General features: G+C 39.3%; 2 protein-coding genes and 1 long non-coding RNA gene across 6 annotated transcripts; 2 read left to right on the top strand and 1 right to left on the bottom strand.

Annotated features, from left to right (window-relative positions):
• The first annotated feature begins 2,931 nt into the window (after positions 1-2,931).
• eftud2 (elongation factor Tu GTP binding domain containing 2) lies at positions 2,932-21,828 on the top strand. Of its 2 annotated transcripts, none has more exons than XM_017686652.2 (28): positions 2,932-3,054; positions 4,234-4,382; positions 4,575-4,740; positions 5,348-5,426; positions 5,525-5,600; positions 5,756-5,821; positions 6,233-6,268; positions 6,370-6,460; positions 6,582-6,664; positions 7,421-7,587; positions 7,744-7,868; positions 8,738-8,801; positions 8,898-8,988; positions 9,125-9,260; positions 9,683-9,810; positions 9,909-10,102; positions 10,199-10,310; positions 10,393-10,533; positions 11,818-11,919; positions 12,029-12,111; positions 12,295-12,381; positions 13,059-13,185; positions 16,403-16,490; positions 17,810-17,928; positions 18,702-18,796; positions 19,127-19,280; positions 20,552-20,659; positions 21,267-21,828. In XM_017686652.2, the coding sequence occupies exons 2-28, from the start codon at positions 4,281-4,283 to the stop codon at positions 21,360-21,362; spliced, it is 2,916 nt and encodes a 971-aa protein (XP_017542141.1). In that variant the 5' UTR covers positions 2,932-3,054; positions 4,234-4,280; the 3' UTR covers positions 21,363-21,828. The 2 variants fall into 2 exon arrangements, with proteins under 2 accessions (XP_017542141.1, XP_017542134.1); XM_017686645.2 differs by having other exon boundaries at positions 2,934-3,060.
• Positions 21,829-34,040: 12,212 nt separating this feature from the next.
• gjc1 (gap junction protein gamma 1) lies at positions 34,041-71,818 on the top strand. Of its 3 annotated transcripts, XM_037545023.1 has the most exons (3): positions 57,475-57,644; positions 68,994-69,076; positions 70,021-71,818. In XM_037545023.1, exon 3 carries the CDS (start codon positions 70,075-70,077, stop codon positions 71,503-71,505), a length of 1,431 nt encoding a protein of 476 aa, XP_037400920.1. In that variant the 5' UTR covers positions 57,475-57,644; positions 68,994-69,076; positions 70,021-70,074; the 3' UTR covers positions 71,506-71,818. The 3 variants fall into 3 exon arrangements, with proteins under 3 accessions (XP_037400921.1, XP_017540089.1, XP_037400920.1); XM_037545024.1 differs by lacking the exons at positions 57,475-57,644; positions 68,994-69,076 and adding an exon at positions 34,041-34,126; XM_017684600.2 differs by lacking the exons at positions 57,475-57,644; positions 68,994-69,076 and adding an exon at positions 35,705-36,159.
• LOC119265163 lies at positions 63,662-68,568 on the bottom strand. Its single transcript, XR_005131446.1, has 2 exons — positions 68,307-68,568; positions 63,662-64,664 (listed from the first exon to the last, which is right to left on the bottom strand). It is a non-coding gene; the product is annotated as an uncharacterized LOC119265163 (long non-coding RNA).
• Positions 71,819-72,089: the final 271 nt, after the last annotated feature.

Below are 72,089 nucleotides of genomic sequence, written 5' to 3'. Positions count from 1 at the left end.
AAGACGTGACAGAAAATATGGATTCAAACCATCCATCCATCCATCCATCCATTTTCTAAGCCGCTTCTCCCTCAGGGTCGCCAGGGAGTGCTGGTGCCTATCCCAGCGGTCATCAGACAGAAGGCAGGATATACCCTGGACAGGTCGCCAGTCCATCGCAGGGCGGATTCAAACCGAATATCCTTTTTGTTTAAAATAAAAAAAAATAATAAAAAATAAGTGATACTTTTTTGATCCCACAACCGGGGAAATTCCACCTCCGCATTTAACCCATCCGTGAAGTGAAACACCACATACACACTAGTGAACACACACACACTAGGGGGCAGTGGGCACACACTTGCCCGGAGCGGTGGGCAGCCCTATCCACGGCACCCGGGGAGCAGTTGGGGGTTAGGTGTCTTGCTCAAGGACACCTCAGTCATGGACTGTCGGCCCTGGGGATCGAACCAGCAACCTTCTGGTCACAGGGCCAGATCCCTAACCTCCAGCCCACGACTGCACCTAACCTGTTCTTTGAAAGATATGATTTTACCCGCCACCCTATTAAATCTACACCTGTGTAAATATGTTTTTAGGCACAGTAACACTTACAGCTTGTTTAATTCTAAAGCTTAAAATGACATTGTAATTACAATTACAATTGGTTTTTTTTTTTTTTTTTTTTTTTGTATATAAAACCACACAAACGTTGTAAATTGACCACGGGAAGAAAAAAACTAAAAAAGTGTAGGTTAGGCCCTTTCATTTTATAAATAGTGTTGTACAGTAAGGTAAAAATGTGTTTCAAGATATGATAAATGCTCAGCTGGCATTGACTCATAAACTGAAATAACCAGCAAGTGCAGTTTCAGCCTTGCCTTAAAATAGGAACGATAAAACCATACAGTATTTTAGGCCTGTGTGTGTGTGTGTGCGCGCACACACGTGTAGGAGACACAGTTCAACGGCAGAATTGTGGTTATGGCGCCACTATGAGGCAGCTCAAGCTACTACAACTTATTTTAGCTGAGCAACTGTTCATCTGCACGCCTGATGGTAATACCTGTAATACACCTTAAAGTGATCAGAGTAGTACCTGTAACACGCCTTTAAGTGATCAGAGTAGTGCCTGTAACACGCCTTTAAGTGATCAGAGTAGTACCTGTAATACACCTTTAAGTGATCAGAGTAGTACCTGTAATACACCTTTAAGTGATCAGAGTAGTACCTGTAATACGCCTTTAAGTGATCAGAGTAGTACCTGTAATACACCTTTAAGTGATCAGAGTAGTACCTGTAACACGCCTTTAAGTGATCAGAGTAGTACCTGTAACACGCCTTTAAGTGGTCAGAGTAGTACCTGTAACACGCCTTTAAGTGGTCAGAGTAGTACCTGTAACACGCCTTTAAGTGGTCAGAGTAGTACCTGTAACACGCCTTTAAGTGGTCAGAGTAGTACCTGTAACACACCTTTAAGTGGTCAGAGTAGTACCTGTAACACACCTTTAAGTGATCAGAGTAGTACCTGTTATACGCCTTTAAGTGATCAGAGTAGTACCTGTTATACGCCTTTAAGTGATCAGAGTAGTACCTGTAACACGCCTTTAAGTGATCAGAGTAGCACCTGTTATACGCCTTTAAGTGATCAGAGTAGTACCTGTAACACGCCTTTAAGTGGTCAGAGTAGTACCTGTAACACGACTTTAAGTGATCAGAGTAGTACCTGTTATACGCCTTTAAGTGATCAGAGTAGTACCTGTAACACGCCTTTAAGTGATCAGAGTAGCACCTGTAACACACCTTTAAGTGATCAGAGTAGTACCTGTTATACGCCTTTAAGTGATCAGAGTAGTACCTGTAACACGCCTTTAAGTGATCAGAGTAGCACCTGTTATACGCCTTTAAGTGATCAGAGTAGTACCTGTAACACACCTTTAAGTGATCAGAGTAGTACCTGTAATACGCCTTTAAGTGATCAGAGTAGTACCTGTAACACGCCTTTAAGTGGTCAGAGTAGTACCTGTAACACGACTTTAAGTGATCAGAGTAGTACCTGTAACACGCCTTTAAGTGATCAGAGTAGTACCTGTAACATGCCTTTAAGTGATCAGAGTAGTACCTGTAACACACCTTTAAGTGATCAGAGTAGTACCTGTAATACGCCTTTAAGTGATCAGCTCAACATAGAAAAACACAGCTGTTTAAATTTTGTCTCTCCCCAGTACGTTTTAATAACAAAATGAAAGAATTGCTTTATAAAATATTGCCTAGATGCTACCCTGTTAATTTTGAGTGACTTGTGTATTTTTAAGGGGTACATAATCAACTGAACATTTATATTTCTAAGTATTTTTAACGATTGGTAAAATCTCCTTCTCCTTAAAAGACACTATGATTCATTACTTTTTGATGACCCTTTATTTAACACCAGTGAGAGCTTTATAATAAACTTGATCATAATAATGGCTAAATTTTATGTACATAAGAGGAAATTGGCCAGAAAAATGCCTTCACGTACGACCTTACACACAGATCTGCATAGCTACATATCTACATTAATAAATTCACCGCCTGCAACAAAACAAGAAATGTTGTAAATCCATCGTTGTGTTAAAGCTTTTTTTATTTCAAACTCAAACGGTACACTTTTTTCTTTGTTTGTCTCTTCTCTGCTGATATTATACAAAGAAATTCAGTTTGATGTGTGCATGAGTTTTACTGTATCCTACGCTTATTCTGTCACTGTATAAGTGGTTATTAGGAATAAAATACAGCATTGTAAATGTCAAAAACACATATTATGCACATAATTCAACAACATTTTGAGCAGTTCGAATTAATTGTGCAGGTCTGCACAATTAAAAAGGTAGGAAAAGTGGATAGTATACGAATAGAGGTTTTTAAATCAGGCATAGGGAGAGGCTACCTCGGCCGTAACGTCAACAACGTCCGACTTACGTTTTGGTTGTGTGAGGACCTGGCGGTGTGCAGCCTGGAAACAGTGCGAGGAAATAAAAGAAAAACTCCAGGAGTTCTTCATTGTTTCAGATATAAAGCCGGAGTTTCCGTCAGGTACAGGTGAAGTATGTTTATTGCTGTGCACTTCTAAGTAATAAAAACGCATGAAGGTCCAGGTTATCTGTGAAACTGAGCGGAGTTCCATTCATTCTTCTGCGCATGAACGTTAGCTTAGCTTAGCTTAGCTTAGCTGAGCTGTTCAGCTAAACCCATCAGTTCATTCCGCACGTAGCGCTGAGGTTAATAAGACACTCTTACTGGACGTGTTCGGGTTGTCTTTGTTCAGGTATTCGGGTTGTAGCTGTGCGGTTGGAGCCATTGGAGTGAGGGCGCACTTGTGTTGTGTGTGCTCGTGAGAGAACATGGACTGCCTAAACCTCCGCCTGTGCGCTGGGCGATGGCAGAGCAGGGCTGGGCAGTCTAACAGTGCTTATCGTCATATGTGCCACAATATGCTTTTATGAGCATGTCGAGGATATTGTTAGTTATATGTTAAAAAAATCCCAATTCCTTGACTAATTATCAGAGGAGTCTCATTGGCCCTTTCATTGGATTTAGTGTGTGAAATATTGAATATTAATTGATGCATTCATAGTTTTTGACAGTATTTTTGAAATGCGACCCTATTTAGTCTTTTTCAATTTATCAGATGTTAGAAAAAAATACGAATCGTGACCTTTTCCGATGTCATGAAAACGTTTTGAAGTGTCATGCGATCACACATTTACAGGTTCTCTACAATTGGTCAGCAAATCTTTTTTTATGATACCTATGTTCAGGGCTGTAGAAGCACTGATGGTATTCATGATGCTTTTAAAAAAAATATGATAACATATCATTCTGCCCCAAGTGTTTTTATATATATATATATATATATATATATATATATATATATATATATATATATATATATATATATATATGAACTATATAAAAAATTGCAGTGATGTAATCAACTCCCAAAACATTCATTCAAATGGAGTAACAAAATAGTAGCGTTTATTTCTAAAGAAAAAATGGTTGGTTTATTTCATAGTGAACTGTGGGCAGTCTTACAATGTCTTGCACTTGTAGTCCTCATTTTTTTTAACAAACATATCCAGTATTGACACATAAAAGGTACTTGCTTTCTCCATTTAGACAGTCGCATAATCATTTGGATTATTTTGGACAATTTTGGTTGCTTGCATTTTGAGAGGTCTTACAAATCAATGTCATTCCAACTGTTATCAGGCTGCCAGAGGTGTTTTTGACACCGCACCTTACAAGACCTTTACACCATGGAGGCAGATCTGTATGATGAGTTTGGTAACTACATCGGGCCGGAGTTGGACTCCGATGAAGATGAAGATGTGGATGCAGACGAGAGAGATGCAGATGAGGTAAACAACTTACAGAAACCTCTGTGCTTCATAATAAGTATGCAAGTTTATTTTGGGGTGTTTTTTAGGGTGTAGACAAGTCTTTTTATTACAGTTTTTTGTGCATGCATGCATAATTCTGTTTGCTATTTCAACGTGATATCAAACTTTTCTATGAATGTTTATTAAGTGGAATGTCTGTGGTCCTTACAGGCTGATGATGATGATGATGATGAAGACCAGGTTGAGGGGGATGAGGATGGTGGTGGAATGGAGGTGGTACTACATGAGGATAAAAAGTACTATCCTACTGCAGAGGAAGTCTATGGGCCTGAAGTGGAAACCATTGTACAAGAAGAAGACACACAGCCCCTGACTGGTAAAAGCCCACTTTAGTTCTTAAGGATTATTCAGACCTCCTGACCAACTAATGAATTTACTTAAAATGTTAAATGTCATCAAATATCAGAAATATACATCTGATGATTGTAGTGTGAAAGGCCATAGCACTATAGAGTTAAAGGGTAAATAAGGAATCCACCCATTTGTTTTTTAACTTCTACATAATTCAGTGATTGAGATGTATGCAAAGTAATTCAGCATGTTTTAATTTAAAATGATTCATTGTGTCTTTTTTGAAGGGGGGGTGCAAAAGGCAGTGTATTCATATGATATTATAATATTCATAAAATACTGTAATATACTAACTTGATAGGTTTAAGATGTCAGGTTCTTATACTACCAGTGAGCGCTTGGTTATTTTGTCTAGAATGGAGCATTTCACATCAAATCACTCTAAATGACTTTGTTTGTACAAATTTGATTGTACAATCATTTTGGGAAAATGGTGGAATTTCTCTTTACTGACCTCATACTTAATAAATTAAGTCAATTAAGCCTGTTGGGGACTGACATGTTGAAAAATAAAATGAATAATTCTCTCTCTCTCTCTCGCCCTCCCTCCCTATTGTCTGTGTGTCCTGCAGAGCCTATTATAAAACCTGTCAAAACAAAGCAGTTCACTCTAATGGAGCAGGAGTTGCCAGCAACAGTTTATGACATGGAGTGAGTCTGCTTATATGCTATACATCTGATTCTGTGTGTGTCTGTAGAAAGTGAGTGACTGATGTACAAGTTTGGACCATCTCTGCTTTTCTCCATAGGTTCCTTGCTGATTTGATGGACAGTTCAGAGCTGATTCGAAATGTTACTCTGTGTGGGCACTTGCATCATGGCAAGGTCAGATACATAGAAATCCTAAACAATATTAATAATATGTCATGCTTGTGTGTACTGATTGTTGTTTTGTATATAAAATATGTAATAAATTATGAAAAATATTTATTTCTATTTTCAAGCAGTTCAGTTTTGTGCATATCATTTGTTCTCCACAGACATGCTTTGTTGACTGCTTGATTGAACAAACTCATCCAGAAATCCGAAAGAGAGATGATGCTGATGTAAGTGTATAGAAACATGCAAGAGCAAATTACAGTATAATTACAGTGCTGTAGAACAAAAAGTTCACCCTTCTTTTATTTAATTTTCAGTCAAAATGGCCATTGAGTACTAGATTAAGTCTCCTGCAAAGAATAGAAGCTGTAATTAAGGTAATGGGTAGACACAAAGAAAAATATTTTGTTATTGTGTTTTAGTTGTATGCATATCTTTTTTTCCTAATGCTGAAAAATGAATAAATTGTTCTTATTAAATATACTGCCATTTTGACTGGGAATTAAAAAAATAAAGGATGGGCTGACTTTTACACTTATTCTTCTTAGTGGCTGGTTTGCTGTGTGACTACCTTCTTTTTTTTGGTATGGCTAGACAGCTTATCTGTGACTCACTTGGTAGTGTAATTTGTTTTTCAGCTGCGCTACACGGACATCCTTTTCACTGAACAAGAGGTAGGAAATGATTATTTAGAAGGTAATATTTTGGTGCACTGCATTTTGAACATGTCCAAAAATTGAAATGTTACAAATTGCATGTGTTTTCTTTCCTACAGAGAGGAGTTGGTATTAAGAGCACACCAGTGACAATGGTGCTGCCTGACTCAAAAGGGAAATCATACCTGTTCAACATTATGGACACTCCAGGTATAAAAACATAGTCACATGCAAGCCAGGATGGTAACCATTTGCCACTAAAGTAGCATAAAGGAACACATAATGTTCTGGAAGAGTGTCTCAGGTTTCTCTTCTGAACTGCTCTCCACAGGTCATGTGAATTTCTCTGATGAGGTCACTGCAGGGATGCGCATCTCAGACGGGATTGTGCTGTTCATAGACGCTGCAGAGGGGGTGTGTTTCTAACTAGTGCTGTGTCTCACTAACCTCACAGTTTCATTGTCGTGTTTTGGCTGTGTGATCTGTTATGTGTAGGGCAGCATCTGTCACTCAACCAGTTAATGCACAATATACAGTTTTAGTTAAAATTGAGTCAGTAAATTGACTCAAGGTCAGTAAATATTTATACATATTTATTCAAATTTGAGTGTTTATTGATAAGTGTATATTCAGTGTACTATTCAATGGTCATTGCTTAATTTTTTAACTCATTGTGACCTGTTTCACACATACTACCTCTGCAAGATGTGTGATATGACAGCGTCACCTTTTTCCAAATGGCTAAATAGTCAAATTGGCTGTATTGCTTGATAAAGATTATCTGTAATCTTGGCAGTTGGCAGTTTTCTGACATATGAAGGGAAAGTTATTTTCCAGCCAGAGCTACCAGAAAATATGTATATTATATGAAGTATTTAAAGGGCTCATATCCTACATTTTTTTTTCCCCTGAGGTCCCCTATAACAGCTTAACAAGTCCCTTTTTTACATTTGTTTGGGTTTTTGCAACCAAAACAGTAAATCATTTATACATGACCATTTCTTTCTTTGTCTGTTAGAATTAGATTTTTTTTTTGTTACTGTGCCTTTAAGACTGATGTATGCAAATGACTTTACTAAATGTGAGCCCTGGGTTGTGACTTGTTCATAAAGTAATATGGATTGAAATATTCCTTATATGAAGTGTTAATTGATGTGCATTTATGTGTAGGTTATGTTGAACACAGAACGGTTGATTAAGCATGCAGTGCAGGAGCGATTAGCGATAACCATCTGCATTAACAAAGTGGACCGACTGATCTTGGAGCTTAAGCTGCCCCCTACTGATGCTTACTACAAACTGCGTCACATAGTGGATGAAGTCAATGGCATGCTGAGGTACTCCATCCTATATTGCCATTCTTGCTTTACTTGAAGCCATTAAGAAAATTAGGCTTAAATATAATAAACAGTTTATTATAGTAAATAAATCTTTTGATCTCTCTCTCTCTCTCTCTCTCTCTCTCTCTCTCTCTCTCTCTCTCTCTCTCTCAGCACATATTCAACTGATGAGTCTCTGGTAGTGTCTCCTTTGTTGGGCAATGTGTGTTTTGCTTCACCACAGTACAGCATCTGCTTTACACTTGGGTCTTTTGCAAAAATCTACGCTGATACCTATGGTAAAACACACACGCACCCCCCACACATGCTTTCCTGTATTTGCTTGCCTGGCAGTGGTTTATATTAGGGGTCGACTAATATGCATTCTCTCTCTCGGGCTACTAGGGCTTAGTAATAGATAAGGACACTGATAATAAATATGTGGGGCTTTTAAATATATAGTGTGAAAAACTGCAGGTCCTGCACAAAACCTACATGTATGTAGCTTGCCAATAAAGCTTATATAATGTTTGCCATTATTATTATTCAAGTGTTTATATGTAAGTTGCAAAGCAAACACAAGCTTTTATTCTAAAAGTAAGAAATCCACCAAACAGATCATGGTAAAAGGTAAGCATATTCAAAATTACTATACAGGTGCAAAAATTAGGAATGTGCACGGGTACTTGAGTATACGTTTGACCGTTCAAGGTGGTGGTATTTGAATACTGAAATCATTACTTGGGTGTTCATTGCACTATTATATATTTATAATTAATTTTTGTAAATACATGCAATGATCTATATCCGCATCCCTCACAAACATAGTGGCAATGAGTGGTTTCACTCAACACATAGTCGAGGTTTCAACCAAACCATTATGTTGTGGGCAGGACATTGAGATGGGCTAGTGAAGTTTTGATTACTAGTTCTCAACACTTGATACTTATTTTGACCAAGCAGGTAAGACTATGGGCAGGGAATGGAACAAGAGCTGTTTTTCCCAGCCATCGTTGCATCAGAGATGTTCAAAACTCACACTTACAATTTTTGTCAGAAAGAAATCACGTTTAAATACTGATTTTAATAATTGACAATGTACTTAATACCATATGCAATCCTTAATTGTTTGACCTGTAGTTTATATTCTGATGTTTTGATGTTTCAGGTGACATAAACTACAATGAGTTCGCAAAGAGACTATGGGGAGACATCTACTTTAACCCCAAAACGTGAGCCATTTTGCCAGTGATTTAATGTGGGCAGCATATTAGCACATGCTTTGGCCTATTTGTCTAAATAGATTGGTTGTGTTCTCTCTCACTCAGGAGGAAGTTCACGAAGAAAGCCCCCAACAGCAACTCGCAGCGCAGTTTTGTGGAGTTCGTTCTGGAGCCGCTTTACAAAATTCTCTCGCAGGTGAGTCCCACTCACTCACAGTGTCGCTCTATTTGTACTAGTTTTTCACAGTGATGTTATGTAACTCAAAGCCATTTGTCCTGAATTCATTACAGAAACTTTATAAATGATCATTAAAAATGATCTCCCTCTGTAGGTGGTCGGTGATGTGGACACATCATTGCCGCGAGTGCTGGATGAGCTGGGAATCCACTTGACCAAGGAGGAGCTCAAACTCAACATTAGGCCTCTTCTGCGCCTTGTGTGCAACCGCTTCTTTGGAGAGTTCACAGGTCTGTATGTGTGTACAGATGCCCAAACTCATGATTTTAATTTAAGTGTTGGCATTGGCAGATATGTTCTTTAAAAATATTGGAAATTGGTATTGGCCCACAATTCCCATACCAGTACATACCTGCTACATACATTAGCATTACTTGCTTAATTAGGTAATCAAGGCATCTGTAGTATATAATTAGATAATGGGATAAAAATGTATTTTATTCCGAAATTTAATTTGTATTTTTAATTTTGCATTAAAATTAAAGCAGGCTTTTTCTTCTCCTGTAAAGTTATAATTTTGGAGATACAAGGATTTGTTCCTACAACATATATGTATGTATGTATATGAGTATGTTTGTGTTAGATTAACATGGTTATCGTAATAATAAAATTGTGTGTATATTTCTGAGCAATAACATATGAATCTCCAAAGGTTTTGTGGACATGTGCGTGCAGCAAATCCCCTCTCCTCACAGTGGCGCCAGAGCAAAGATTGAACACAGCTACACGGGAGGACTGGACTCAGACCTCGGGGAGGCCATGGCTGAATGTGATCCTGATGTAAGTATCTTACTGTATGTTTCATGTTGATACTTATATATATTATATATGTTATATATTAGTTCATGACAACCTTATGAAATCTGTCTCTCTGTCAGGGTCCCCTGATGTGTCACACCACTAAGATGTACAGCACAGATGATGGAGTTCAGTTCCACGCTTTTGGGCGGGTTCTGAGTGGAACTCTTCAGGCTGGCCAGCCAGTCAAGGTTTTGGGAGAGAACTATACTCTGGAGGACGAGGAGGACTCACAGGTGTGCACTGTTGGTCGCCTGTGGATATCTGTAGCCAGGTAAACATTTCTTTAACATTTATCTTTAACATTCTTGAAATTTACTCTTCCAGTTTATCTGATGGGCAGAATCAACCACTGTGTGTGTATGCATAGGTACCAGATTGAAGTGAATCGTGTTCCTGCTGGTAACTGGGTGCTAATTGAAGGGTGTGACCAGCCTATTGTCAAAACAGCCACCATCACAGAGCCCCGGGGCACGGAAGAGGTGTGTGAGACAAATTTATTATGCAATGTCATAAAATGGAAAGGACACTGAAAACACTTACACCTAACACCTGTCTGTCCAGGCTCAGATCTTCAGGCCGCTGAAGTTTAACACTGCCTCAGTGATCAAGATTGCTGTGGAGCCTGTCAACCCTTCTGAACTACCCAAGATGTTGGATGGCCTCAGGAAGGTCAACAAAAGTTACCCCTCCCTCACAACCAAGGTAAAACACCTGTTCATTTTAAAGTCAGCTGATAAATACAAACATTGATGGAGGACAGTCCAGTATGATTGTTTTGCATTTAGGATTTAAAAAACATTCAGCTCAATGACAAATTTTAGTTCTGCCATACCTGCATTGCTGGTGTTGAGGTTTACTAAAAGACTTTGTGTAATAGATGATGTGTTTCCCCACCACAGTGTCTCTAGACTTAGCTTGGCACTCAAACCTACTACTGATCACATATGGAACACTAATGTCAGTAGCTACACGTGCATGTCTGTCATACTGTATTTTTGAGACTGTTTGCACAAATGCTAGAAAGTGTACAGCCCTGGCACAAAATGTACTCAAACAAAACTGAGACAGGAAAAACTTGCAACATTAACATTAGAAAGGAATCTATTTTTATTGGAACTGGAATTTATTTTAATGAAGAAATGTGGTGTTACTTTGCTTCAAGGCACTTGCTAACATTGCTTGTGTTTACCAAAAACCAGCTTCTTTCTGCCTCTTAGTGTCACGTGCGATGTGATGTGAAGTAGTGCTTGGTGCTAGGATCATTTAATTGGATGTCGTCAATAATTGAAAAGTAAATCAATGCTTTAAAGGTGACAAACACTGTGTTAGTAAAGAGAACAGACAGAGCATTAGAGAGGAATGATTTATCTTTAAGCAGCCTGGTTAATGATGTTAACTAATATGCACACACCATTGTTTTATTAACTTCTGCTGTTTAACATTATTGTAGGGCCTTAAAAAGCTGTTACGCAATGGTAAATTCCCAGCCGTCTCAGCTCATATTGCATACCATCTCAGAAAGATTTGCTTTGTCTTCTCTTCTTCTATAGCTGAATTCCAAAGTAATTCTGTTATAACGCCAGAAAACACCTTGTTTTTTGTTATGTAAAGCACATGCGTATGGCTTTGGAAATCATTCATTTAGAGCTCATGTTGCAGTCTAAAGTTCCTCCTGCAAGGGGCACTGTTAGCATACAAGTTACCAGAAGGAGCTCACGAATGCATGTTTGCAGTAACAACTATTAAATTGAGAGGTGAAGCTTGCTTATCTTTCTGGGTCACGGCGGGGTGCTGTCCCGGTGGTCATTGGGTGGAAGGCAGAAAACAGGTTTCATGTTTCTTTTAAAAGCTCATTTCCACCTCAAACATGAAATGATCATGAAGATACCATAAATTTAGACAAATGCTTCCCTGCATGGTACAGTCATGCTCAGCCTCAGATATTTTCTCTATGAACTGAACCCACAAAATGTGTGCATTGTACAGGTGGAGGAATCTGGTGAACACGTTATTCTAGGCACAGGTGAGCTGTACCTGGACTGTGTGATGCATGATTTGAGGAAGATGTATTCAGAGATTGATATCAAGGTATTGCTTCCTACACTTTTTCTTTCTTTTTAGCTTTCCCTGATATGTCCTTTACTTTGCTCATCACTATTCTGTCCTTATTAAATTACTCTTTTACGTTTCATCCCAGGTGGCTGATCCAGTAGTGACCTTTTGTGAGACAGTTGTGGAAACATCTTCCCTCAAGTGTTTTGCTGAAACTCCGAATAAAAAGTAAATAACTTTTTTACATGCAGAAGCCAATCAGAATTAATTAAGCATTCCTTCTGGCATTTAAGTGTGATGGTGATTTATGTTGAAATACAACCTCATGAAATGTTATATTGGCATGTTTTTATTTTAGCTTGTATCTTTATCTTGTTATACACTTGCTAATATCCTTATGTTGATTGACAGAAACAAGATTACCATGATTGCTGAGCCTCTGGAGAAAGGGCTTGCTGAGGACATTGAGAACGAGGTGGTGCAGATTACATGGAATAGGTAACAGGGACAGCTTTTATCAAAATTAGTTCAATTCTTCTTAAAAATGCACACATGCAAGGTCACACATGCCCCCCACCAAAAAAAAATAGATCTCTTTTGTTGCCTTGTTAGTAAAACATCTTGGTCAAAACATTTTGGTCACATCACTGTGTGTGTGTGTGTGTGTGTGTGCGTGTGCGTGTGCGTGTGCGTGCCTTTTGGTCTTTAAATTGTGTGTAAATTTCATGATGACTGGACTAAAAGAAATGGCCCAAAATTACCTGGAAAAATGTCTGGTTCCATTGATTTATATTAAAACATTAAAAGTAAAGTATATTTTTATATAAAGTATATTCCCTTCTCCTTTAAAGTTACCATTTTGAAGATACACTGTTGTTGGGACAAAAGCTTATATGCCACAATGCAGAAGGAGCATGTTATGCTTCCAGTTCACATTAATTTTAAATATAAGCACTTTTCTGTGTAATCTCACATTCTGTTTGATATTCCTCTTGACCTTGACATTTCAAGTACTTAGAAATGCAGAATGCGTATGTGTCTATATGTGTCTCAGCTGTGAGGCCATCTGGAGTTGAAAAGGCCAGCATCTGTAGCTCAGTCTAGCCAGCAACAAAGTTCACACATCATTTAATGCACTTAGTATCTGTCAACTGTTGTTCTCTCTCTGTTTTTAGGAAGAAGCTGGGAGAGTTTTTCCAGACTAAGTACGACTGGGATTTGCTCGCTGCTCGTTCAATCTGGGCTTTTGGACCCGACACCACTGGGCCCAACATCTTAGTAGACGATACGCTGCCCTCAGAGGTATAAATGCATAATTTATAAAATGTAAATGTTTGGGTTGATTCTAATAATTTGAATGCTTGAGTACTTGCTTGTTATATTGGTACTGAATTTTCTAATTAGTACTCAGACATCTGTTCACCGAGCCACAAAAGTTGTAGCCTAACTGCAATATATTTCACCAGCAATTAACTTTAAAAAGAGTACTTATTGATCTTGTCTAGATCACTATGCAGGTAAGGACACATTTCCAATCAGAGATCAGTTTAGAGTCAGTCAGGTGGAAATAAACTGTGCCAGTAATTTATACAATTATTCTGACAGTTGTAGGAAAAAGTACATTGTTACCTTACAAATGAGGCCAAGATCATGACTGTAGCCCAAAGTATGTGGGAATAGTGCTTCTTTTGTCTTGGGTATACTGTTTTAGGCAAAAATAGAGTTAACGGGTTAATATACAGTACTGTGTGAAAGTCTTAGGCACCCAAGACACATTTTCAAAATCCATTTATTTGTGTAGTATGTGTTTATTTGCTGAGTTGTGTTAATATTTGAATAAACAAAAATTATAGAAAATTTATATATATATATATATATATATATATATATATATATATATATATATATATATATATATATATATATATATATATATATATATATAGCTCAAAAAAATAAAGGGAACACTTAAACAACACAATATAACTCCAAGTAAATCAAACTTCTGTGAAATCAAACTGTCCACTTAGGAAGCAACACTGACAATCAATTTCACATGCCGTTGTGCAAATGGAATAGACAACAGGTGGAAATTATTGGCAATTAGCAAGACACACTCAATAAAGGAGTGGTTCTGCAGGTGGGGACCACAGACCACTTCTCAGTACCTTTCTGCTTTCTGGCTGATATTTTGGTCACTTTTGAATGTTGGTGGTGCTTTCACACTCGTGGTAGCATGAGACGGACTCTACAACCCACACAAATGGCTCAGGTAGTGCAGCTCATCCAGGATGGCACATCCATGCGAGCTGTGGCAAGAAGATTTGCTGTGTCTGTCAGCGTAGTGTCCAGAGGCTGGAGGCGCTACCAGGAGACGTGGAGGAGGCCGTAGGAGGGCAACAATCCAGCAGCAGGACCGCTACCTCCACCTTAGTGCAAGGAGGCACAGGAGGAGCACTGCCAGAGCCCTGCAAAATGACCTCCAGCAGGCCACAAATGTGCATGTGTCTGCACAAACGGTTAGAAACCGACTCCATGAGGATGGTATGAGGGCCTGACATCCACAGATGGGGGTTCTGCTCACAGCCCAACACCGTGCAGGATGCTTGGCATTTGCCAGAGAACACCAGGATTGGCAAATTGTGCTCTTCACAGATGAAAGCAGGTTCACACTGAGCACATGTGACAGATGTGACAGAGTCTGGAGACGCCGTGGAGAGCGATCTGCTGCCTGCAACATCCTTCAGCCTGACCGGTTTGGCAGTGGGTCAGTAATGGTGTGGGGTGGCATTTCTTTGGAGGGCCGCACAGCCCTCCATGTGCTCGCCAGAGGTAGTCTGACTGCCATTAGGTACCGAGATGAGATCCTCAGACCCCTTGTGAGACCATATGCTGGTGCGGTTGGCCCTGGGTTCCTCCTAATGCAGGACAATGCTACACCTCATGTGGCTGGAGTGTGTCAGCAGTTCCTGCAAGATGAAGGCATTGAAGCTATGGACTGGCCCGCCCGTTCCCCAGACCTGAATCCGATTGAGCACATCTGGGACATTGTCTCGCTCCATCCACCAACGCCACGTTGCACCACAGACTGTCCAGGAGTTGGCGGATGCTTTAGTCCAGGTCTGGGAGGAGATCACTCAGGAGACCATCCGCCGCCTCATCAGGAGCATGACCAGGCATTGTAGGGAGGTCATACAGGCACATGGAGGCCACACACAATACTGAGCTTCATTTTTACTTGTTTTAAGGACATTACATCAAAGTTGGATTAGCCTGTAGTGTATTTTTCCACTTTAATTTTGTGTGTGACTCCAAATCCAGGCCTCCGTTGGTTAATAAATTTGATTTCCATTGATGATTTTTGTGTGATTTTGTTGTCAGCACATTCCACTTTGTACAGAACAAAGTATTCAATGAGAATATTTCATTCATTCAGATCTAGGATGTGTTATTTCAGTGTTCCCTTTATTTTTTTGAGCAGTGTAGTTAAAAAGCAACTCCTGGTTTGACCAATCAGTGCTTCAGTAAATTGTGCTCATGATGTAATTGATGATATTAACAAGTCTCTGTGGTGGTTGTGAAGGTGTCAAGGAAAAATATGGACCCAAGAAATTCTTGCTACTTTTTATTGTTTTTATGTTTATTTGAATTATGAATATAACTATTCTAATGTATATTGTGATAAACTCACTGCTGACGTAAATTGTTTAAAAATTTGCTTAGATGCCTAAAACATTCGCACAGTACTGTATAGAAATGGCATTGTGTATTCTGAGCTTGGTACCAAGTCCAGGAAGAGCACAGTAACTGCCAAGCCACTTCTAGGGTGGTCCTATACAGGCATATCTGAGCACCTTCCTCCAAAAGTCCTTAGTCCTCCTTAGTCCTCTGCTTCTTTCTCTGTAGCTTGGCTGTGACTGAACTTAACTCATGTTTTGCACAATGGTGGCACCTAGACAAGCAAAAGTAACTCAATAAAAAAATAAACAAAAGTATGTGCTCGCTTGAACTTTTGGTCTGTGATTGTGTTTTTATGTGGCATGGTTTCGATTTTAGTGTTGCTGTACATGTTTAACAGAGGAGGTGTGAAAAGGTATTGACTTGTGCATGCCAGATTTAGTTTTTGTTTCTGTGAGCAGATGCAGACCTCTCTTAACCCAGTGTAAAGCTAATAACTGGGAGTTGCTGAAATTGTGCCACTGTCTCCCCAGGGTTTGTGTCTGCGTTTACCAACAGCAGTTACTAAAACACAAACACGTCAGTGTTCATTCTCAGTCTGTGTACTATAGTGGCTGCAAATTGAAAGCCTGTGCACGCGCAGCCATCATGAAGCAAAAGCAGTCTTGCCCAGAGGAAAACTGATCAGATAAAAGCAGGCCATTTGCTGCACTGAACACTGTTGTATGGGTAAAATCAGGCTGATGAGAGGAGAGATTAGTAAGGACAAACAGACAGCTGAATTAATGCTCTACAGTTACTGCTTTGTTTAGTAATTGATAAGACTTCTGTTTGTGTGTAGGTGGACAAAGCTCTCCTTGGCTCGGTGAAGGACAGCATCGTACAGGGCTTCCAGTGGGGAACTAGGGAAGGCCCACTATGTGATGAACGTAAGATACAGTTACTTGAATCTGTTTATTAACCAAATGTATTGTCATACAGAGAACTGTTCTTGGAGCAGCGGCCAGATTAATGGTAACACTAATTCAGCCATGAGCAATACTCTTTATTTCCCCATGCTCTATGCATGTTAACAGTCAGGATTTTATGTAATGTCAGTATTATAACAAAGCTATGACAATGTGTTAGGAACTCTCTTTCCTGTCAAACATTTAAAAATGTTAAATCACCCAATGATTTGATTTAATTTTGTTCCTAAGATGAATTTTACATTTTTTTAATTTTTAGAAGATTCTTTTTCATGTTCTATTTGTTAATCCTTAACCAAAGACATGCCTGATCAGCCTGATTATGCATCATTCAAATATATAAAAGATTTAAAAAAGCTCACATGGTGGGTCAGGCTTTAAAAAGTAGAAAAGTATGACTCTTGTTTAAAGCTTTCTTTGGGTGAAAGTACTGAGAGAATGATATTGCTGTCTCACAGCAATGTTATTCATGATGGTCAAAATAAACCAATATGGGAATTGGTTGCCGCTGGTAACATCTGATATTTTTCATGTACTTCTCGGCCAACACACAAAGCTAGGAGTACATCTATGTGGATGAGACTTACAGATAAATTAACATTTATTTCTATAGGGTTACAAATACAAATATTTTATTTTATTTTATTTTATTTTAGCCCATTAATTCAGCATGACCTAAACCTTCTGCTCTTCTGGAGTGCATTAAATACATCCATTTAAATTCGTTTGAAATATCAGCCAAATCTAAACATTGAACCGATTACTTACAATATGATTCCAATGTTATAGTGTATTTATAATGGACTGTTTTAACAGGTTACTTGAAATGCACGTCTCAGTTGCTGCTAGACGCTTCAAATTGTTTTGGAAGAACCTCAAAATAAATGAAAATTAAATAAATAGCAAGTTTCCTTACTATACACTGCTTTCTGGCAGGTTTTGAGTTCTTCAGGAAGCACTTACTAACTTTCATTGATTTTATAAATGTATGCTTAAACATCATCTAATATGATATACAGCATTTATAAAATATCATGATCATGTTCAGTTTCATGAATTACCCCCGGCACTACATATAAGCAAAAACAATAGATGTTTTGTGTAAACTCCCATAATAAAAACCTGACCTTCTTCAAGATAATGGCCTTCGTATTGAAAAATAGGGATCTATAGCTGTCACATTTTGTATTCTTAAGTAATAAAATCTCTACTTGAAAGCTTAGACAACTTGCAGAAAGCAGTTCTTCTAAAGTTATTGGTATTCCTTCTGTTTGCTGTAGCCATCCGTAATGTGAAGTTTAAGATTCTGGATGCAGTAATAGCCCAGGAGCCGTTACACAGAGGAGGAGGACAGGTCATTCCCACTGCAAGAAGAGTTGTCTATTCAGCTTTCCTCATGGTGAGTGTTTTTTTCAGTAACACTTTACTGTAGGTCAATTTGCATAACAGCTACCCAACAACTACGTACGCTCATCACAACTGATATAAATCTTGTAGGGCTTAACAGGTGTTGTCTATCATTTAAGGCTGCATTTGTCAACTTTAATGTAAGGTTGACATAACCCATATGTCTTCATGCCATGTTTTTGGATGAAATGACGCCACATTATAACAGCTTACTTTGTAGCTCAGTGTATGCTACAGTGACAGGATTCTGTTGATGAGGTATATAGCTTAAAAGGGCCACAGGAAGTCTTCACTTTTGTTCACCCAGCCTGACTTGGAAAGTCATGCCATATTATCAGCAGTATTTCACTATAACATACACTGAGCTACAAAGTCTTGTCATTTCATAGAAAGTATCTGGAGACAAAGCAATATCAGAGAAAACTAAATGTCACCTGACATAACTGTTATGACAATTTGACATCAAAGTTTGCGAATGCAAACTTTTGAGATTACGGTATATAAATGTTTATGCAGGTCTGTATCAGTTGTTATGAAAGGATTAATTAGATATCTTGTAGCTTAATGAAACGTTCCCTACAGTAAAGTCTTTGTTTCTGTCTTTGTCTCTCTTTCATTCCTCCTGCATAGTCATCACTGTTTCCATTAGTCGTGTTGGAACGGTTCCCTTTCTGATCAATACCTTGATTGATGATCTCGAGGTCTTTTTTTTGTTCTCTCTTGCATGCCAATCCACTCCTCTTTGGTATGATTGGCTGCTTGTAGGCCACGCCCAGGTTGATGGAGCCCTATTACTTTGTGGAGGTTCAAGCTCCTGCTGACTGTGTATCTGCTGTCTATACTGTACTGGCACGCAGAAGGTAATACAATCCACTCCCTCCCTTTCCCCACACACACGCACACACACACTCACTCAACAGAATTAGAATGCTGCTGACTTTGTGTCTGCTACCACACACGCACACACACACACACACACACACACACACACACAAACAGTCACACTAACATCTGGGGGAATTAAGGTCCTGCTGACTCCGCCAGCTGTCACTCACACGACTGCAGACATAAAGTATTGCTTATGTCACTAAACCTTAGCAGCACTTTCTTAATAAACTCTATTTTACAGTAATTACTCTTAATAAGAGCTGTGCTTCATCACTCTGATGGATGTAATGATTGTTTTTCAGAGGTCATGTGACACAGGATGCACCAATCCCAGGCTCACCTCTATACACCATCAAAGCTTTCATCCCTGCAATTGACTCTTTTGGGTTTGAGACAGATCTCCGCACACATACGCAGGGGCAGGCTTTCGCCCTCAGCGTGTTCCACCACTGGCAGGTAGACACACAACAAACAACTTTACTTTAACTTGTTAACAAGCACACCATCTTCCCCTAATTTGAGCTCCACTTTATTGAAGCCTTGGTTTGTCAGTTCCCTGCCTATTAAGTCTACAATCTATTAGCTGCCTGACGTTTCTCCAGCAAGGATGTATTTCTCATTTAAAGAAGAAACAGCCATAAATCTCAGCAGGATATAATAAACACATGTTTTTATAGTAATGATTTTCAGAACCATATAAACCAAATGACTATCTGTTCTGGTGATCAGCACATGAGAGTGAAAGACTCTCACTCTTCACTCAATGTCTCTTTTTTTTTTTTTTTTTTTTCTTTCAGTGCAATTTCAGTTATTTGTTAAGGGTTACATTTTGACACATTGTAGATCTAGCAAATGTTTTGCTTTTTGTACCAAAATTTTGAGTTATTTTTGTTTTTCACCAAACACCAGATATGCCACTGGTACCTGAAATATTGGTGTATCCCTAGTTTCAAATGTAGTTTCTCCAAAGCTGTACTCCCCCATTTAGGGAAAACTATGAAAATGGTTTACTCAATTATTCATGTTGTGACCTTCTAACCTTGAGAAGTAGTTTTATTTCAGAACATGCTGACCCAACAATTTTAATAATAATAAATTATTGTGGCCATGGTCAGGGAGTAGTCTGGAGGTAGAAAAGAAGCCCTAAAATAGACAGCATTTGTGTATCAAATAAAGGGTTGTGTATGTAAAGTCACTTAAATAAAGGACTGAAACAGGCATGTCACTTTTTGAAGACGTAAGCAGTTTTGAATGAACAGTTTTGAAAGAAAAAAAAACACAGTCGAAAGCTATTTTACCCAGATCTCAATTATAACTAATGTAAGTACAATGTCTGTATAAGAAATGGAGAAACGTAGACAGGAGTGCTGTGATAGTGGATGGCAATTATTTAAATCACTGCAGAACATAAGCTGTGTTCCAGAAGTAATCCAAGATTCATGTGTCAGATTAAAAAATGAGTCGGCATATTTTTCACACATACACTGATGTTAAATGTGCTGCTGTGTGTTTGACAGTGGTTGTGTGATTATTATGATGTATTTGATGGTTGGTTATGAAGTATTAAGTCAGCAGCTCATCTTTTCGCATGATTTGTGTGTCTGTCACGTGGAGTTAAAGTTTTTTTCCTTCAAAATGTTTGAGGTTAAACCTTTTCGGCATCAAGTTGTCATTTTTGCTGAGTTCTGTTTTTTCTTATTTTCTCTTTTGCACGCTTTCTTTTCCAGATTGTTCCTGGTGATCCTCTGGATAAGAGCATTGTGATTCGTCCATTGGAGCCTCAGCCTGCCCCTCACCTCGCCAGAGAGTTCATGATCAAGACCCGCAGACGCAAGGTCAGACACACAATCCCCACTCTTTGTCCAAGGCCATTATGCCAAGAGTGCCAAATATAACCAGGCCACACACACACGGATAGATAGATACACACATACACATACATACATAAATAATATATAAAATCTATATATATCATCTATCACTGTGAGAAATACTAGAGAATACTGCAGTGGTGGAACTTTTAGTGGGAACGTGTTCTGTGATCAGATGAGACCAAAATAGAGGTTTTTGGCAAAAAACACCAGAGGTGGCTTTGGTGTAGACAGAACGATAGCCATGCAGAAAAGTACCTCATCCTCAATGTGAAATATGGTGGTGGATCTGTGATGATGTAGGACTGTTTTCTTCTAAAGGCCCTGGACAGCTTGTTTGAGGAGGTGATATCATGTACGCACAGAACAAATCTGTGAAGATTTTAAATGTAACATTTTTGACGTTTTGATTTTAGCTTGTCTGTCCATGGTAAGAGGCTTGGTTAAAAGTTGAACATGTTTAGACAACTTCTGCTGTGATAACCCCCCACAGTGTTTTCCTTCAGAACACCATTAATACATCTATCTCCTGCTCTCTTTCTCTTTCTCTTCTTCTGTACTTTCTCCATAGGGTCTGAGTGAGGATGTCAGTATCAGTAAGTTCTTTGATGATCCTATGTTGTTGGAGTTGGCCAAGCAGGATGTGGTGCTTAACTATCCTATGTGAAAACGACTGTCCAAATTATTGGCCTTGCATACCCCCAACTGCTTCGTATCGGCAGCAGTCCAGCCATGTCCGGGGATTTTGCCCCAGCTGCTGTTTGATTATGCCATTCCCCAGTGTCAACTTTTGGGGGATTTCCAGGCGGTACAGAGATCCTCTTTTTAACCCATCTTCAGTTGTCGCAGTACTCCATTTCAGAACACACGCACAGAGGGAGGTGTCATTCTGTCCAATTACTGTTATCAACAGCTTTCCCCTCACCTGTCTTGCTGACCTTTTGTATGGAAGAAATCTTCCTGTCTCTTTGAATGCCTCACACAACCTTTCCACTGACAGGTGTGTTTATTTTTATATATGAGAGCAAGAAGGTTTTTGTACAGTAAAATGATGAGAAAAAAGCAGGCAGAAATCTTTTGTAGAATTGATGTGATGTTTGTATGGGTTAAAATAAAACAATTCTGCCTAGAAATGTGTTATGAATTATTTTTAGGATGTGCTTTGATTGGAAATGAATTCTGGCAATTTTTGTTGTTATATAATGTTCTTCCAGTGCATATATCCACTTTGAATTTACAGATACAGTGTCTGGTGACTTACAGAAAAAATGTCAAATATAAACTAAATATTCAGACACCACAAATTAATAACATTAACCGTCATTGGCAATTACAGCTTCAAGACATGTACAGTCAGAAGTAATTAGCTTCTTGTAGCATTGAGGTGTAATGCATCTGTGCTGTTTGTAGAGAAGCAACCCTAAATAATGATGCTCCCAACTCTGCATTTCACTACGGTTATGGTGTTCTTGGGATCAAATGTACCATATCATAAAATTTTCCCAGACCCAGATTGAAGCCTGGATGGAAAGGAATTTTCTTTATAGAATCACTATTAGCCATTCCCCATTGTGCTTTGGTCTGAACCTGACTGAATCCTTCTCCAGAAAGCTGACCTTTAATAATTTTCTAATGTGGATGGGAATTGCTTCACAAAAAGTTACTAAACTGCAAACACTATTTAATGCCGGAGGAGCTGGCTAAACTACAAACTAATAATCATAAGGGATCACATTAAATTACGATGTTAGCATGAATGCTTATTTAAATGCACATACAAAATGCAGAAACTTAACTGGGAGACTTTTAAGGCTGTTTGTGTGTTATGCACACTGTCCATTCGGATACATGCTAGGAGTGTTTTTGTGTAAAAACTTGTCTCATTGATTTTCATTATTAGCCTCAAGACGGGCCTCGCTGTCATGGCAAATTATTCATAACGAGCCCAAGTCTTCAGAATGTGTAGGAAACAACAGCGTAAAAGTGAGATCAAATGGTGTGGTGATATGTTTTGAGCCTATCACGTAAGAGATGTTGGGGTGAGAAACTGGTGGGTGTAATTGGGCTTGGACAAAGTGGACATCTGATTTGTTGCACTCAGGTAAGGCTAATAGTCTTTGAGTAAATGTATAGTCAGGGGTAATTTGGGGGCACAGAGAGATCATAGTCTTGTGAGGCCCAGCAGGCCAGTGCGCTCTAACATTAACACAAAAAAAAGACCTGAAATGTGGGATTAAATAATATTACAGATTTATGTTTATGTTCACTTTGAGCAACACTCAAAATGTACGTTAATATATTTTAAATACTCTTATTTTTGTGCAATATAGTATTGTGCCTTCGTTATAACATTTAATATTTTTTTGGAAAAATACTACAGAAAAGTACCTGTGCTAACATCACAACACACACCATCTAAAACATCCTATTCAAATGTCAGCAGTAAAGTCCCATGTGCTGATAAAATAAGTGATATTCTTATTTATTTGTATAAGATTATATAAAACCTGAGGGCCCTGAGAAGAAATAATTACATAAATACATTAATTCATATAGTAATTTGTACACTTTCAAGGTCTATTTGTTCATCTAATGTTTACATCAGCAGCGGATTGTCCCAAGTATTTGGGCTATATCATGTCTTGAGTCCTCTGGGTGATGGTCCAGGTCAGTAATCAATCTGACTTTATCTTAGTCCAAAGACTAGAGCATAATAGCTCAAAATGCTCAAAAATAAGTGAGAAGCCATCAGTTTGTGGTGACTAGCTAACAAGAGAATAAACCAAGAGTAGCCTGACAGCCCCCTAACCTGTCTAGCAGTAGTTAACAGGCATCTCAAAATGAGCTAACAAGAGCAACCAACTTGACTTCAGTTGCTGTTTTTTGATTATTTACTTTAAAAGATTATGATGTGGGTTTTTAGGCTTTGTGTGGATGGAGGGAGCCCCCATATTTGTAGCCTGTCTGCAAACAGGAAGCTTTTGCCATGAGCTATTAAACTGAAGTGGAATTAGACTGGGATGAAGGGTGAGGTTTGTATGAGTAGGCAGAAGTTTGGCATTTCTTGAATGTCAAAATGTCAGTCATGTCTCTCTGAGTTATGTACTGAAATTTGCATTTGTGTTGCTGTTGCTTTATGTAATTGTAGGATAGATAGAAAATTTGTGTTCACACAGGTATTGTGTAATATCCTCAGTGGATTATGCAATATATGCTGCATGTTCTACATATGATGTAGTGCAGGTCATGCATCTTAATGACTGATGAATATTTGTATTAATTTTTGTTCAGTCTGTGATGGACATTGATATGTTGGTGTATATCAATGTATTGTCTGTAAAACGTGTATGATATAACTGTCAGATCTGACAGGATGAGTGACAGAGTGACTACGTTGTCATCACATTCATGAAACGCTCCCAACGACAAAACAGATAAACCATCAACTATACCATAGTGTCCATGTGGATAATGAGCTGTTGTTTCCTGCAGCGGAAGCCATGCAAGCTCATGTTCGCCAGGTTCTATGTTCCCAAGGCTTTATGTTCAGCATTTTAAATGATACCTCAAAATTGCTATCAAAAACATTAAAGGTCATTCAAGAAACAGAGGGGCAGAGTTTTTTCAACTAAAATGCATTTTGCCTCAGTGTGCTAATTAGCTAACTGTGCAAACTTTGTAATTCAGTCCAATTTTTAAAGAATTTTTGGGAGTATGGAATACAAAAAATGCTTTGTCTGGTTTAAGTGTGGAGCACTGCCCTTCTTTTTCTTGTAATTTGTGGAACCTTTTAGCTTGCAAACTAGCAAGTTGGTAGGATAAAGCAACAAACCCCAGAGGCTATAAGGCTTGGGTTCTTTAACTTTTCTTTAACAGTACCTTTTTAAAAAATATTTCACAACCCTACACTTCCCTTCTCCAGCGGACCACCTTCATACACCAGTATACACATTACAGAAATTCCAGACATATAATTAAATATTAAATCTACACATTTAATGGGATGTCTGAGCCTATGGTCCCTAGCAAGTGTTTCAGTGGCTGTAAAAGTTCTTCAGTGTTCAGTCAAGAGCCTCCTACCAGTAACAAGCTCATCCAACAGGAATTCTTAATCAATAGTCTGTCTTCTGTGGCGTGAAGGTAGAGATGTTCAGCAGAGCTTACATGCACTTATGTTTTTCTCTGTGTTTGAGGTATTTATGTCACTGTAGCACCACTCCTGCAACCACCTGGGATCACGTTGGGACCCCCCAAGGGGGTCATTACCCTACAGTTAAGAGCTCCTCCTAGAAGGGACTATATAGATATAATTGAGTCAAATTAAAAACAGTGAAATGGAGGATTGATGATGATGATGGGCTCAAAGATTCAATTGTTAGCACAAATTTTAATATTGTGAAGTTCAAAAAAAGTGATTACAGTTAAATGTTGCCTATCACTGAATAGATTCTCATTAATGTTAATTGAAATGTTCGTTCACAGCATGTTTTAGTAAGGGAATATGCTTCTAAGCAGAATGTAGAATATTTTTGTATTTCATTTACTATTTGTACTATGTATGTGTGCTAAATATAGTATTTAAATGTACCAGATGTATGTAGTCTTATTTTTATGTTCAAGAAATATGATGAGGCATTACAGAAGCATTGAGCTATTGCCGATAAAAAATTTAAATAAGGGAACATAGGGCCTTGTAAATATAGGATCCTGGAAATATAGGGCTGCTTCAAATTCACACAGAGGGAACTAGTAAAACACAGGATTGTTGCCTCAAATTCCAATGAGACGTCTGTTGATGCTTAGGATTATAGGCCATTTTCTGTTGGCTCCTGAAGGGACACTGATTAAGGTCAAACTGTAATTTTCTCCCTAATTTATTTATTGCCAATACCACTCTCTAGTCGGGTTTCCCCCTATCACACAATGCTACCAGCGAGGGTGAGGGCTAGCACATGCTTTATCTGAGGCTTGTGAAGTGCCACCACATCTTTTTGAACCATGACTGACACAACACAGCCATCAGACAGCATAACATGCTTAAAGGATGGTGCTAATTGCCACTGTTACATCAGCTAAAAGATGGAGGGTTAAACGCACCCAGAGAGAGCAAGACCAATTATGCTCTCACTGACTCCCGGTCAGAAATGCCTGTGGAATAACTGGGGATCGACAATAGGACCAGTGCTTAGACCAAGCCTGCCCCTGGAGATCTATGTTCCTGCAGATAATATATTTTAATATGTTTGGAATTGTAAGAGAACCATGCAGGAAGGTAGACCTCCAGGAGGGGGTTTGGTGATGGTGACATGGTTTGCATTACTCCAGAGCACATACAGCCATCTTCTATGAAAAGATCAAAGGGAAATGACAAAGAAGGAAGACAATTCACTGGAATAGTTCTGTTATTCCTTCATTTATTCTTTCATTCATTCTTTCATTCATTCATTTATTTTATTTTTTTTTAATTGGTTTGATCCATGCACCTTCACATCTGCACACACGTTAAATTTTTCATTAAATTTGTTTTTGTTTAGTTTTTCATTTTGGATTCTGATTTCAGTTTAGTTTCAGTTTGTTTTAAGGGTGCATGAATAGTTTTGTTTTTAATTTCGGAAAAGATAACAGATAAAAACTGAACTTAAGACAGGAGACTGAGCTCGAATCCAGCTTTCCTTAAAAACAGCCAAACAGAAGTGTTCCACTTCTAAATTCTCATTCATGCTCTGAAAAAAACAGAAACTAAAGCTTTTGTCTCAGTAAATCCATTTTGTTTTGGTTAATTTTGCAGCAGACGTTACAGTCTTGGTGTAGTTTTTTAACTGTTGTTTGTATTGCACATTTTTTCACTGCAAGTTTTTGTTTTAGTAATAGCTACAGTTAACTATAATAACCCTGGTGCACAGGGGTGTAAAAAAGGCTGAATCAAAACCTAAAGGAGATAACAGAGATGAATTCATAGACAGTGATGTAGAAAGACAGTGTAATCTAGTAATTAGCCCCAGGTGCCTGTAAAGATTGTGACAAAGGATAAAAAAAAACAACAGCAATTAACAAAAAGTGGAGAGCAAATATAAAGACCATACTGTGAAATGCCAGTGAGCTCTAATGTGAAGCATTATTGTACAGAATATTTATAGCCAACAGTGACTGACAGCAACATTACTGCTATCAAATAGATCATGGTGTTGTGTCCTTCCAGTGAGGAAAAGGAAAGAAAAACTGAACAAGGGAGAAGCTGGATGGAGAATGAATGATTTGATTTTCTGATTCAATAAATATTGGAATAATATTCTCCTCAGATTGTCTGTTCCTGAGGTCCTGGCTCACTGGTGCGTCTTTCTATATTTAGCAGGGATGCCCAGATTGTAGCCTGCCCTGGAAGGCTGTGTGTGTGTGTGTGTGTGTGTGTGTGTGTGTGTGTGTGTGTGTGTGTGTGTGTGTGTGTGTGTGTGTACACTTGTACATGTTGTGCATCCACTGCCATCAGAGCAGATGCCTAAGGCCCAGCACAGTCACACTGCATTGAAACACACATAATACACACTCTTCAAATCACCACACTGTGGCCTCTGAAGCACCGCAGAGTGCACACAGTTGTATCTGCAGTGGTTATGAAACAGAAATGGGCATGGAATTCTTGCCAAGCATCTGGATTAACACTTTCTTTGTGTTGTTACAAGTTACTTCCTAACTCAATAGCAACGAAGCTAAGACTCTTCAAGAATTACACTGCATGGACCGCCTCTGTTTAACTCACTTGAATCAAGCTATTTTATAAATAAAGGTGGCAAAATGAGTCCTTTAGATGGACAGCTTAAAAGTAACACTTATAGTTCCCTGTGGATACTTCAACTGTGGGTCCAGTTGAGGTTTTTTTTTTGTTTGTTTTTTTTTAATAAAAAGCCATTAAAGAGGCCCTTAGGGAAAATTCTGTTATGGACTAGAGATACCAAAAAGGTTCTATGAAGTAATGCCATAAAAGGACTACTTTTGGTTTCCTAAAGAACCTTTCAGCTGATTCAGTGGTTCCTTCAGCTATGCAAGGGTTTTTATTTTTTAAGAACCATGCATGAAAGAGTCCAAAATGGTTCTTTTGTGGCACTTGTCCAAAGGATCCTGTTTGGTAGCTCTGTTTTTGAACATGGATGATTTAAGTTTTGTGAGTGAGATTATCCAGCACTGCTCAGAAGAGGATGGATGCTGGTTCCTCTCAGTCTTTCTTCCTCGTGCTCTTAGATTTTCTTTTTGATTCTGGGTTCATGTTTCTTCTTTGTTCTCTTGAAGAGTTTTTCTTTTTGAGTCGTGGTTCCTCTCAGTGGTTCCTTATCATGCTCTTAGAGTTTTTTCCTTTTGTCTTGGTTCCTCTCAGTGGTTCTTCCTCATGTTTATGGGGAGTTGTTTTTTGTTTTGTTTTTTTGTCTTTTAATCTTAGTTCACATCTTTGCCACACTTTTTATGTAAGTTTTTACGTCTTGGTTCCAGTAAGTAGTTCATCATCATGCTCTTAGAGTTTTCCTTTTGAAATCTGGGTTCCTCGTGTTGTGTCTTCCTCAGGGTCTTTCTCCTTTTGAGTTTCTCCTTTTGAGTGTTGGTTCTTTCCAGTGCTTTTTCCACATGCTGTTTTAGAGTTTGTTTTGCCACTGTCTCCCTCAATGAGTCTCATTAATTGTCTGGTCACCAAATTATGGAAAGCTGCTTTGGGACATTTTTCTGCTGAAAAAAAGAGCTAAAAATAGAATTGAATCAACTATGCCGAGCATTGTTGTTTCTCAGAATTCTAGTATTAAAGCAAGATCTCTAATGGAAATTTGAAATAGTTTATTTTCTAGTAATGCTTAGATCTTAGATCTAGACGCATATGAACTTGAGTGACATCCCATTCTTAATCCATAGGGTTTAATATGATGTTGGCTCACCCTTTGCAGCTATAACAGCTTCAACTCTTCTGGGAAGGCTTTCCGCAAGGTTTAGCAGTGTATATAAGTAATTAATGGCTATTAATTAATTCACAAACATTTTAAAGTCATTAATAAGCATTTATAGATAGATAAAAAAGATCAACTGTGACTGTTTGCTTGCCAAATAGTGAGCCAACATTCATCTATCCTGTTTAGACTCAGATCTTGCTCCACTGGTGTTTATGGGAATTTTTTGACCATTCTTCCAGAAGCACATTTATGAGGTCAGATACTGATGTTAGACGAGAAGGCCTGGCTCACAGTATCCATTCTAATTCATCCCAAAAGTGTTCTGTTGGGTTGAGATCAGGACTGTGCAGGCCAGTCAAGTTCTTCCACACCAAACTCGCTCATCCATGTCTTTATGGACCTTGCTTTGTGCACTGGTGCGCAGTCATGTTGGAACAGGAAGGAGCCATCACCAAAATGGGATCGTTGGGAGCATGAAATTGTCCAAAATCTCTTGGTCTGCTGAAGCATTAAGAGTTCCTTTCACTGGAACTGAGGGGCCTAGCCCAACTCCTGAAAAACAACCCCACACCATAATGCCCACTCCACCAGCGTGGTTCTTCACTCTAGAGAACACATCTCTGCTGCTCTAGAGTCCAGTGGCGTAGTTTTACATCACTGCATTTGACACTTTGCATTGTGCTTCGTGATGTAAGGCTTGGATGCAGCTGCTTGGCCATGGAAACTCATTCCATGTAGCTCTCTATGCACTGTTCTTGAGCTAATCTGAAGGCCTCATAAGGTTTGGAGGTCTGTAGCGATTGACTCTGCCGAAAGTTGGCGACCTCTGCACGCTATGTACCTCAGCATCCACTGACCCCACTCTGTCATTTTACGTGTCCTACCGCTTTGTGGCTCAGTTGCTGTCATTCCCAATCACTTCCACTTTGTTATAATACAGTAGCAAGGAAATTTCACAACTGGACTTGCACAGGTGGCATCCAATCATGGTACCACACTGGAATTCACTGAGCTCCTGAGATCAACCGATTCTTTCACAAATGTTTGTAGAAGTAGTCTGCATACCTAGGTGCTTGGTTTTATACTGCTGTGGCCATGGAAGTGATTGGAACACCTGAATTCAATTATTTGGATCTGTCATTGAATACCTTTTGGAAATATAGCGTAGCAAATCACACACACACACACACACACACACACACATCTAAGCCGCTTCTCCTTCTGGTGGATGTAACAAATCATGATCTTATTAATATGAGTTAATCATTACTGTCATAACAGCCTTGTAACTGCAGGCTCTGCAGTCTACTGATGCCCAATACGTGCAGAGCAGTAACCAGTAGCACTTTACAATAAGACTACCCTTATAAAGAGTTTATAAATTGTTTCAATTTAGTTTATTAATGGTTATTAATTATTTCACAAACATTTTAGTCATTAATAAGCATTTATAGATAGATAAAAAACAGCAACTGTGACCGTTTGCTTGCCAAATAGTGAGCCCATGTTCATCTATACTGTTAAGACTCAGATCTCGCTCCATTGGTCAACTTTATACCTGTCAGCTTCATCAAACATAACTGATCATTTTCTTGCCCCAGACTGGGTTGGCTCACCGCTCAGCCACACGAGGGCACTCTCACGCACAGTGAGATGACAAGTACACATACACACATATTCACACATCGCTACACAAATGCATACACATGACCATGACGCTGCCACCCCAGGGCACATGTAGGGTGAAAAATCATGACTCAGAGGTCAGACAGAAAAAGAGATGTGGAGTGGATATTATAAAGCTACATGCATCTGGAGGAGAGGAAGGAAACAGTTGATACGGTTGTCTTGCTTTAACAATGTCAATAGAATAACCTTGGCAGGTACCAGGTAAAGTGACACCCAACATGAATTTTGTTTACTTGATAAAGACATTATCCTCAGTATTTATGGAGTTCTCCTTATTGGATTATGAGAAATCAATCAGAGCAATCAATCTGGCCTAATCAGACAGCTGATCCATAAATAAGAGCCTGAGTGTCCTGCAAACCTTGCAGTTTTCCCAGATACTTCTGGCTGGGAGAACTGATGTAGACTGCTGTAGGAAGGAATCCCTGAATATTTTGAGCCACTTACCACTGATTAAATATAGTAATCCATTCTGCCAAGGCAGTCAAGAGAGGGTATGACACAGTGGTTCAATTACAGAGCAATAAATCAAAATGAACCTAATGAATGATAGCTAATTACTGAGCTGAATAAGCATGACATCTAAATGGGCTTTCCACAGTCAATGATTAGAATACTTTAAACGGCATTTAGGGGGCTTTCCTGACAGCTTTGCAAGAATCCAACTAGATAAAAAGAAATATCTGCCATTTGGCAACATAGATTACTAGTTTTCCTCATATTTTTCAAAGAACCAAAAGACTTTTTCTCAGAATGCTCGTGTTCATGTGCTATATAACACTGCCCAGGTTGAGTTTCAGTATTAAAGAGCACAAGTGTTAACTAGGAAGTGTCATGATCTTGGTCTCGAGTGCAACAGTCTAAGGAGACCACCCGCCCAACCATGCAATGAAAAAGATCTGAAACATGAGATTAAACCACATTACATGTTTGTGTTCATGTTCATTTTGAGCAATGCTGAAAATTTGTTAGGTTCAAATTAGCCTTATTGGCATGCAGTATCATACTGTCTCTACATGATAACAGTTTTTTGTGTAAGATCACAAGTCATCTGTTCACAGTAGATTTTGGGTGGGGGAAATTTGATTCTTAGATGCATCGCGATGCGGACCATGGACGATTCTGAATCGATTCACAAATGTCAAAAATCAATTTTCTAAATTTTAATTGATAACGTAATTTTGACGGGACAGTCAGTGGTGGCACACTACTAAAGCTAGTGCAGGGGTCGCCACCCAAATGTTAATCAGAGTCATTTTGTCTTTTCAACAAAAAAAACACGCCACCTTGTTGTTGACTCAAAAACAACATTTTGGTTGTATGTGTCTCGGCACATCCTAATCTGCTAGTACAGGTTAAAAATATAATACAAACAAAAACACTGATTTACCTTGCTCTCCTTTAATCTTTATCTCAGTTGTAGCTGCTTTTCTTGCATCACCAACTGGAAACTAGAACAGTTTACTGTAAAATGCCTCTCAATGTTCTAGCTACATTTTATGAGGCTGAAGTCGCTTCTCATTCGCCAGCTTCTTGTTCGAATTTTCCCGTTCCACCTTAAATAGTGCTTGAGGTGCCAGAATGTAACTGCTGCACAATTTAAGGTGGAACGGGTTCAAACAAGCTGGTGAATGAGAAGCAACATCGGCTTCACGTTTTTTAGTGTTAAACAGTTCCTCGTTGCAGATTAAACGTATCAGGAAAACGACTGATTATAAAGATGTATTCGTCTCCAAATTATGGATGTTCATCTAAAATCTTTCTCTTTGCCTTTTCGTTAGCTACTCGATAGGTGAATTAGCGGTTATAAGCTACATTAACTCCAGCGTTTAAGACCATTTACTCTAAAAAAAAAAAAAAAAAAAAAGAAAAAACCTCTGTTTGGTCAGTAAAACAACTTTGCAGACCCCTGAGCTAGTGTATGGAAGCACTTTGGCTTCTATGGAGCTGAAGGGGAAAATCATATTTCGTTTTCCGTCCGGTTGTACTTGCTGCCAACCAGATGACCATCGAGCAATCGATGTCAAAGCTTCCACCCAGGTCGGACAGGACGAAGTGAACTAGTGAACAACGAACTCTGTCACAATTTTTATTGCCAAGGATTTTTGTCTGTTCTCATCGTTGAGAACCCGGGCTTTCACACTATGTTGCACACTTAGGAGCCGAGATCTTATTTCACCATAACTGCGCGTTTTGTCACAGATTTGTTGGCAGCAGTGTCTCATTTGCTCTAAACATGGGCAGTAAATAAGAGCCTTCCAGTTTACTTAACAAACCACTTCCATTTGGTTTATTAATAAAAGATATTGGAAGTAAATCCATTGTGGACTATTATAAATACTTTGCTTTAAAAGTACCAAGTCCTCAGACAGAACGAAAATAGAAATCCTGAATAGAAAGAAAAGATGCATCAAGATCATAATCATTTTATAATCGCATCGCAGCTCTCTGAATCGTAATTGAATCGAAACATGAGGTGCCTAAAGATTCCCATCCCTACTGTACATATTATTTAATTACTGAATGTACATTTGAGTAAATTTTCATTGTACCAACTTAATCTAAAGTTTACATCTGCAGTGGACCTTGAGCCCTTGAGCCACATCAAACCTTGTGAGGCCCAGGCCCTGGGCACTGACTTCAGTGGCCCAGTCAGTAATTCATTCCTGGGTGTTGAGAACAGTGACAATGTCTGAAAATGTTCTCCATCTGACCCAAATACTGAAGACGTGTCGACTGACGACCTCTCCCATTATCACAATGACTTGAATGAATAGCTAAACATAAGTAGTGCCACTGTCATGGCCCATGAAGCTGCTGCTTTGAAAAGGTCATAATAACCCTTTCAAATAACATTTTTTACTGAGAGACTGTGTGAGTGAAAGCATTTAGCTTTATTCTAGAAATGGAAAATAATACATAAGTTGGATGCAAGATCATTATTTGCATTCTTGGTCCTGATCTTCATATGCTCCTCTATAATGCTTAAATAGCTTCATTGATGACATTACATTTCTTCAGATGCATCAAAAGTATGGGCACACAAAACCAACTACACAAAGTTTCCGCAGTGATAGAATTTCTTAGACAAATCTGATCAGGCTGCAGGGTTCAGTGTTGTCTGATGAACTGTTTCTTTGATAATCTGACTGATTAACTGATTCATTCAATTTGACAATGCCTCCTTCTTACAACTACTGTCTCTATTCTTTGTTTTTCTTCCCATTTCTTTCCCCCACTTTCCCCCTGTCACTCAGAAATGGTATATTTGCATGAGGGATGAGGAGATAATGAGGAAAGTGCGGATATACTTGACAGATGAAGAAATATGAGAAGCAGGAACGGACCAGAGAAGGGTTTGGAGGACTGTAGGGTTCCTCAGGCTGTTCTTGAGTACCATATGTCTGGATCAATCCTGGGGAAGAGTGCTTGGAGAAACGTGTGGAGTTTCCATAAGTGTCTGTTGGAGAGTTTTCTTCAAGCTGCCTTGCAGCTAAAACTGAGAGTTTCAGACTGATCTGGAGTGCAAGCCATTCTGGCAACAAGCATTTCATGCCTCTGGACTAAACCAAAACTACCCCTGCCCTCATTAGACAAGAGAGAGAGAAATGCTGTTGGGTAAGAAGAGACCCCATTTTCGATGTCATTTGTATAAATGATTTATAGTGATCCTGGGCAGCCTACTGGTACCAGTCTGCCAATTGCACTTTGTGTCATTGGCATCAGCGCCTTGTCTGACAGTAGATGGAGAGGTGGTGATGGATCATTGTCTTCGCATGTGACACACTTCAGATTTGTGGAACGCTGTTTCGGGGTAAGAACTGTCACTCAGACTTACTGCAAGGATACAGGGGATATTTTCAGTAAAGGGCGAGCTAATATGGATAGGTCAGGAGGCATTAATCGTCTTTTAATCATCTGCTGTTTATCTTTTTATCTTAAAAAACAACTTTCTATATTAGTAAAATATACTGTATCAAAACATTGTTGAGAAAGGTAAATACCCTGAAAGAAAAATGTGCTCAGGTGCTGTATTTTAATCAATTTGACATGGCTTTTTATGTTATCATCTAGTAATCATCTTTTTTATCCTTATAGATAATAGTGGGAATTGACTATTTTGATATAGAGTGGCTTCAACAAGTATTTTTGGCAATTAAAATGTTTAAGGTTCATTGGAGATAAAAAAAAAGTCATTTATTATAAACAGATCATTCTGTGATTATGATTTTCTTTTTGGGACAGTTTTCCTATAAAAGGCAGTTGGTGTGTTTCAGATGTCATTTGAGCAGCTTCTTAGCAGATTTCCATCTAAAATGCCTTTGTACACTCCTGAGGTAATGATCCTTTCATTGAATGCAAGCTCAACAACACCACTATAAGAAAAACAGCCCTAGATATTGAGGATTGTGTTTCCTACCTTAGCGTAGGCTTTCAGGCTTTCTCCACACATACCAACTATCACTTTGATGCTGTGCTCAAAGTGTTTTTCTATAAACAATTATAAAATGTGTGTGTGTGTGTGTATATATATATATATATATATATATATATATATATGTATATATATATATATATATATATATATATATGTGTGTGTGTGTGTGTGTGTGTGTGTGTGTGTGTATATGTGTATATATGTATATATGTGTGTGTGTATATGTATGTATGTATGTATATATATTATATATATACAAGTACTTTTTGGGGCTGCTGTAAATACAACTGGATCAAGAAAAGTCATAACAGAAACAATAGGGCTATTGAACGTTCAGTGTTTGGGCCCCTAAATCAAGGTGTGTGTGTGTGTGTCTAGACTCCCAACAGCCTGAATTTACGTTGCCATCTTTAGTGATAATGATTGGAAGTTCGATTTACTGAACCGATTCTTTTAAACTTTCTGTTTAAATGAATCGAATGTCCAGCACAATGATTCATTGATTCACAAGTCAGTTCCTTTCACTTAACATAACGCGTAGAGCACAAACACAGAACGCACTCTACGGAGAAAGTTATTTATATATATTTTTAAGTTACAAATTGTGATTATGGTTTTATTAGAATTTAGCTTAGAAAACACACGTACAGTGATCAAAGCGGTCACCAACCCTGGTCCTGAAAATGAACCGCCCCTAACTTCAACCATGTGCTCACGGTAATCAACCTCTTACCTGACTGGCTGGATCAGACGCATTAGCGTTTAGTAAGGGTGCGGGGCGCTAGAGGTTAGAACTTGACTCCGCTGGGCTGCTGACCTCTGGTGAAGATGCTACAAAAAGCTCGGTTCAGTTGGGACATCGGTGAGTCGGTTCGGCTTTGTTGAAAAGCACTCGGTTCGCGCACGAGTCGGTCATCATCGCTTAGTGAAACTATCAGAGGGTCGCGTGGCTGAGCGCGAACAGAGGCGTCTCGTGGGGTGATGCTCACGGACACAACCTGAACTCATAAGCACACGATGTTGTTCGTTTGTTCGCCTTAGTAAAATGAAGACTGCGACGCTGTTAACCAGCAGAATTATTTAATGACGTGTAAAGGCGGGAGAGCCAGTAAGGCACATTTTGAATGGATGTGATGTCTCCACACAGCGGGGCTGCGTCTAGCAGAAAGAACTGACTTCAAATGTCGCCTCTTTCTAAACGAAAGAGCAAAAGAGGTCAACAAGGCGCTGTAAACGAGTGACATGCTCTATGAAGAAACACCGTCAATGAACCAGTATGAGCTTCGACTCGGCGAGCTGCTCTGAGGTACCGTGAGGCGGCGAAAAGGGGCAGTTATCCGGGGGAGCCAGGAGCCGGCTGTCGGGGGCAACACTTCTCCTTAAAACAATCTTCACAGACTCGCAGAGCGGTAAGAGAGTTTAGATGTTTTATGTACCCAGCTTTTCTTTTAGAAAGACAACCTGAGCACCGAAAGAGTGAATTCATGTCTCTAGGTAAGTCAGTGCTTTGGCAGCCTGTTTATTCGCCCTGAATCCTTTTCCATAAGACTTCTGTTATAACTGGCCTTGTAGCTTCAATACAGAACTGATGACTAAACCCCAGACGTCGCTTGGCTGAGGGAAAATGGGTAAAACTGAACTTCCATGAACCACAACTTTCATATAATTAAGCTCAGGAGATTTTGCTGTAAGCGTTACTGATTAATAACGGTTTGTGTCCACAAAACCAAACCCGTTAAGTGTTTTGTTGGTTGCTAATGGTACTGTTTCCGCATTTCAGTGGGTTAATAACCAATGTAATGTGCCGTTCCCATTAGAAAGCAAAGCCATTACGCGGGGCTGTGTCTGTAATTCTGAGGTTGTTATAGCCCATTACTGACTGACACTGACAGTATTAGTTGGTATCTGAGGGCTTTTCGCGCCACGCAGCATGACGTCTCGCTGTGCTGTACTCAAGGAACATCCACGCGCTCCAGAACGCAGAACGGACTGCGGCACGTGCGCGAGCTTTGGCGGGAAAAAGCTATTTAACTAGTGTTTATGGTTCCAGTGTCTTTTATCTGAACTGTATCCGAAATGTTATTAATAACGGCGCAATGAAAATGCTCTCGAGTTAAAGGCGCGAATAGCCTACCTGCCTATGTATGTCATTTGGGGTGCTGCGCGCGAGGTCACTTCATTAGAAACAGAAAAGAAGTGTTGGTCATTAACATGCTCGTGAAGGCAGATAGACGCTTAATTTGCTTATGTTGTCCATTCATGTGGTTACTTGCTTAATTGCTCTTTATCTGACCACGTGCGCTCATTACCAGCAGCATCTACTGTCCATAATGAGGGTGCTGCTCAGCATGGAAAACAAACAAGCAGTTCTATTAAAAGGTGTGCAAATACATTAAGAAAACCTTATTATTATTATTATTATTATTATTAAGAAGAAAAAGAAGACAGAAAAAGAAGAAGTACAGGCAAGTATTTTTGTTAAGCACTTTCCAACAACTTGATATTTCATGTTATAATTATATAATAATAGTAATAGTAATAATAACAACTATAAAACACTACTAATAATAACATACTATGTATAAAATAGCAACACCATCAATAATTATAACATTTAATGAACATAATATTGTTTGTATTGCTTTTTGTTGTTAACCGTGTTATTCATAGTTCATTCAGTTATTATTCAGACTTTCATTGATTATTACTATTTTTGGGGATCTCATTTTCTAGTTCTTGTCTAGCGTCCGGTCTGTGCCTGTTATCCGTCTGAGATAAATCCTGACAAGATCTTCATTATTGACACAGTAGAGGTGTAAGGACACACGAAATGCATTATTTGATTTGATGTGATGCAGTGGTGTCATGATTTGATACCTTTTGTTTTTTTTTTTCAGAGAGCTTGAAAATGTGCCTTAAGCTCATATGTTATTGTTTCTGTTAGCAGTTTATCAGCACATTTAACATGATACAATTTTTGAGACAAAAGTTTGTGTTTTATATTTCAATCTTGTGTTCTAGCCACACGCTAATACGATATCTTCATGCTAACACTGTAGCCACAAGCTAGCATGGCAGTCACGATACAGTGATACCATATGATGGAAGACAGTTAAATACAATACAGTATGATTGTTATACCCTGTGCCCCCACTGTATGCACTACATCCCATTTATTTCTCCCATTAGCTTGCAGCCGGATTGCTTAAAGGCATTTAGTTAGTAAGAACTGGTGTGTGGGCACTCTTTCAGCTGAACTCTCCCAAACTCTCCATTGAGGAACGTTTTACCTTGAGCTTAATCAGCGTTAGTGTCTTTTTGTTAATATTTGTATGTGAGGGGAAATATATCACTATATGACTAAAGTAAATTTAGGCTTTTAAAATTCACTGAGTCACTGAATGCGTGTAACCCGTTTCATCACTGTGTATAGTTATGATTTTTTTTTCTCATTCAAGCTGCACACTGATGTATTATTATGCTATGTTTTTTTTTCAGGCAATATTAGGTATCTCAGATAAGACCAAGTGTTAATTTACATCACAATATGTTTTTCTTCTACATCATGTGTATCTTTAGTCTCACTGAGTCAGATGAGTTCACCTAACGGGAGTACATGTCTGGGGGAAATTCTCAAATGTTTCGTGCTGGTTTGCAATGCTACATTCCCCTGAAACCTACCCAGATTCCTTTAGTCTAAGCTTTTAATATTGTATTGTTTTGTATAAAAATTGTATTCAGAGTTTTTGACAGTATTTTTAAAAATGTGACATATCATGCATTGTAAACATTTCTTGAATCATTACAACATTATATTTTTGCCATATCGCCCTCTTCTAGTAACAAATATCTGATTGGATGTTACCACTTTATGCTATTATCTGATTTTATTCATTTCTTTTTTAATGGATTGATTATTACATTGTTACATTACATTTGATTATTCTTCCTTCCTTCTTCTTAAAGTTTGCAATCAGAAAAATTTAGGAAACATTTCATCAATTGCAAAAGTTTCTTCAAATTAGTTACAAGTTTGTCCATAGGAGGGATGCATCAATCATGAATCTTCAAATCAAACTGGCATTTCAAATTTTTAGTTTCAAATCAGCTGCCTATTTAAACAACATGAATGAAATAAAGTGCTGTATTAAAACAAGCGATGTAGCAGGAGTCATGCATAATTATGCCAAAGTATTGCGGTATAAGTGTAGCAGCAGCATTCAAATACAGCATGAGCGCACTCACTTGACTTGCATTCTTTACGGCATTAAACTGCAGCACAGATTGCAAACACATTAAGAGCAGTTTTTTGTAGTTAACTGAAATACTGTGCACGTATGCTAAGCTGTTGGATTTTAAAGCATCCATCTTTTTCTCTGTCTCTCTCTGTAAGCAAGGTTAAGGGTTAATCAAGGTCTTTAGAAGCATTCCATCAATAGCTAACATGGTTGGTATCTGTGCGTATGATATGCGTATGGCGAGTTATTGATAAAAGCAAGGCTGCAGTTAAACACTGCAGTACTGGAAATTGCTGATATGCATTATTGCAGTAAATGTGCGATAAGTATGCATTATTCATTCTGTGTTCGTGTGGATGTAAATGCGACTGTCTGCCTTTTTTATGCATTTGTTCACTGTGTGTGTGTGTGTGTGTGTTTATAAGTATTCATTTATTCACTGTGTGTTTTCTTGATGGATGAGTGCGGTTATTGCCCTTTCCCCCTTTCCTTTTCCATACTGTCTTTTTTATATATTTATTTATTTTTCAGGGATGGGGGAGCAATTTTCCATCTCAACCATAATACAACAGTGTTTCTCTGAGAATGAGAGGTCAAAGGAGAGGAAGGGAAATTGTGCCTAGTCTGCCTGAAAAGACACATGAGAGGCAAATTCTGTCCGGCAGGCACAGTCACATACACGCACGCACACACACATATACACACACACATGTGCACACATGCACACAAAGAGGCAGGACAGACTGCTCCGTTCCAGTTGGTCAGGACCAGTTTGGACCACCCCTGTTTAGAAGACATCTAACTGAGAAAGATTTGCCTGATCATATTGCAGTCTGTCGTTTAGTGTACAATTACAAGTGCTGCAGAAATAACAAGGATAATTAGCAGCTAATTTAAAACAGCATTGTCTAAACAGCACATCGTGCATACCATGATTAGCAAAAGAGCATGCAGAATAGTAAAATACAACTGACATGATTATAAATGGGCCAGTATACATTTTACCAAAAATTATTTATGCTTGTTGGTTCGCAATTGTTAAAACATTCATTGGGAACATTTGTTATCAGTCAAGATGCTCACAGCACAAAATAAACAAATTTTGTGTTTGGTCACAAGATAATTTGTATATTACAGCCAACTGAAAAATCTAATATTAGGATAATGGTCAACAAACAACTTACTGTGCTTCCTAGTAATAATAATACAAATCCAAAAGGACAATTTTAATTTAGAGATAGATCAGGGAAAAAAGAGGTTAAGCAAGAGATTATATATATATATTATATATATATTTAATGAAGAGATTATTTAGACTATATACAGTCTGTACATATATTCATACTGTACATAAGAAAGGCTGAAGATAAGTAATAGTTTATGTCTGTTTGAGTTCTGTCCGCCACCATACTGACTCACAGTGACTGTCAGCCTATCAGATATCCATTCCTATAACACACACAGATGCGTTTAGGCACACACGCACACTCACTGTAGATATTGTTGTATGTGGATTCTCAGTGACATTCCCAGTGGGAAGGAGTCTCATGTGATTCTTTATTCCTGCTGAACAGCACTGAGGTGAGGTGAACCACCATCACACACAGACACACACACACTGTTTTTACAGAATATTATTAGATCAGACTAATGTCCCATACAGGCAGTAATACACAAAAGTTAAAAACCACCTTTCATTTAATTTCCAGTCAAAATGCCCATTAAGTTCAAGTTATTAATTTTCAGGCGGTATTTCTGAGGAGATTAAATATAATATAACTAGTTTGTATAAGGAAGAGGAGCACAAACATAAAATAAGAGAAAAACATTTCCAAAACATACATTTCCAGAACTAGTGTTCAAAGAATTTGTGAAAGTCCACCACAAGTTTAGATGACAATGACTCAATTCTGAAGAATTGTTAAGCATCTGGCACTGAAGCTTCAGAAAGGTGAAATTAAACCTGTTTTGAATGTTTGGATCTGCAGCTTGAACAGATAACTTAATGTTATCTTATCGAGCATGCTAAAACCAAACAGTGCTACCACCATCGTATGTGTCTCATTCCAACTAAGCAGTACTCTGCTGACATAATTTAGGTGATAAAAGCCAATGGAGGACAGCAAAAATTTAGTGACAGAAAGCCATAGCATTTTAGTTCACAGGCCATACACACCACTCCGCCTTGGTTCTAGCTAACTGATGCCAAAATGACACTCATTCAGAGGATATCTGAGAGTGTAAAGTTGAGTGGCCGAGTAAAAGCCAAAATAGTTCTGTGGTGTATATAGCTACTGAGCTATTATGCCTAAGACCACCGCACACAGGTCCTGAAATGTCCAAATTTCTGAAAAAACATTGTTTTTAAGGTGCGCACTGCACCGATGCTCAGAGACTGTGAGCACTGCTCAACTCCTCAGTGTGTCACAGTGTGCCACTGAGCATTTAGTAATTACTACGTTAAATTAAAACCACACTGAGACCACAAAAAAGCCACAGTAGATAACATGGCTTCAAATTTACACAGAGAAAGGCAGTTAGTCTTAGTTAGATAAACAGATCTCAGCTGATGTTACAGCCTAGCATTTTTCAGCTCACTAACAAAGAGCAATTAGTGAAGTACTAAACTGATGTATATAAAATAAAAAGCTCAAAACACATGCATGTGTCAAAACAGCTACAGGAATTTGCCTTTTCCAAGTATCAAAGCATGTCTGTTGAAAGAAGATGACAATTCCTTCTGCTTTATGTTCATATTTTAAAAGAAACTTTACCCATGCTCAGAACCCTGATGTATGCCCATGTTTCTTGCACATCAGGCTTCAGATGGCACTGTTCTCCCTTGATCTAATGAACAGAGCAGTCACACATCATGGTCCGTTTTAGTTTAACCTGCTAAGTCTCAAACGTTAGACATTAGACTGATCTCGGCTGATGAACCGTGTTTAGTGGTAAATTGCATTATTTGTAGTGGAGCATTAATTCATATTCAACTGTCACTGCTGAATGAGTAGCTCTTTGGTCAGTTTTAATGGTTTGTGACAGCAGTGGACGACTGTGAGCCAGGACACACTGACACACACACACACACACACAAGCCACTCTGATTTACAGCTTTCTTTCCCAAGCCTGCCTAACATCATTTCACTCAAAACTCAAACACACACACACACACACTCGCTCTCTCAGCATTTCTCGTCTCACATACTCGCACATACAGGGAAGCTGATCTCTGATGACACAGGATGTGTGTCACAGTGCGGCGCACATGCTCGATCGGCTCGGACAGGGCTGGGGTCTGTCAGTGAGTGAGACAGAGAAAGAGAGCAACGAAGAGAGAAAATAGAAATGTGTAGGGGGAGGATGAGTGAGATTAATATAGTACATTGCCGCTCTGCAAAAAGACAGTGTGTGTAATATACACCGACTGGCCACTTCAAAAAGTACACCTCCTTATATCTACACTCTTTGTCAATTTTATCAGCTCCACTTACCCTATAGGAGCACTTTGAATTTCTACAATTACAGACTGTAGTCCATCTGGATAGGACCTCCACAGAGCAGATGTTATTTAGATGGTGGATCACAAAGGAACTGGTGGTGGACCTGAGGAGAGACAAGGCATCGGTGACCCCTGTGTCCATCAGCGGGGTCAGTGTGGACACTGTGGATGATTACAAATATCTGGGTGTGTATAGTGACAATAAACTGGACTGGGCTAAGAACACTGATGCCCTTTACAGGAAGGGCCAAAGTCGTCTCTATTTTCTGAGGCGCCTGAGGTCCTTCAACATCTGCCAGACTATGCTCAGGATCTTCTATGAGTCTGTGGTGGCGAGTGCTATCCTCTATGCTGTTGCATGCTGGGGAAGCAGGCTGAGGGTGGCAGATGCCATCAGACTCAACAAATTGATCCGCAAGGCCGGTGATGTTGTGGGTGTGGAGCTGGACTTGCTGACGGCAGTGTCGGAGAGGAGGACACTGTCTAAACTGCGGGCCATTATGAACAATGGCTCCCACCCACTCTACGACACGGTGATGAGACACAAGAGCTCATTCAGCTCAAGACTCATCGTACCAAAATGCACCACAGAGCGCCACAGAAAGTCATTCTTACCTGTGGCCATCAAACTCTATAACTCCTCCCTCAGTGTGTGATTCACAAAACTCAATACCAAACTGTTCATATGTGCAATAACAACAATTGTGTGTGCAATAACTCAGAGGGACACTAACTTAATTTAAATAATTTAATAATTGTAACTGCTTTATACCTGATGTTTCATATTACTATCAAAATCACCGCCACCTTACTATATTCTTAAATACTTAAATCTGGTGTACATACTGTAAATTCTCTATATTGTCTTAAATTATTAGTAAAGTGTTTATTTTTACATAAATGGCTGCAACTGTAACAACTGCAATTTCCCCCTGGGATCAATAAAGGAATCTGAATCTGAATCTGAATTGTCACCTCTGCAATAACACTGACATGGTGGTGGTGCGTTAATGTATGTTGTACAGGTATGAATGGATCAGACACAGCAGTGCTGCTGGTCTTTGTGTTGGACATCTTCTAGTCCTTCATCAGTGGTTACAGGATGCTGCCCAGGGGACACTGTTGGCTGGATATTTTTGGTTGGTGGACTATTCTCAGTCCAGCAGTGACACTGAGATGTTTAAAACTCCAGCAGTGTCTGATCCACTTATGCTAGCACAACACACACTAATATTACACCATTGCAATTGTGCCGCTGCAGTGTTAATAACTTTAGTTCCTCAAACAAAGTAAAAATATTTGGACCCATAGTTCAATTCCTCACTCTCACAACTTATATATTAGTTTCATAATAATTAATACCTTGTAATTTCACAATTCTTGTGAAATTACAGTTGGCCTCTCCACTGGCTCTGTTTCTGCTTCTCTCTCTCAGCCAGTGATAGTGCTACTAGCATAATGACAGAAGTTTGTTACATCACAACACGAGACAAGTGTCCTCCGACACAAAGGGAAACGTGTTGGAGAGACAGCGTGTCTGTCCGTATTTGTTTAACGTCCTTTCCCCCTTGTCTTTTCCCCCAGTCTTGTTCTAAGGGGTTATCATTCACCCATGGCTGGGTTTCCATGGCCACAAGGGTTGAACCAATCAGAGCGCAGGACCACCATGTGCTCCTGACGAGGAGAAGAGCCCGCTGGCGACACAGATGCTAGTGTGCTAAAGCTAACCCAGTATCCTTCTGTCTCCTCCTCTCTGTCACCTCTCCCTCATTTACCCCTCTTTGACTCCCCTCTTACTTTGTTCTACCCTATTGTGAACTCTCTGCTGCTCTTTCTGCCCCTCTGCTGTTTTAGACAGCCTAATGTTATTCATAATGAGTTCTGGTTTGTCACTGTTTTTCTCCTTCAGGGAAGACATGAATAATGAGCAAAAGAAAAGATGGGAGGGAGAGAAGAGTGTCCCCTCAGACAAACAAGTGCTAACTCAACTTGTTTAGACAGTCGAAAAAGGATTTTGGTTAGGAATGTAACTCCCCCTCTAGACGTCTGTGTCTGAGGCGTATATATTTATAACGGGTGCGTGTGTGGTTTAGGGAGACACAGAGAGCAGCAGAGAGTTTGCAGAGTTGAAATGTCGTACATCAGAATGAAGGGAGCAGGCTATGTAAATATTTTTCCATCTTCACAGCGACAAGCTTTTTACTGCAGCATAAACCCCTAAAGCCTGGACCCAGTTTTAGAGATTCTGCTATGTGCACAGCCATACACATAATTTACTGTGGAGACACTGGGGACAGGTTTCTACCACTTTTTGGAATACCAGATTTTGTCCCCACCAATTTTCGAAAGTATGGTTTTTTGAAACTCGTTTAATGCTTTGGAGCAGAAGCTTGTGCAAACTTTTTCTCAAAACATTCATACCTCACAATTCAAATGACACTGGACAATCTAGTGAAGACAGTGTACATTGATGATAAGACTTTATAAGGTTTGTTTTTGGGCAATCTATGTAGTTTCTGTTGTTTTCCCCAGGGCTTACACCTATATAGAAGTAGGTGTAAAAATTTAGAAGGCAGTACTGCACAACACAGACTAACATACCACTACCACGTCAGTGTTACTGCAGTGCTGAGAATGGTCCACCACCCAAATAGTACCTGCTCTGTGAGAGTCCATAGGGTCCTGACCACTGAAGAACAGGTTAAAAGGGGGTAACAAAGTAAGTAGAGAAACAGATGGACTACAGTCTGTAATTGTAGACCTACAAAGTGCACCTATATAGTAGAGCTGATCAAATGGAAAATGAGTGTAGAAAGAAGGAGGTGGTCATAATGTAATGCCTGATCTGTGTATTGTATTTATAATTGTATTGTTACTTTACTACCAAAACCTTCCTGAAAAATGACAAAGCATAAAATGTTTGGTGTAGTCGGCACAGCTTCATGTAACTTTGATTTCTTGTACTATTACTATTTTGTATAATAGGTAGTATTTGGAATCTCTGTTGGTCTTAGTTGACATTTTGATTAATTTATGCTGGTTAATGCTGACCAACAAACCTATATGTGTCCATATTTAGACAGTGTTTGTCCTGTATTATACCTGTTGTTTTCACTATTTACAACATAGCTATCACTATGAACAGCTTGTTTCTCACTGAATCGGCCTTCACGCTAACAACTGCAAGTCAAGTTTATTTTGAATTGCCTAATAGCCAGTGTGACTATGGACTGCAAATATTGTGTGGCAGCGCCAGACACTGTCTCATAAAGAACACAACATGAAATGCAAGATATCTGAACCTAAGAATGCAGCAATAGCAAGAGAGGTCAGTTTTTTCAGCTGAGAATGAGACTAAATATTTCTCTCATATTTTATAAAACAGCTGTGTTTGAAGTAGGGATTCTATTGTTTGAGGCTAATCTCAGGCTTCATTCCTAGAAGACTGCATTATTTATTAGAATCATCCAGTAAGGTGACACAATTATGAGGCAATCCCTTATGAGGCAAAATACACATATAATTGCTGTGTGCACACACTCTGTCTCTTCTTAGACACATACACACACCTAGAGCTTAGTGCTCAGATTTGGGAAAAATCCCTTCAGTGGCAGTCCATAGTTTCCATGGAGACTAAAATATCTCCCCATACTCTCCCTTTGAGCTGTGTCTCTTCTTAGAATATCATCCTCCTCTTGCTCTCCCTTGCGCTCTCCTTTTCCTTATTTATCTGCATGCACTGAAATTAAATGCAATGACTAAACAGAGCACTTGAAGTCAATGTAAAGATGCTATTAATATGTTTATTATTTTTTGGCCTGACCATCCAGTGTTGCGTCTTCAGTAAATTCTAAATGTGGCGTTGTGTGGGTGAATAACCCTGGGAAACACTAGAGATGATGTGAATCACCAAAGTTTGTTTCACATTTACAACATCTTGCAAGAGCTTTACACAAACAGAGGGGATGGACATTGTCATGACAGTAACGTTACTTTTTCCTCTCCCTTCCACCCAAACACAGACTTAACCAGTCACAATGAAGCTCTAATAGTTCAGGCAAAATATGGCAGAACAATAAACGCCCTCTACTTGTTGCAGTGCATAGGTCCTTCAAACAAGTTTCAAAACCAAGACAAAAAAGTAGTCAGAACTGACTACGGAGCCCCACTGGCGACATCCCATGTGGCCATGATTTAGTAAGGCATGGGAATGAGATCCCAATGCGTGGCCACAACTTAGTAAGGCATGATCTTGTTCCCACACCTTACTAAGTCGTGGCCATGCATTAAGATCTTGTTCCTACACGTAAATACAGAGTGGTCATGCATTATTTTATTTATACAGGATGTCACCAGCAGGGCTCCGTAGACTGCATTACTACACTACATTATAATTATACTAGTAACAGCATTACTTGGATTATGTGTAGCTTTATTGTCACTTAGGGTGCCTTGTAGCTCAGTGGTTTACCAAGAAATTCTATATGATTTCAATTTGATAAAAAAAGTTGTTATTGTAGGACATTTTTGTTTTTTGGGAAGAAGCACAAAACAAATTGTGTTGATACAAAATGTAAACTGAATGTAAATATGTTTATTTGCTACATAACAATTAATGATGTACTTATGTAATCATTTTAAATACGATAGCAAACCAACAACAGTGCTAAACATCTAAAATATTGTAAACATACTCCACACAAGCATATGAACACAAATGAAAATGGCAATACTTAGCAATCACACAGCCCTGCGTTCTTACATTACTGTGGTGGTTTATACATGCACTGCTCAAGGGGGTAATAGTGGAGACATCTGAGCATCGATGAACTGAATGTACTGTTTAACTAACAGCCACAACAACTAAACATGTCTACAGTAGGGGAGTGTTTGCTGCCTCACTTGTTCTGTTATAATGAAGAGGTGATAACTTATCAAATACATGTTTATATGAACAATGTAGTTCTGTGAGAGACTTGTCCAATTACTTGTCTGCCGTTACACGTCATAAGAAAGGTGACATGAGGAAAGTTCACTGAGAGTACAAAACTGAGCTCATTGCCGCTGCTCGCAATGCTTAGAATGCAGATTGCCCTTGCGTGGCATCATGAACTGTGTTGAGTCACATTTGAGAATGCAAGAAATTTTGTTTGCAGAGCTTGATTTGTTTGGGCTTGGATACATGCATGGTGTACATTTCTGGCCTAACAGTTCCTTTGTCATGCTCAGCAGTAGCTATGGACCTGTACACATTGTCCACAAAACTGTCAGTTTAAGAGTTAAACTCTTAAACAGCACACTTACTATTTAGGTAATAAAGTGAAATTTTCAAAATTTATGAATTTCTAATCAAAGTCATTCCTAGTGGTTTGATGTGAAGTGCTTTGTTCTAGAGAAACTTACAAGGACAAATTGTTTACAGCTGTATTGACAGGAACCAGATGTGCAAAGCATTTATTGGATGAGTAATGGAGGCTGCCTCTTCAGATGAGAGCTAAATACAGCTACCTGGTACAACACTGGTTGCTGATTAAGACTCATTGTCTTACACATCATATTAAGGTATTTTCTAATGAGTGGATGATATGTCAGCATGTTTGATGTCAGAGAAGTATATTTCTACTGTTTTTGGACCTAGTTAACTAGTTTGCCTGTTTAGCAATAAAACATACTCAGTCACATCCTTAACAATCTGTGAACTGCTGGTCTGTATATTTTTGTGATGAAATGTAAAGAATGCCCAAATAGTGACTTGAAAAAGGGCACCTCAAACAGCTGATCAGGTATTAAGGTTCCTGTGCACATCCCTAAATTGAATTGTGCATACATTTTGGAAAATCATGGAATTCCCCTTTGATCTTAAGAATTCAGTAGGTACTATAAATTATGTGGTAACTATAATGAAACAATTAGTATGGAAGTTATTTAGCCATAACAGTTGAGAACTGTGTGGTTAGAAGAAAGGCAGTGATATGATCAGAAAGTAGGGCTGAACGATTTGGGAAGAGATCTAATTGAAAATTGCACTCTTCGAATTGCGATTTCGCAGCTCTACGATAAAGAAAAAAAAAAAGAAAGGAGGAGATGACATATTAAGGACAGAGTACACTGCAGCTGTGGGGGCAGAAAGAAAGGTGAGTCAAGTCCACAGCTCCTATGAGTTCATCTGTCTCTGCCTCTCTCTGTCTATATGTGTGTGTGTGTGTACTGTAAGCTTGGATGGATGTATGCATTGGTTTATTCTCCCGTATTTTCTACTGTAACCGTTAACACTCATGTTCACATATGCCACAAAGTCATGATGCAGCCATCATTTGTATTCACAATCTTGAAGGTAAGGCAAATGAATATAACTTGCGATATCTACTAATGCATAAATGCACTACTCTGCATTTGATTCAGCACCACATAGATGCATTATGGCTTGTAATAGGTGGGTAAGGGAATTTATCCACTAAATCAACAGCATTCCTAATGCCCACTGAGAACACCCTGCTTTTACTAAATATGACAGTTAATGGTCAATTAAGGATTAAAAATAAAAATGCTGTTAGTATTTTTCTACAGTTCAGTGGGCTCACTAACGACCCTTCCCCCACTGCTGATTCCACTGCAGTTGCTAACAGCTATAAGCCCAGAAGAGAGAACACAGTAGTATTGGGGTCTAAGCAACTTCTGGCATCATCAGAGCCTGCAGAGACCTTCAGTTCTTGCTCCTGGACAGTCAGTCTGCAGCAAATTCTACATTCATTTTTCAGTTAATTTATCATTTAATTAGTGAATGAAAGAAGCATGTGAGCATGAGAGGTATTCTTATTTGCAGTGTAATTGCGTCAGCCTGCTTGATGAAAGAGAAACAAAGGAATATTAGAATATACATGTACATCTTAGAAAAGATGTATATGTTCTGTGTTTGGCCCCATAACAGCAAAGTGAGGACATTTGCAGGTTACTCCAATCAATACTGAAATCCTATTTAGAGGGAGAGAGTGGCATTTCATTTATTTAATTCAGCCTTTTAGAAGCACAACCATCACTACATATTTGTTAGACCCTTATTAGCAACGTCTATGCAAGTTCATGTACATACATTTGGTAGCCTATGTTGTAATCGTGTTGTAACCAAGTGTGCATGCACAGGTATATGGTATAGATAAGATTAGATTAATGACTCTCCTCTCATTTGGACTGGTCAGCATCAAGACCTGGGTACAAGGGGATTCAAAGTGAAAGTGGAAGAGCTGTGGTGCAAATGAGGCATACTCACCTGAGGCTGATGAACATAGGGAATGATTTCATCCCAACACACAACCATATTTTTTATGCAACAGCCATAAAACAATATTTTGATAGCCAAGGGTTCAAAACATTTCTAGATTAAAATTAATTTCTCAATTAAAAGTGATTAGTTCATAATTTGGATGATAAACTAGGCATCCACAGGTCATTATAAAGCAGAGTTGAGAAGAAGATCCATCGAATCTTCAGAGGCTTCATTTTTATCTTTTTCAAGTGACATGTTCTTGAATATTTGGATTGTGACACCTATACTTAACATTATTAGTGTTAAACATTAGTTCAAAAATGTATACTGATAGCAATACTGTATTTTCATTGAAATATCTTTAAATGTGTACTTGATCAAAGGTGCTTTTCAGCATTTAATCGAAGAGAGGATGGAGGAGGAGGCAGGAGATGAGGTGATAGATATATAAACGGATGAGGGCAAAATGAATGAAGTTCCCTTCCTCCCCCAACTACACACAAGGAGAGGCATACTTACACTGTGGGCGATATCTGTGCTTAGCTGTGACTAAGCTGTGTGTTTGTGTGTGCATGTATGAGTGTGTGCGTACGATCTCAGATAATAAGCTTAGCATGCAGGCCTTTATTTGTGTATTTGTATGTGCGTGTGTGAGTATAAGTATGAGTGCGTGTGGTGGGGGGGCAGTGCTGAGTCTGTCTCTTTCGCCTCAGGCCATTTTCAATTTGTTCATGCTTTGATGAGTGCGCGCCTGTGTGTGTGAGTGTGTATATGAGTGGGGCAAGGTTTAGCTTGTCTTCTCCATTTTAAACCCAGTGTTACCCCCACTGCTTAGTTTCAGCACGGTCTGTGTTAAACCATGATGTCTCTGTAGGCCATGTTTTAATGCAGTATTTTCCTAATTCAAATGTACATTGTATAATATTATCACATTTGTTTAGAGAAGCTGTGCTTTTGGTACAATTCTGATTTTCTCCTCCACTTCCCTACATTTCTGCATGAACTTAGTGATAAGGAAAGATTTATGTAGTCTGTGTGGATGTGGAATACATACACTATATTGCCAAAAGTATTTGCTTGTCAGCCACATATGAATTTGAAAGACATCCCATTCTTAATCCATAGGGTTTAATATGAAGTCGGCCCACCCTGTACAGCTATAACAGCTTCAACTCTTCTGGGAAGGCTTTCCACAAGGTTTAGGAGTGTGTTTATGGGAATTTTTGACCATTCTTCCAGAAGCACATTTTTGAGGTCAGACACTGATGTTGGACAAGAAGGCCTGGCTCGCAGTCTCCACTCTAATTCATCCCAAAGGTGTTTTATCAGGTTGAGGTCAGGATTCTGTGCAGTCAAGTTCTTCCACACCAAACTCACTCGTCCATGTCTTTATGGACATTGCTTTGTGCACTGGTACGCAATCATGTTGGAACAGGAGGGGATCATCCCCAAACTATTCCCACAAATAGATGATAGGTACCGTTCTCCTGGCAACCGCAAAACCCAGACTCCCCCAAACGGAGAAGCGTGAATCGACACTCCAGAGAACACGTCTCCACTGCTCTAGAGTTGAGTGGCAGCGCTTTACACCACTCCATTTGATGCTTTGCATTGTGCTTGGTGAAGTAAGCCATGGAAACCCATTCCATGAAGGACTCTATGCACTGTTCTTGAGGTAATCTGAAGGCCACATGAAATTTGGAGGTCTGTAGCGATTGTCTGTGCAGAAAATTGGCGACCTCTGCACACTATGCACCTCAGCATCTGCTGATCCCGCTGGGGTCTGGGTTCTGTGGTGGTCAGACTGTTGTTCTGAGACCACCAGCAGCTTCTATGTTTGGTTTTCAAATTTTATTTCCTTCTTGAGAACTACAAATACTAGCATTGGGTTGTGTTCTCACAGTGAAAAGATGGACAGAAACCTATATATATATATATATATATATATATATATATATATATATATATATATATATATGTTATATGGAATATGTATATTCCAAGTCAATTTGGAATTTAGAATTAACAACCATTTGTCACTGTGTTTTGCACACTGAGAAATTACACCTCTGCATTTAACCCATCCGTGCAGTGAAACACCCACATACATGCACACTAGTGAACACACACACTAGGGGGCAGTGAGCACACTTCCCCGGAACAGTGGGCAGCACTATCCATGGCGCCTGGGAAGCAATTTGGGGTTAGGTGCCTTGCTTAAGGGCACTTCAGTCGTGGACTTCAGCCAAGGGGATCAAACCGGCAACCTTCCGGTCACAAGGCTGGTTCCCTAACCTCCAGCCCACGACTGCCCTCTGCAAAACCCCCCAAGTATTTGGAGTGTCCGGTAGCGCCACATTCGATGCACCGCATAAGCAAAACAATTCTGATATCTACCAAGAAAAAATAAATTGATACAATTATAGCATACAGTATGTTGTAAATATCTAAATATAATTAAAAATGTTAGGAACATTGCAAGCATGTAAGTTTATAGTTAAACTGTTACAAAAAATGTAGTGTTACACATAGATGCAGTGCAGTGTGATGTGTTACACATAATACATATAAACACTACAGGCACTTACAAATAATTAATTATAAAAACTAACTTTGACATTGCCTAGCCCAAGACTTTTTGTGTCTGATGGACCAAAGGTGTTATTATGTTGTGGTAAATGATCATTACATTAAGATGCATTAAAGTAAAGAGGTTTTTTCCAAATCCTAGAACATTATATTTCTCGGGTAGAGGATTTGTATGTTATCATACAGAAGGGAATGTAACGTGTGGACATAGCAATTACAGGACAGTTGTTAACAGATGTTACACGGTTGGCGAGATTAAAATTGTAGGTCACTTGGCTTTTTCCAGGTTGAGGCTAGGCTACACGCTCTTGTTAATGCTGTCAGATTCTCCCAAAGGGGTTTAATGTGATAAATATAAAATAGAAGTACATGAAGCAGAGCACGCGTGTGTGTGTGTTTTTAGAAAACTCCCATATGGCAACACTATGCCCCTTAACACTGTCATTGCGTAAGTTTAGCAGATGCTGCCTTGCCAAATAAATCCTCATTTAGGAAATAAACTGTATCTTAAATAAGATGTACTATCACCCATCTCTCTCCCTCTCTCTCTCTCTCTCTCTCTCTCTCTCTCTCTGTCTCTCTGTCTCTCTGTCTCTTTCTGACTTTTTAAATAGCTACTGTAGTGCACTTATCTGTTTTGGTTTAATTTACTCATCTAATAGACTCACTAATGCAAATCTAGTCACACTCACCATTTCTTGTTTCATTCTCTAACTTCAGTTAGGATCAAAAGTACTACAGACTGAGGAGTCAGTTTACCCTGAAATCTTCCCAGCATTCTTTGTTGGTTTCTCGTTAACTCCTAATTTTTTCTCATTTGTTCTCTTTGCATAAGGCTGTTTTCATGTCAGATCATATTCTCATGCTAAACGTTTGGGTGCATTTTGCATATTTTTGATATTTTGAGACCACAGAGGGCTTTTGTGTTCAGCCAGTGCAGCCTGTACCCAGGAATGCTGTCAAATAATGAATAAATTAATTAAAATAAATAAAGCAGTTCCTGAACAGAATGGCAGAATTGCTTGAGGTCATTTGAGTCCTCAGAATTGGGTGACTCTTGTTTAGTTATGTATCCACCTTTTCTTTCCCTCCCTCATTCTTTTGCTCTTTACACCTTTTCATATTAAGTAGCTGTTTGTTTTATTGTATGGTACCTAATATCTAATAGGTCAATATGTATTACTAATGCAATTTTCAAGTACATATATTGCAAGTATGTAGTAACAAACTGCTAGGTATGTACAGTGGCACAGTGCTGAAATGCATAATTTGTTATGTAGTTCTTACAAGCACGTCCTTACGTGCAGCGCTGACGTGCTCTCAGAGAAGCAGGTTGTAATGTTGAATTGTCTTGTCTGACATGTACCATCGTAAAAAGTGCTCCTAGAAGTGAACTGAACCATAGAGCCATGATTTTTTGTGATGGTCTGCACCAAACAAGGAAATTCAACATCAGAGCATGTTTCACACATTGCCACCGCAACAACCATAGGTATAGCACTTCCTTGAAATGTTTCAGCGTCGCCCTTTCTATAGGCTTCCATGTGGCACAGATCTCCATCCAGTGACAGCCTCAAAGTGATTTTGGCAAGATTGGCTGCCATTATCATATATGATAACCAAGTATGACAGATTGAGGCTACAGTTAGAGCTCTGTGATTTAGGAGGTCATGAATTTTCAGTTTTCATGCTAATGAATGTTACCAAAGACTGGGTTAACTATAGGGGACTTTCCAGCAGGGTATTGTTCACAGACACACGGAAGGCTTCTGGAAAGTTTCTCCTGATACTGCACAGGTTGTAGCTTAACGATTGCAGTGATAATTTATAGAAAAGCGCCGTTTATCCTAAATATCCTAAATTTTCCAGAACATTTCCATCTGGAGTATTCTTCTGCTGCTATAATCTTGTCATTTTTTATCAATTAAACTGTAAAGTATTCTTTAAACAGACACCATAAACTGTAAATCATAAGTGTGGAAAATTTTAGAAGTGCAGACTCTCATTGATACATAATGTAAAGAGAATGTAAGTGTACTTCCTTGTGTAATTAAACTATGAATCTCTAAGGGTTGGTTTCCTGGACAGGGATTTTGCCTATTCCTGGGCTAAGATTCTCCTTTAATGGAGAATCTACATTTAGAATGTTGTGCAGTCCAACACTAGGCTGTCCCAGAAACCAGTCCAACGAGTCTGTATGTGGACCCACACTTCAGTACCTCACTCTCATAACTTCATAGCCTACCAATTTACTAAATAATTCACAGAAGTTACTGAGTAATACGTTTTAAAGGTAATAACTATATAACAACCATTCAGTTTAAGGGGATAGATATGTACTTAACCATTTATGATATAAAAATAACTTGGCAATGTCTCAAATGTATAGTAAAAACAACAATAACTCTAGAATTCTTAGGATTGACTAAATAAATGAATTTAATCATGAATATTTCCCCACAGAATGCTACTTTTTTATTCTTCTGGCTGATGTGTGCTGCATTTTAATTAGATCCTAACTGCTGCATTTTATAAGTCTGTGGGTGTAGCTGTGAAATCCTCTGATTGTAATCTTGCTTCACGCTAAACCGTGAGGGAAAGGGATAGAAAAATAGAGGACGTTGAATAGATAAAGAGTTTAGCGAGATAGCTGGAAGCTCCCATTTCAAAACCAAATATTAAGACATGCTTTTCCTTCAAGCACTGAGTGCTGGAACTCATAGTGTGGGTGAGAGAGAAGGCAAAGAAATAGATAAGGTAAAGACAGGCAGATGCATTCTGTACGGTTGGGTCTGTGTGAGCTTATATGTGTGTATAACAGGGGGTTGGCTGCTGAGGGGATCCCTTGCTCTGCCTTTAATCCATCCCATCCCCCACACTGACATCCCTCCAATCACAAGTCAGCCCCTTAAAGTGATAGTGGGCAAAAATCTGATTTACACAATTTGCCATTATGGAGTATTTGAGACCACATTTGCATATGGAACATTGGGCATTTTTGGAAAGTTTAGCTTATCTAGGTTAACATGCTTGTGTGTTTGTTAAAAAGTTGTGAAGCTGTTTGAGCTTAAACACAATGTGGCATGGACATCTCAGTGGTGAAATTTTTCCTATAATTTTTTCATTTTGTGGAGGTTATCTAACCTTAAACTTTAAATGTTCTTCATACTTACACATTTCATTTACAAAAATAGTCCTCTAAAGAACCATCCATTCAAAGGTTCCTTAAGGAACCAACTTTGTTTCATTAATGGCAGAGTGTAATAGAGATTGCTAACAGCTCAGTGCAGTGAAATTTTCCTTGGTCAAGCCTACAAGGCCTACAAGGCTAATATAATTAAGTAATGGGTGCTTATGTGCACCAGTTCACCATTGTGCAAACTGCATTGATATTTATAGACAATAATATATCATATTTCAGAAACCAGATGAGAAAGTCTACATTCTAAAATAGAAAGGTGCCACGAATAGTTCTTTAAAAATGCCATAGAAAAGGTGCTTTTGATTCTTTAAAGAACCATATTTGAAAAAGATTTGTATATAGATTAGTATACATTAGATTTGTATATAGATTAGTATACATTAGATTTGTATATAGATTAGTGCAGATTCGTACCTTATTACTAACCTTTTTTTTTTACTTGTTTTTAGTAATTTTATTAAATAATATGATCTCAGTATATTGGCAGATAAATTTGCTTGTTTTAAGAAATGTGCTTGAAACCAGCAAAATTCTCTGCCAATATAGTGAGACAATTTTACTTAATAAAATTACTCAAAACAAGTGAAAAATGACTAGGAATAAGAGGTAATTGCACAACCATCTCAAAATTTTAGAAATATTAGACATATCGATTAAAGATCATTTAACCAATTGACATTTCTTGTAATTTCTTGCAGTGTATTACAATATTACTAAGTGACCTGTATGCTTAAGCTTTACAGTCAAACTCAACTTTACAGTAACATCAGTTAACACAAAAATGATCAGTGTTTGACATATTGTGTTCACTCTCTTTGGGGGCAGTCATGGGCTGGAGGTTAGGGAACCAGCCTCATGACCGGAAGGTTTCGATCCCCAAAGCCGACAGCACATGACTGAGGTGTCCTTGAGCAAGACACCTAACCCCCACTGCTCCCCAGGCGCTGCAAATTGGGCTGCCCCCCACTCCAGGCAAGTGTGCTCACTACCCCCTAGTGTGTGTGTGCTTACTAGAGCGTATGTGGTGTTTCACTTCACGGATGGGTTAAATGCAGAGGTGAAATTTCCCCGTTGTGGGACTAATAAGGGTCACTTAATCTTAATCTTAAAAACAGAGAGTAAAACAATTTTAACAAATAATCTAAACAATCAACAATCAACCACATCATCAATTTGTAAAAGTCACTGCATGCCTATATTGTTAATATGTATGAGTCTGTGATAATTTTTCAGTGCTGTGAGATGTTTTTAGTCAATGTGCGTATTGGTGATGCATATCGCTTCCTAACTAAGAGCCACTTCACACTCGTGACATTTGGCAGGTGTCTCTGGCCTCATCATCACTGCCGGTAAAATGTATTTGGAGTATTTCAGCACTCATTTAAGAAACGTTCTCATTTTTTGAAGTCTAATTTTTTAAAATCATTTGGAAATTTGGCATTGGAATTTCCTAGTCGCATTTGAATATGCAATGACGCTGTGTAGATCTGTAGACTGTAGTGTAGATCTAATTTCAGAGTGATATACTGCACACAATGTTTCATTAAGTATATTGTCATTAAGCTCAGCTTCTCTAGTAGTAAGTATGTAATGATTTAGGTGTGCAGTTTGCACAGTGCTAATTGGTAGAGTAACTGAAGAAATTGTGTACATTTGATTTTTCACTTTAGTTTAATTGTTCATTCCCTCTTCACCTGTACTGTCCCCCTGGCCATAAGGGCATCAGCCCCTCTGTCTTTTCCATAACAACCACATACCTCCCTCCCATCTCTGACCCAATTTTAGGCAGTGAGGGGTAAGAGGGGTCTATTGTGTGTGCCATAGAGAGGAGGAGAGGAAACGAGGGGATAGGCAAAACCCCCCACACGCCCCACTGCACTCACATACAGACCTGCAGTCCCACATGGTTGTCAGATCGTGTGTATAAATGTCGAATATCATTGTCCGGCCGCTTGTAGGCTTTCAGGTCAGTGCATGCTCTCCGAGGTTGTTTTAAAAGAAGAAAAGAAAGAATGAGAGTGCAGAGAGATGAAAGGAGGAGAAGGGGAATGGAGAGGCAGACACAAAAGAGGAGAGGCAGACGGGACGCCTGAATGTGTGTGAGTACGCTGCTTGGGGGGGGGTGTGTGTGTTGTGGCAGGGTGTGTGTGTGTGTGTATGTGTGAATATATGTGTGAAGGTGTGTGTTCAGTTTAAAGTATCTGTTTTTTGTAAAGACTTTGTTCATGCTTGAAAAAGTGGCATGTTTGATCTCAAATATTTTTTTTACAGTTACTTTACCTAAACTGTGTCCATTCAGACCATATCCAGTTAAGTCAAGCAGAGATCACGTACATAAACAAACAGAAAGCATATACTGTATGTTCCCTCTTCCTTTTTCCCTTCTCATTCTTAGCGCTGCACGATTGCCCCTAAATGGTCAGGAATTCTATTTTTAGTCCATTCTGCTGGACACAACAAGCTCTTTCCATTCTTTTCCACTCTTTCTAGCACCATGATTTCCACATAATGACATAATTCAAAGAGTAGTACAGATTCTTTAATCATAAGAACTATTGTTTTGCTTTGCTATGTCTTTTTTACACATGTCCACATGTACAATTTTACCCTGTTCGTCTTTTAGTGTCTTTAAGAAGAGGAAGAAAGATCTCTAAAATATATGAATAGGTTGTTTATAGGACTCATATCCTGCATGTTTTTTTATTATTTTGCTTGTCTGAACTCCACTTATTATGTTTTGTTAATTCATTTTTGTATGACCATTTACAGACTTGAACTGCTTCACGGTGGTCACTATAAAGTGACAAGGGGCCCAAATGCCTAAAATATAAATACAACCCTTTTATTATCATTTTTATATGTAATGTTGATGATGGCAAAATACTGGTAAATCAGAAAAAAAAAAGTTTTCTTCAAGGACCAGTTTGCCTTACAACACCATCTCCACCAGGAATATATGTAAAAAAAAAAAAAAAAAAACGGTTTTAGGCCAAAACCTTCTCAGAACTATTGTAAAATAAACCATCTCAGCATATTCATAACCATTTTGTGTAACAACATTTGTTGAGGGGCTTTCTCGAGGCATTCAGCTCTTCAGACATCTATTTTCTGTCACCACCACTGTGAACACCTCTGACTGAACAATTTACTCTAAAATGAAGCATTTCATATCAGACCACTCTGAATGATTTTGATTGCAACAATGTAATTATGCACAGCTTTTATTTAAAAATGGATGAATTCCCCTTAAATGGCTGCAGAAAAACCCAGAAATACTGCCTATTGTTCATAAGCACACACTGATATGACTTATGGCAGACATTTCTAGCCCTCAGAGTCTTACCTTAAATACACCAAGGTCCATAAAATGATATATTTAGCACCAGGTTTCAGGTGCAAATAGGACACATCCCACCCAAAAACGTGCAGTTTATGCACCATGTATGGAAAAATGCAGATTGTGGTTATCGCCCTCGTACCTATTATTTTAAGAGAGAACTGCACAAAATGTGAGAGGATTATGCAAAAAATGCATGGAGATATTGCAAATGCAGTTGATTGCACATTCCTTACGATATACATTTCTTTTTTTGCATACATTTTCTTCAAAAAAGTTATAAATTAATGGAATTATCTTGTGTGTTGGCATGGCAGTGGTTAAAGATGGTTAAATAGAGGCTCAGGCCTTAAACATGTACTGAAAGAATATCTGCCACAAGAATAACTCTTTTTTAATAGAATAATGATATTTCACTCTCAGAGAACTCCTCTACATTTTGTGTTTAGTAACTTGTATGGTATTGTTTTCCTGTTGTTTTGTAGAATTACGCCCCTGTAGAATGTTTTGCTATGAAACATGTTGCACTTCCTCTTTTGCTGATGGTTCCACTATTGCCCTGCAGTTTTTTAACACTGCAGCTCATAAGCATTTACCAGGCAATTCTTTGTGCAGTTTGCATGATTAGCTTCATCTTTATTAAACTGAACATTAATTTCAGATTGGAAAACATACTGCAGCTGCATCAAGGCACATTTTGCACTGCACCTTCTCATGTATGTAGGCTTTAAGAAACCTCTGATTTAGCAAAGTAGCTAAATTAAATAGTTAGAACACTTTTGGCAATGGTATGATCAGGCCCAGTGGGCTTATGCCCACTTTTATCACTGCAGCAAGATGAGAAACAGGAATGAACGCTGTGTTAATGTACAGCATAACTGCAGCCAACAACAGCTAAAAAATAAAGCACCACGACTTTTGCGAGAGCTGTCTGTTTTAACGGCAGCGAATGCTACAATATTATTGACAGAAATGATAAAATACATAGTAAAGAGATACATTTTGTTGCTTATTATAATGCCATTTTTTCCCATTGTGTTTCTAAAATTCTTAGTCTGATCTTGTTATAAATACCCCAATAATAATAGATGTAGTGATAGAATTGTAAAGAGGAATTACTGATATTTGTTACAGCATAAGTCAACAAATGACCATAGTACAATAAAGACATTTAGAAAATGATTCCAGGAGAGATTCTTTTTGTTGTTACTGACTGTAACTAAATGAAACAACAATTTATTTTTAGTTTATTTAGAGTTTTAATCTGTGACTGACAGCTACATTTACCAGCTGTTTCATTACATACACCTCCTTGTTTCCACATTCATTATACCTTTTATCATCTCTGCTTACCATATAAGTGCAGTTTGCAGTTTAATAGTCACAGACTGTAGTCCATCTTTTTCTCTGCATACTTTATTAGCCCCTTTATATCCTGTTCTTCAGTGGTCAGGACGCCCATAGGACCACCACAGAGCAGGCATTACTTGGGTGGTGGTGTGTTGCGCTGGTGCAACTGGATCAGACACAGCAGAGCAGCTGGAGTTTTTAAACACCTCAGTTACACTGCAGGACTGAGAATAGTCCACCAAGCAAACCTATGTAGCCGACAGTGTCCTGTGACCACTGATGAAGAACTAGAGAATGATCAACAGAAAGTGTGCAGCCGCAAATGTGCTACTGTATTTAACTTTACATCTACAAGGTGGACCAAGAAGGTAGGAGTGTCAGAGTGGATAGTGAGTGGAAACTCCAGCAACACTGTTGTTTTTAAACATATGGACTAGAGTCTGTAATTGTAGAACTACAAAGTATAGCTATGTTGTAAATGGACCTGATAAAAATGAACAATGAGTGTAGATACAAGGTGTACTTAATGAAGTGGCCCGTCATTGTATACAATAATTGATATCTGACAGCAATTTTGCAACATATAGAAGTGGAGTGGCCATGTCCCCTCCTGCATTTGCACCCGGCATAAGTGATAGAAATTGTGAACATATTAAAGTTATCACGGTCCATTGCTTCTTCATGCCAAGAAGGAGATGCAAGTTCAGTACATGCGTCAGTTATGGTTTATACAAAATTTTTGTAGCTTACACCCCTCCGTCCGTGGGAGAGAAAGACCTGCAGATTTGTCCTGCTCATCCAAATGAGCAGATTTGTCCTGCTACTAATATAAGTGTTGCTAATTGGCTGGTTAAAGTGCTGCTGGCAGAAGCGAGCTGGTTACACAAAATTGCAAGTAATTTTCTCACACCAATACTAATTACTAGACTTTGTCTGGGTGGTAATTTTGTGGTTTATTGTATTTACCTTTCAAGAAACAGCACACCTCCAGTTCAGTGGAATCTCATTGAGATGTAAAGAAGGATTGGAGAAGAGCTGAAAGAAAAGGACAGGCAGAGGGAGAGGGAGATGAAGACAGCAGATGAAAGCAGGTTGGCACTGATGTGGGCACAAGGACATTCTGCTGAGCATGTGCCCTGTCTGCCATTCTCTACTGCCCAGGGGCGAGGGCACGAGTGATGAGATAACGGTCTGTGTGTGTGTGTGTGTACTCTGCAGACACAGAGCAAATCCAAACTGTAATCACTAAATAGCATCAGTAATTTCTTTTTAATTCACAGTATTGGATGGAGATTGCAGTTCACTGCTTCACATCAAAAATGTGCAGCTTTAGAGGTTTAACTATCACAGTGAGGGGCTTTTGAAGGTGAGTCACAAGATGTGTGGCAGAACAGATTATATAATCAAAGTTACATCGTGCCCTGTATAAATGTAGACAAAAATTTAACCTGAAGCTTTTACATGAAAGAATATCTGTTCCTAAGTTGAAATTGCCATTTCTCATTATAAATGATTTATACACCACTTACATAGTTTTTATTAAATAGTTGCTTCCATTAACAAATCCCTGCTCTCTTTAAGGAGTTTGGTGAATAAAGGTTTACACAAATCACGGAATATTACTGGAACATAAAAGAGTGATCCTAGACTGCTTATTGGTCTTTGTATTGTGTAGGCAAGTATGCATATTCTGGCACATTAAAGTTCAGTGTATTTTAATAACTCTTCATTAAAGGTAGGCATTAAAATGCCTTTGTAATGTTCTATTATATTAAGCCTTATCAAGCCAGTAACTGGTAATTAACTGGCTACTAATTACTGCTTTATAAATCGATAACTGTAGTGAATTAAGCATTTTCCAAAGCACGTCTAATTAAGCCTTTTCAGACTGCTGAGTACTAATTAGTGAGTGGTTGGTTAGGGTAGTGGATAACACCTCTGCCTTCTACACTGTAGACTGGGGTTCAATCCCCCGACTGGGTAAGCACCCAACACTATACCAATAAGAGTCCTTGCGCAAGACTCCTAACACTACCTTCGCCTACCTGTGTAAAGCAATCAAATTGTAAGTCGCTCTGGATAAGAGCGTCAGCCAAATGCCATAAATTTAAATGTAATTAAAAGGCTGCTCATTACTGCTTTAATATACCATAACTAGAGTGAATAGCATTTTCCAAAGCACCTTTATTTGTGTAATAAATATAAACTTTTTAGGGCCATTATTATGCCCTTATTAAGCCCGATTAAGCAAATTGCTTCCTTAGTTCAAGTTTTTATTTTATCAAATACTTATGAGCCACTTAATTTGCAGCTACCATCTTTATAAGCCTTAACTGCAGCCTTACAAGTGCTCTGACCATGCTTAATTCAGCTGTTATTGTTTAATGATTTTCCAAGTGAAACTAAGTTAGAACTTCTACAGCAAACAGTTTTGCCCATTTTCATTCAAGATTATTGTTCATATATTGAATTTAACAGAAAACATCCATATTTCAATAAAGGATGTTATTGCATTTAGTAAAAACAACAAAACATGTCATTTGAGTTTAATTATGAATTATGCCTACTACAGAGACCACAGTACAGTGTCACTCCTCTAGTCTGTGAGGTCATTCTTTCTGTGTGTATTAGAAGCAGGGATTAATTTATTTTTTGCTAGTTATTTAACTCTGGACGGGCAAATTATGAGTGTGTGCGTGTGTGTGTGTGTGTGTGTGTGCTTGTGTATGTGTGTGCATATAGATGGGTATGTGTTTCGACCACCATCTCAACATCCAGTGATCCCTTCAGGTATGAATGTTACTTCAACCTTGAGCGAAAAAGAGGGATAGATAGAAATGAAAAGGAGGAGTGAGTTTGTGTGTGTGTGTGTGTGTGTGTGTGTGTGTGTGTGTGTGTGTGTGTGTGTGTGTGTGTGTTGTGTGACTCACTCTTGCTCGGTGGGTCTTTCTTTCTTCACCCATAATGCCCCTACTAGCATTCTCAGACGCAGATTAGAGGTGAAGGGCTAGCAGGGGCTGCTGGTTAGAGAGAGAAGGGCAGGAGACAACACCATGCCCGGATTGAAGGCTCTCTCCTGGGAGAAAAGTTGTAGGAAAGCCCCAGGCTTCTTTTTCTGCCTGTCCGGCCCAACACTGTTAGTACATCTAAAGGGTAATGCTGACTATAAGGCAGGAAGGACATTGAAGATACATAACAATTCTCTCACTCTTTCTCTCTCTCCTTCCACACACACACACACACACACACACACACACATTATCCCTGCTTGCCTGACTTTTCTCAGACTTGTCCTTATTTGGCTATAACAATCAATACTTTAAATGTTTTATTGGGAGGCCAAATGTAAACATTCATCTTAGAAAAATGAGTGGAGAGAAACCAGAGAATACACACACATGCAGCACAGAGCACAGACAAGGCCTGTAGTCCAAGAGCTTAGAGATTTACTTGTGTGTGTGTGAGAATCAAACAGAATATGCAGTACATCAGGAAAGCAAATTCACACAAAGGGCAGTTCCTGTAATTTGTTTTAGTTGTTCATAATTCAATTGTTGAAATGTAATAAAGTCATTCAGGGCAGATGTGAAATAGGTAATAGCAGAGAATCTTACTCAGATGATTTTTTTTGTAATTTGTCTCAGGGCAAACACAGTCTCAGGGCAAATCCAAAATCGAAATCCAAAAACCAAGCAAGAGTCAAAAACCGAAATCAAAGGGTTCACAAGTCACTCAGTAGTCCAATGAAATGGCAACACATCGCAATAAGGAGAACAAACCATTTAAACAAAACTATAACAAAACTATTTAAAGTCTGAGACAAACACACACAGGTGAATTGAATCAGAAGGTTTGAGAACAAGGCAGTTGCGTGTGATTGGAGGAATGGATGACATAAGAGGGCCTGGAATTATGGGAAATGGAGTCCTGGAGTGCTCTAGGCAAGGGAGGAAGACCCGGAAGTGTGACAGTACTCCCCCGCAAAGAGTCTGAGACAGCTTGCGAATGACGAGCAGCCCCCTCCTGGACGGGAAACCCAAGCAGGAGGGCCATCCGAGCTGTCACGACTCCGGACAGATCCACTGAACCTTGTGAAGCACCTAGGGACCTGGGACTTGGGATGGCCTCGCTGACCACCTGGAGGACAGGAAGACTGCACACAAGGACGACCACGGGGACATGGTCCCGGGCGTGATGGATGACTCCAATGGAAATTCTCCAATAATGCTGGATCCAACATATCCTCCGCTGGTACCCAACTCCTCTCTTCTGGTCCGAACCCCACCCTGTCCACAAGGTACTGCAGGCCCCCTAAATGCTGACAAGAGTCCAGGAACCGCCAAACAGCATAGTTGGGTGCACCCTCCATAATCACGGGAGGCGGGGAGTTGGCATCGAACGTGGCCTCATCCAGCGGACCAGAGACTATGGGCTTCAACAAAGATACATGGAAAGTATTACAAACGTGGTAATAAGTAAGTCTAACTTGTAAGTAACATCATTAACTTTATTTAGAATCTTAAAAGGACCAATATACATGGGCAGAAGTGTTTTACTTTCTTCAGAAACCCAAAAATCCCTGGTCGCGAGCCATACTCGGTCTCCTATGGTATAAGAAGGGGTGTCACTGCATTGCCAATCAGCTTTACATTTCTGTCTCTAGAGTACAGCTTCAATCCATTGATGGGTCTTCTCCCAAACCTGTTCACTATGAGACATCCAGAACTCTATGGCAGGAACCTCAGAAGGAGTGGCTGTCCATGGCATAAGAGGGGGCTGGTAATCATACATACATACAGTGGAAAGGAGTGAGATTAGTAGTTGAACTGATGAGAAAATTCTGTGCAATCTTGGCCCATGGTAAGTATATGTGCCTGTCATGTTGGTTGACAATAGTGTCTGAGACTTTATTATGGCAACAAAGTCTCAAAAACTTGCCTAGTTCATGGTTTGCTCTCTCACAGTTTAAACTAACTGTGATCCCCAAGTCTCTCCATGAACACTCTCCACACCTGAGAGGTAAACTGAGTGCATCTATCTGATAGTGTCTTCAGGGATAACAAACAGGCGAAATACATGGTTAAACATACATTCAGGAGTTTGTAAAGCATTAGGTAGCTGTGTGAATGGAATGAAACACATCCTTGGAAAATCAGTCAACCACTGTTAAAATAACAATGTAACCATCAGGTACAGGCAAATCAGTAACAAAGTCCAATGCAATATGCGACCAGGGGCGAGAAGGTATGGGTAATAGTATTAGTTTGCCAATGGGCAATGTACGTGGGGTTTTGCATTGCAAGCAAGGTGAACAGGATGCTACGAAATGATGAATATCAGTGGGCTGCGCATTGTGATTGTCATACTCATCAATATCTGAATCTATTTCCCATCAAATAGGAGTGAGTATTATTTCAGGTTCTAAAACTGATTCTGGTGCACCAGATTCTGTACCCTCACAGTCATATGTGATAAGGCATCTGCTTTTGTATTACGTGAGACTGGATAGTAAGTGATTGTAAACCGAAACCTTAAGAAAAAAAATGACCACCGCCCCTATTGTGAGTTTAAATGTTTGATGGAGCACAGATACTGAAGGTCAGTTAAAACCAGAAACAGGTACTGAGCACCCTCCAGCCAGTGCTGCCATTCTTCAAAGGCCATTTTCATGGCCAACAACTCATGGTTTCCTATACCATAGTTTTGTACAGCTGGTGATATCTTGTGGGAAAAAAAGCAACAGGGAGCAGTTTAGCAGGTTCACTATAGTGTTGAGACAAAACAGACACTATCCCCACAATAGAAGCATCAACCTCAACAACAAATGGTTTAGAAGGATCAGGGTGTTTCAACGAAGGAGCTGAGGTGAATGTATCTTAAGATGTTGAAAAGTGTTCTCTGCCTGGGTATTCCACATCAGTCTCTTGGCACTCCTCTTCAACAAAGCAGTGAGCGGAGCTGCAACAGTGCTGTAGTTACAGATGAACCTGTGGTAAAAATTTGCCAACCCAAGAAATCTTTGTGGTTCTTTCACGGTAGTGGGCACAGGCCAGTTAACCACTGTAGCCACCTTCTTATCATCCATGAAGACACCTTCGATATAACCTAAAAAGGAAGTTTTGGACAGATGAAATTCACATTTTTCACCATTGAAATATAGTTGATTCTCCAGCAGACGTGTCAGGACTTGGCGAACCTGCTGGACATGGGTAGTGAAGTCAGGTGAATAAATCAAAATGTCATCAATTTATGCAAACACAAATTTCACTAACATGTCTCTGAGTGTATCGTTAATGAAAGAGAGAGTGTTTCTGAGGCTGAATGGCATAACAAGATACTCATAGTGCCCCCTAGTGGTGAGAAAAGCTGTCTTCCATTCATCACCCTTTTTAATTCTAATTAGATTGTAGGCACTACGTAGGTCAAGCTTGGTAAAAAAAAATTAGTCCCCCTGCAACTGCTTCAGAGCGACTGGCACTAAAAGAAGGGGATAAGGATAGGCTTTAGTAATATTGTTCAACCCTCTATAGTCAATGCACAGATGAAGTCCTCCATCCTTCTTTTGCACTAAGAAAAATCCTGCAGCTGCTGGGGATATGGAGGGACAAATGAACCCTTGGTCCAACGCCTTCTGCATATACTCCTGCATGGCTACTTCTTCAGCTTGAGTGAGAGGATAAACACGAGACTTGGGGGGTAATTGATTATCAAGGACAGTTCAACAGAACAATCATAGTGTCTATGAGTTGGCAATTTCATGGCACTTTTTTTCTCCAAGACTTCAGCAAGATCAGTATATTCAGGGGGAACGTTGGTACTTATGTAACAAGTGGGGCCTTGCAAACAGTTCTCAAATAGTGGGGACTTGCAAACAGTTCTCAAAATAATAACAGGACCAAGGCAAGATTTCTCTGTGGGACCAGGAGGTGTTGGGATCATGTGTTCTCAGCCAGGAGAGACCTAAAATCACAGCATAGTCAGTAGTTTCAAGTATACAAAAAACAAATGTCCTCAGTATGAGCACTAACGTTCATTTTAACAAGTCATGTTTTGTGAGTCATGCTCCCTAGTCCAATAGGTCCACCATCCACAGCTGATAGATGTAACGATGTTGTCAGCGGTTCTGTCTCAATCTCCAACTGGTTCAGCAGACCAGCTTGGATGAAACTGCCTTGTGTCCCTGAATCGATCTAGCCTGAAATGACAATAGAATAATAAATTCCACATGCTTTCCTGGGAGTGTAGAGCATGAACTGCTTCTCCACTGCGTAAGTGCTCCTCCTTGGACAGAAGGGAGGTGTCTACCAGAATAGGCTCAGTGAAAGGGATATCAGGTTTCATAGGTTTGGGTGATGGACCAGTCTGTTGTATGGTATAAAGTGTGACGAGACAATGCACTCTGCGTTTGGAACTCTGCTTTAACTGATCCAAATGAATAGCGAGAGTAATGAGATCATCCAATGACAGTCCATCATCCTTACAGGCAAGTTTGGTCAAAATCTCTGAATTAAGGCCATTTCGGCCTTAGTCACAATAAGTGCAGGCTCATTCCAGCCACTCTTGGCTGCTAAAGTCTTAAATTCTAAAGAATAATCTGGTACAGATCGTGAGCCCTGGCAAATGTGTGATAATAGTTAACCATGGGAAAGTCCCTCATGAAGGTGATCAAAAACAGCCCTAAAGCTCTGTAAAAAATCTGCATATGTGCTCTGTTACATAGAAGGCCATACTGCTGTAGCCCAATCTAAAGCTTTACCAGTAAGTCTGGAAATCAATGATCAATACAATGAGTGCTGTAACAAAAATCCCTTGCACAAGTTAGGACTCCCATCGTATTTATCGGGTTTGCTCACCGGAAAATGGTCCTCATGTTTAGGGGCTAGTGCAGGTACCGTTTTGCAACTCCTACGGGAGTTGAGGAAGTTAAGGGTTTAGGAACCAACTGACTTAGCTGGGAGGACAGAGATTTAATGTCAGAGGCAATTTGTAGAAGTTGATTGTTCTAACTGTTGATGAGTAAGCTTCCCCATAGTCCCAGACAGCAACTCAAAAAGCTGATAATATTGCAACTGACCTTGGTTGTTGACAGTACTGTGGAGCTCTCTCAGATCCACCATCTTGGTTGTGGCAAGGTATTCCCATAATTCCAGTCTTGATGATGTCATCCATTCCTCCAATCACACGCAAATGCCTTGTTCTCAGTCTGCCGAATTCTGATTCAACTAACCTGTGTGTGTCTCAGACTTTAAATAGTCTTTGGTTTGTTCTGCTCATTACGAGGTATTGCCATTTCACTGGACTACTGAGCATTCTTTCTCTGACTTCTTGATTTGTGATTTGAACCCTTTGACCATTTTTGGATTTTGCTCTTTTGTATTTGGCCTTTTGCTCTGATTGCCTGTATGCTTTTTTGTCTTTTCTGTTTTTTTCTCTTGCTTGGTTTTTGGATTTTGATTTTGGATTTGCCCTGAGACTGTGTTTCATTCTGACACCTCTCTCATTAGACAAGACTTTCGTTTTTAAGATCCACAAGTGTCTTCTTGTGCTTATGCAGCGTTACATACAGAGTCTAGGATATGCTAGTAAAGCTTTAGTGCATTTATAACATCATTCCTTTTGCTTTGGATCAGCATCTTGAGTCACATAATAAATTACCCTAACCTTCATAAGTGTGTCTTAAATAATGAAATATTAATAATATGGAGTGAAACAATTACTGTCTAATGTTCTGCCCACTTTACTAGAAACTCCTTTGTTGTAGGTCCGCTTTGCTGGTGTACAGTTTGAGACTGCAGCCCATCTGTTGATGCACAGTGTTACCCATACTCTAGTCCTTCAATACTGGTCAGTTTCTAAAATATCTTTATTGTTTCTATTATTATTATTATTATTATTATTACTACAATCACTGCAACTGAAGACAATAATAAGAAGTTAAAGAAAAGAAATATTGGGGCTTGGACAAGAATGAGGCAAGTCTCTCCACACATGACTGGGTTCCTGAAAGTAATGTCATGATTCAGTTGCTGTGATGGTGTGAAATGTCTTTAAACTGCAGAAATTATCTCCAAGCCTCCAATGGCTCTTAGCCCAGTCTTGTTGAATCACTTAATGGCACTATCCCAAATCTTGTTGAATAAATGAAGGTTTCTGCTTTTGTAGAACTAAAATGACAAGCAATATCCATGACAGTATCTGATTGTGGCCTGAAATGGTCCAGAAAAAAAAAAACAAATGTACACAATTTTCCTGGATATAGGTGATCAGGTAAGACATTTGGAGTTAAAATTTTGCTTCTTTAGTTTAGAACAGGAGCTGTGAAAGTAATGTGTATAGCAAACACATTATGTAATACTCACCCAAATCGCCTAAACCATTTCTGTAACACACATCACTAAAACTTCTCTCCACCCAGAATCTAATCCAAGATCAGTCCAGCATTGTGAACTCCAGCCTTGGCATTGTCTGAAATGATTGCCTGTAGCTGTGACATTTTGTTACATTTTGGTGCATCAAGTTTTTGGTACTTTTACAAACAAAATTTGGCCTGTTTGCATGACTATTGAGCTCTATTGTCTGGTAGTAATGGTGTCTTTACTGTGATACAGTAATTTTTTGATGCCACCATAATTAAGGCTGAAGTCCTTAACCTGTGTTGTGGCATTTAATGTCATTAATGATCTATACTAAACTTCATATTTGTGTTTTTGTGTATTTGTGAGTTACTCATAGCCAAAATCTTAGATATTCAGGTAAAAATGTTTTCTCTATTTTTCTCTCCACTGTAGAGTCTGTGAGCTGTGTCGTCTGGGACACTGTCTGCCCCATTGTCATCAGACGTCATGAGCTGGAGCTTCCTAACGCGTCTGCTGGAGGAGATCCAGAACCACTCCACACCGGTGGGGAAACTCTGGCTCACCACGTTGGTCGTCTTCCGCATCGTGCTCACAGCAGTAGGTGGCGAGTCCATCTACTATGACGAGCAGAGCAAGTTCATCTGCAACTCAGGCCAGCCAGGCTGCGAGAATGTCTGCTACGATGCCTTTGCACCACTTTCGCATGTGCGCTTCTGGGTCTTCCAGATCATCTTGTCTGCCATGCCTTCACTCCTCTACATGGGTTATGCAGCCAACAAGATCTCCCACAATGAGGACGTGCGAGGAACTGGGGGTGGAGCTTCAGCAGGGGTTGGGGCAGGGGGAGGTTATACACAGCGGAGGCCTAGGAAAATGTACTTTGGGGCGCGGCAGCACCGTCCAGGACACGAGGATGGAGAGGAGGAGCGAGAAGATGACCCCATGATCTACGAGGTACCTGAGATAGACAACACCAGGAGAGAACTGGTGCCCCCACGCCCAAAGCCCAAGAGACGTCATGATGGGCGGAGGCGTATTCGTGATGATGGGCTAATGCGGGTCTATGTGATACAGCTGTTGATTCGTTCTGCCTTGGAAGCGGCTTTTCTGGCAGGGCAGTACCTGTTGTATGGCTTCCGGGTGCAGCCTATCTTTGTGTGCTCAGACAAGCCTTGCCCACACAGCGTGGACTGCTTCATTTCACGCCCCACAGAGAAGACCATCTTTCTGCGCATCATGTATGGCGTAAGCTGCCTCTGCTTGCTGCTCAATGTGTGGGAGATGATCCACCTTGGAGCCGGAGCCATCAGGGACGCCCTGCGCAAACGCAACACCGCAGCAGCCGAGGATGAATACCAGTTAGGCCTACTAGGACCTGGGGGCGTGTCTGTTGGAGTGGGAGGGCCAGCACTCAGCGAGGGAGAAACAGCAGATGAAGTTGGTGGTGGAGTCAGGGAGGCAGACTATGTGGGTTATCCTTTCTCATGGAACACGCCTTCCGCGCCACCAGGCTATAATATCGTGGTAAAACCAGAAGCCATGCCCTATACAGACTTGAGCAATGCCAAGATGGCATGCAAGCAGAACCGTGCCAACATTGCTCAAGAGGAGCAGCAACAATATGGCTCCAACGAGGACAACTTCCCTTCAGCGGGCGATGCCCGGCCACCACCGATCAACAAGGACGTCATCCAACTGGAGGCAGCAATTCAGGCCTACACTCTTCAACACCATGCCAATAATGACGATGACGGCATGCATGACAACCCCGATAACGACGACAAGCCGCAGAGCAACATTCCACCTGCTTCTCAGAAAGAGCGGAAACACCGGCCTAAACATGGCAAAGCAAGTAGTGCAGGGAGCACTAGCAGCAGTAGCAAGTCCGGAGAGGGAAAACCGTCTGTATGGATCTGACATTTCATGTGTTCATAAACATCCATATGTATTTCCTTTGCAAAATCTTGGGCATTGACATATAAACTTTTATGGACAATGATACATTAGGAGTGTTGGAAACACCTTTCGTGCCTTAGAATCCAAGGAGCTCTGGTGAAGCCGTGAAAGTAAACTTTTGGCTGAAATTCCAAAATATCTGGTGTTTCCAAACTGATCTCTGTTGTTTTGAAACTGAATTAACCAGGCTCTATTTATCTCAGCCACAGTCCATAAAACCTTTAAGTAAAAAAAAAAAAACAAAAAAACAATGCAGCTTTGGTGATAATGGTTCGAGACATCTTGCTGTGATATCACTTTTGAAGGGTGATGACGATACATTCCAATTCCAAACCAGCTGTCTTCCTCACTTCAAACAGTGACAATGCCAAATTTTTACAATGCCACGATTTTATAATGTGACATCACCCCACGATGGCGGCATTCTGTACTTATTTTTCCCTTCCATGAATGAGAATTGGTCTTGTTATCCTTGTTATTGTACTTCAGATCTTTTAGATATGTATGATGAACCAGTATCTGAGGTAATCTGTCATAAACACCCA

Source organism: Pygocentrus nattereri, chromosome 14 (assembly GCF_015220715.1).
Source record: "Pygocentrus nattereri isolate fPygNat1 chromosome 14, fPygNat1.pri, whole genome shotgun sequence".
NCBI classification, from domain to species: Eukaryota; Metazoa; Chordata; class Actinopteri; order Characiformes; family Serrasalmidae; genus Pygocentrus; species Pygocentrus nattereri.
This window is presented reverse-complemented; position numbering and strand designations above follow the sequence as displayed.

Bases quoted from the DNA above. Each gene is read 5' to 3' on its own strand.
- gjc1 (XM_037545024.1), top strand. From the start codon at position 70,075: ATGAGCTGGAGCTTCCTAACGCGTCTGCTGGAGGAGATCCAGAACCAC.
- eftud2 (XM_017686652.2), top strand. From the start codon at position 4,281: ATGGAGGCAGATCTGTATGATGAGTTTGGTAACTACATCGGGCCGGAG. The intron at 5,427-5,524 runs GTGAGTCTGCTT...TTTTCTCCATAG, and splicing joins GCAACAGTTTATGACATGGA to GTTCCTTGCTGATTTGATGG. The intron at 6,665-7,420 runs GTGTGTTTCTAA...ATTTATGTGTAG, and splicing joins TCATAGACGCTGCAGAGGGG to GTTATGTTGAACACAGAACG.